Source organism: Mauremys reevesii, linkage group 3 (assembly GCF_016161935.1).
Source record: "Mauremys reevesii isolate NIE-2019 linkage group 3, ASM1616193v1, whole genome shotgun sequence".
In the NCBI taxonomy this organism is placed as follows: Eukaryota; Metazoa; Chordata; order Testudines; family Geoemydidae; genus Mauremys; species Mauremys reevesii.
Window position 1 is genome coordinate 88,678,319 of NC_052625.1, and position 72,089 is coordinate 88,750,407.

Below are 72,089 nucleotides of genomic sequence, written 5' to 3' on the forward strand. Positions count from 1 at the left end.
AACACACCACTTTCTCCTTGGCAGTGGAACAACTGGTCTACCTTCACCATTATGATAAGCCGCAATGCCAGTTAATTAATCACTCCTTAAAAAGGGTTGTAGACAGTGAATGCCCACTGCTACCACATTTGAGCAGAAGCTAAAATACTACCAATACAAGATGACCTGTTCCCACAGACTCTTCCCGCCAGCAACCTCTCCCTGCTTTCTCCTGCAACGCCAAAGATAAGCAGCAAAACTTACTTAAATTCTACCTGCCCTCTGCTGCAACTAAAAATGCACATCCAGCAGCAGCACTTCAGATGTCACATAGAAATATCCACCCACAGCAGACAAGATGCTCAGAGACTTAAGGGTAGTCGTTTTCCTAGTATGCATTGCTCTTCCTGGGAGCAAGTGTTCTTAGCTTTTGGTTTTAAGATTTTTCAACCCCAATGTCTTGTGTAGTGTTGTGTCTGAATTTCTTTTGCTTTCTCCCCGCCACACCCCCCATATTGATTTCTAATTTTCCCAGGGTTGCACCTGATCACTGATACACCCATTTCCACTCATCCTTGCAGTCCCCTTTCTGCCCCAACTCATTGCAAATTTGCAGTTAGACAACCATCTTTACCCACCCCCTACTGAAGCCAACACAATTTGCAATGCTTTATTATTGGATGTTAGTCAAGTATCTACTGTCTCTGTCCCTATGGGAAAAAAAACAATTGGCACTTCATTTCAATGTTACAGTGAGACATTTCGTCTTATTCAACAGTAAGCATCTGCCTGCACTGAGGGTAAGGTGTAGACTACAGATAAAACCATGAGATTAATTCAGGTTTGCCTCTCAGTGTTTCAAGAAAATAAATCATATTTATTATTTCATTTATGTCATGCACACACACACACCCTTACAATGCTCACTGTTATCTGGCTACTGGTAATACTATCAAAGCTACTGACTTATGTCTTTGGATCCTGCTCCATTGGGCTCACATTTTAAATGCTGTTTATGAAAGCCACTTGTACTGTTGTAATTAAGGTCTAACAGTGACTCCATTAAAAACATCTACCTGCAGGGGTTTATAACTCCACCATAAAATTTTCCCCCAGGCTGAATGTAGCTAAGAGATGTTTTTTTTCCAAATCAATGTGAGCCGAGAACAGAACATTAGCCTTAATTTAGCATTTCTTAACCTTCATGAGTTTGAGCACATTATTTGAATGTATCATAGTGATACCTGTAGTTAAGGTTGCCTGATGTTTTCCATTATAAGACCCTATTTTCAGACTAATTGTTTGGCTGAAATTTTCTGTGCTGTCTCTCTCCTCAGATTGAAGTTATATAGAAAGTTTCAGCAAAAGTTGCTCAGCTGTTTAAGAATGGGGTTAGGGAAAACTGTTTTGCCAATCTTAAAAAGAAAATCTTACAGGTATTTAATTGAGAAGCTTTAGTACCTCCATGTTTTTGAGCAAGGACTTGAAGTTTGGCTGGGTTGGGGATAAATGTCACCCTGGCAGGAAGTGTTTTTTGACATTACTGTGAACATCTATACAAATTTGGTGGAGTACAAATCGCTGAAAATGTCAGCTAAATACAGCCTTCACTGAGCATGTTCCAGCCCAGGGCCTTTCCTTGCAATTGTTCCTCCTTCGTGCTAGGGGCTACTGTAGAGCATGACAACAAAACAGAGGAGGGAGAATCTCATTGCTGTGCTCTGAGTGCTGACCTGCTCATGCACATGAAGAGTGGAGGAAAAAGGAGGGAACATCCTGACTAGAATGTAGAGGGGTAAGAAGCAGATGCAGGGACAGGCTCAGGGGCGGCTCTAGCCATTTCGCCACCCCAAGCAAGGCGGCATGCCACAGGGGGCGCTCTGCCGGTTGCTGGTCCCGCGGCTCCGGTGGACCTCCCGCAGATGTGCCTGCAGATGCTCCACCGAAGCCACGGGACCAGCAGACCCTCCGCAGGCATGCGTGCGGGAGGTCCACCGGAGCCGCCTGCCGCCCTCCCGGCGACCGGCAGAGCGCCCCCCCCGCGGCATGCCACCCCAAACACGCGCTTGGCGTGCTAGGGCCTAGAGCTGCCCCTGGACAGGCTGGATGGGGAGAGGCACGATGAGACAACAGGAACAAACAGGAAATAAGGACATGCTAGGCAGGACAGAAAGAGAGGAGCAAGGGGAACAGGCTACAGCAGACAGGAAGGAAGAGTCTGTAACCCCTCAAGAACACTCCCATGAGAACCTAGAATAGAACCCAGGAGTCTTGAGTAACCCCTTTTCTCTGCTGTCTAAGAAATAGCTATGAAGCCCACTGGCAGAGTATGGCTCGCATCCCGCTATAATGACTTATCCATATAAAGGATGACAGCCTATTACTGCTATGGTAATGTATATGCTCAAGGGTGCTGAATTAAGGATGCACAGGCAACTTCAATTCTGGCATTGCATAACTTGAGTGCTCAACTTTGTAACCTAATAATGCAGGGGTGTTGTTGTTTCAGGTGAGGGTAAGCATAATATATGCATAATTGCACTTTTCACATGCTGACACTTAGAGCCATGCAGTAAGTAGCTATACACCACCCTGCAGAAGCAAAGTTGTTTTTCTTGGTCTGAAAATGACAAAGATAAGGCCCCCCCACATAATCTTAATTTTATTCCCTTGTTAGAATACATTATGATATAGTCTTTAATTACACACGACCATGAAGTTTTTTTTTCCTGCTGGATCCCTGCTTCATTCAGTTGAAATGGTATCCAAAGACATGTGACCATGTCATTCAGTATGTAGCCCCGGCTCTTATTTAAAAATACCATCCAAATCCTGCCCTGAATACAAAATTATTAATTTCCTCATGGACATTTCAACTATGCTCTCAGAATATCCAAGTGCTTCACAAAAAATTAATTTAATTTCACAACACCCCCGTGAGGTGAAAGAGTGGTATTATCCCCACTTTACAGATGGAGAACTGAGTCACAAAAATATTAAAACCAAAATTGTTAAGCGTTTAATAGGTTTGCATGTCCACTTTGAGACATCTAAGACCTGTTTTTTCAGAGTCCTTAGCATATTTATAGCACTTTATATGTTCAGTGCACAGCTCCTATTGACTTGACTTGCAGCTGTGATTGCTTAGCTCTTCTGCAAATCAGAAACCAAGTGTCTCAAGTTCAGCATACAGGAAACAAGGAACATACAATTAGTGACCACATATGAAAATTTTGGTTTAAGTGACATCTAACATCATAGAAACTCTGTGGCAGAGGCAGAGATAGAAACCAATTCTCCAAGGTAGCATTCAGCTTAACCATCAGATCATCCTTAAGGCAACTTTAATTCTGGGACTTCCTAACTTTTTATTAAGATGCAAAGTCAAGCATTGGTGTTCTTTTGTGAGTGTGAGAGAAAGTAAACTAACAACTCCCACCTCCCAAAAAAATCCATCATGGAATATCACTGACACCCACATGGGTGATCATCAGGGCTGGAACCTTTAGATTCACCACACAAACCTCTGCCACTTCAGCTAATGGAGAAACTGATAGCAGTAATGGGTTCTCATCCTCTATGTGGACCAGGGCTAGATAGGGATGGAACACTGTGCCAATGCGTTTCACACATATTTGCTGACAGCAGCAGAATTGTGTGACTTGGGAATCCTGGGTTCCATTCCAGGCACTGGAGGGGAACATGCTCTAGTATAGATACTTTTGCCTCAAAACTTGACCCCATCTGTCCTCTCTTCCCCACCCTTGGCTCCTCATCCCCATCCTATTCTCCTTGCCTGTGGAGTTACAACTTCCACTCTTCAGGTGTCTCATCCCAGACCCAGTCTTTTTGCCTCTCCATAGTCCCCATCACATTCCCAGTCTCCTTGCCCAGCCAGTTCAGTTCCTCTCCTCCCAGTTCCTTGTCCACTCTTTCTCTTCCTCTCCCCAACCCTAATCCCAGTTTCCACATTCACCCCAACTTCCAGTCCTGGTTTCCTTCTCTCCCTTCACAGTCTCTAGTCCCAATATCCCACACCCTCAGGCTCCTTTTCCCAATCTACTCCCTCCACCTACTTCCCCATTCCAGATCGTGTCCTCTCTGTATTCAAATCAGGCAGCTACCTCCTCCATATTTCCTGGGCCCAGCAGGGGTCATCAACAGCCCAGGAGAGACTCCCTGCTTTCAGTTCTGGTGCCCAGCCTGCAGCAACCATGTAGCCCCAGGATGGAGCATGTTCTGTGCAGATGGAATCTGCAAGATATTTACCTGCAGTCTTACAAGTCTCTTCTGGGCATGTATAAACTGTGTTTTTTCCCCAAAGACTTTAACTTGGCCAAGTTTGGGCAGATATTTCCACAGGGATAGCAAAAGGCTTTTCCCTGACACAAAGATCACTCCCCTACCAAATTTCTAGCCCCTGCTCCAAAGCATATGGGGAGCGGGGGGAGGGAAGACTAGAGCATCTCAAGAAAAGATCATCAGAATGTTTCAACATGGGCAAAACAATGTCATTTCCCCCCAGCCTCATTATCAAACAGCTGAACCGTTTTGGCTGCAACTACAGAAGTAAAATTCAGTCTCAAGCAGACAGCCAGCATGGAAAATTTCAGCTCAAATGATTAAGGTTTGGCCATGTTATAAGCAACTGAAAACAGGATCTTATCATGAGAAGTGTCAGGCAACCTTAATAGGCACTGCTACCAGCCTTTCCTGTAATTATATTCTACCCTAAATCCACACATACCACTCGGACAGTTACACAAAGAGAAGCAAATGGTCACACAATGGAAACTCCCAATTCTAACTACAGTACAACAATTCAATGTAATTAAAAATTTTAACATTTTTAATAAATTATAAGAATGTGGCACAAGATGTTAAAATGCAGGCATGTGCCCTGCATTCTAGCGATCAGTTACATGCCCTTTATTAAGTATTCAATTAGTATTATGGCATCGGGGTGGGTTTGGTTTCTAGAGGTTCTTAACTGTTACCTTTTTGGGAGACGGAGACAAGTGGCTGTCTCTCAACGAAGGACTAGAAAAATAAAAGGAGAGTTTTATCAATAGTCTTGATCTAGCCAGCCAGCATGATCCAATGTCACTTGAATGCAATGTCAGAGTTTTGCCTCTTTTTAAATTGATCAAATCTAGAGTCTAAGTGAGTCTGTATGCTATAACTGCATGGTGGTTCCCCATTTTAAAAAATGTGTACTAAACTGCATGTTCATTAGAGGTCATTGAGATCCATATTCAGCTTTTTTGGCAGAACTCAACTGTGACAGTACTTAAAAACAGACACTTTCCTGGAAAAAAATTGTGCCAGCTACATTGTTTAATTTTCCAAATCACCCGTAATTAGAACTGTGGGAAAAAGAGGGTCTAACCCTCCCAGATATTCATGTAAACCTCTTCTCCTGTTTGGGTACAGATGGGGGTGCCATGCCTCACTTTATCCGAGCCTAAGTTTTGAATTTAATGTGGGGGGTGGGGACCCTCAAACCTTAAAGCAAAATTCAGTCAAAACCTGAGTTCCATTGCGGTTAGTTTTTTCACTCCAAAACATTGCAAAACACCCTGGAGGCAAGCACTTTTTGCCGTTACTGTGAACATCCACACAAGTTTGGAAGTGAAAATGTAAACTAACTCAGGTTCATTCGAAACTGGGGATAGCCTGGCTGGTTTTTGTACTGCTTGCCAGTGAAAAGATTGACATATTTCCCACAAGTACACACACACACACACACACACTTTGGACCAACATTCCTTGTATGCTGCATGGCCACACAGTGATCTTGTAACTACCATACACATCACATATCAGATGCACTCCCAGCCAACTAGCTCCCATGTTGCATGCTAGGCCCTCCAAAACCACAGTGGCTCCTCTTGGCGCTGGTGAGCCAGAGCAGGATGGACCCCAGGCTTGCCAGCAGGGAGAAGGAGGCAGGGGTGCTGGGGAGAGAATGGCAGGGGGCTGTTTCTAGGGCTTAGGTGAGGGAGCCAGGGTGGCCAGTGGCTGGGTATTTCCCCAGGGCTGGCAACCCTGGTACAGCCTAACCCAAAAGGCTTGCCAGCCCTAGTGAAAATTTGGTCTGATTAAGTACTGGGCTAGAAAGACATTCTGAAACCAAAGGAGTTTGGTATTTTGGTTGTGTTGTAAAACATTTTATACAGTTCATGCCAGGTCTACGCTCAGGAATAGCCCTGATTCAGCCACTGGTGGCCAGCAAGGAGGGCTAAACATAGATTTGTTCAATCATTGCACTCCCTGGCTTGCCTTTGCCTGGAATTAGTGGTCAGCACTGCTGCACAGACTGCTGCTCACCTGTGGCTGAAATCAGGGCTCTTTCAAGTGTAAACATGGTCTAAAGGTTTACTGCCTTGCTGCCAAAAATCACCTAAGAGTGTTGCTGTGAGCATCAGTGCATTGACTTCTAGTGGTAAAGAGATTAGGTACTCAAATGGAAAAGACAGGCAGGGTGGCTGGAGGTGGAGAGAGAGAAAGAGAACAGTTTAACAATTCCATATGTCATAGTGGAAAAACAAGTAATTAAACACAATTTATCAGTAAGCCAACTTTTCTGTCTCCTGGCTACCTGCTTAGTTCTACTTTCATTAAATTGGCTAGTCATCCTTGTATTTGCTGCTGCTTACACATGTTTTTATGGTTCAACTTCAGTGATGTCTTATCAGTCCTTTGCTAGTTCAAGTTACATGAGTCCCACAGCTCTGGGACTTGTTAGATAAGGACAGACAGGGAGGGAGCCTAAAGACAAGTGCAATACCAAAGCAGTTAAAGTTTTCAGTAACACATTTCTATTTCCTGTAATTTTAGACAGTGTAAATTCAACCCTCTGTCCTCCTGTATTGAAGTTTTGCCTTGGGAAGAGAGGACTTCTGAGGGAGAACACCTACTGCAGATTGTTTTGATGTTTCACTCATCCAGGAAAGACCTTCTTTATGATAATCATATCATATCTATCTTCTAAATTACAGAATATCAACATGGTTGTCATTTTCTAGCTTTAACCATAAACTGTAAACCTCAATGGGTAATTTTCTTGAATGGAATATGTGAAATGTCTCCATGGGTTTATCTCTACCTCCTGGATCTATCTATTTATATAGCAATGTATATTATTTACTGCTTCCTTAAAAAAAAAAATCATACACAACCCAGAGAACAAAGGCAAGCCTGCTGTAAATATCATTTTCAGGCTAAGTGGAAGGCTGTGATATTAGATGTCATATTCCATTCCCCCCCACCCCATATTTGGAGGCTGTATTAGCTTTTTTTTAAAAAAAGGGGGGGGAAGTATACCACATATTTGAGACAAATTTTATGGCTCACTGAATGATGTGTGTGCTTTTTATGTTTATGAAACTACCATCTAGCAAAAAATAGCAGCCTAATATTTTGACATGAAGGTCATTTGAAAGTTTTACTGCCTGCAAGCCTGATCCATTTTGTTGACAAAAAGCTCTCTCAGGGCTCTTTAAGATGCCCCAGCCTGCTTGACTTTCTCTCTGTCTAGCATTTCTGTTTCCTCTACTCACCCCCTCCCACCAGACTAATTATCAGCTCATTATGACTGTCCTAATGAATTATGTTACAGCATTAAGAAAGGGATTGGAATAAATGCTCATTTAAGTCTGAGGGGGGAGGGACAAATAGAGATTACTGCTTCTATCAGCACTGCCTGCAGCAGCTAACTTGATCTGACCAAGCTCACCTCAGTCCACCCCTTCACCCACCCCCACCACAAAAAAATCATAAATATTTCAGCTGAAATGAATTTTAGATGGATATAAATGTGCTCTTGGGAGGAATTGGCTTCCTAATGCTCATTGGCTCCACAGAAACAAATTCTCTAGAAGGTTATGCCATGTGCATGTCTGAGCATAGGCTCTGGCTGGAACTATCTGTGCAGGCGTGGGTGTATGGGAAGGGGAATGGTGTAGAAAAACACACTGTATTTGTTGAGTCTGATCAAAGGACAACCCAAATGGATTCAGTGGCAACTAATAGGAGTCGTTAAAACTGCCTCTCTCCCAATTTGGTGGTCTTATGAAATTAGACAGGACACCCCCTCTCCCATTTTATTTCACTCTCCATAACTTACGTTAGCATTTCCTAGTTTTCCATTAGCAATGAAATTTCTTCTTCTTACCTTCAGCTGATCCCTTGCCTTAGATAAAAGCTAGAATTAATAAGCAAATGGTGGTGTTATATTTTAAAGTCTTGGCTGTCTATTTTTTTTTAAATGCTGTGTCTTTTTATTCAGAATCTCATCAAGGTATCCTTTGAGACATTATGCCCCTAATTCAGAGGTCTTTGACTTTGACGCTTGAAGTTTTATTAGCATTGTCCCATTTTAAAAAGACCAATTTTACATTTTATTAATATCTTTATTTTTACTACATTCAACACACACTGATTTCTGACCTTTAGCTCTAGTTCCTTCAACAGATTTCACTGACTGGAATAGCTCTTCTAAACGGCTGCTTTTCTGAGAACTGGCTCTTTTGATTATCATCAGTGTTTATTTATGTAGGGCTAAATACTGAAATCCATACTTAGTTATTCAGTCCTCACTCAGGCAACAACCCTGCTTGAGGAAGTACTGAGGAAACACTGATGAAGGATTTCAGAATTTGATCCAAAGCATCCGTTTACCCAGTACTGTACAATAAGTACCATAAGCCAAAAAAAGAGTCAATACTTTGAAGACCTTACATTCCAAGTAGACACATCACACCCCAGAACAAAAAGCAAAGAGAAGACTACTGCAAGAAACCTTTTTATGTACCTTTATTTTAATTATATACCTTTGGCTCATCATAGTTTTATGTTATTATACATAGACCATAATCCAGCAACATTTATTCATGTGAATAGCCCTGTGGAGTTCAACAGGAGCAAACACATGCAGGTTTGCAGAATCAGGTCCCTGGTTTGTAAGTAAGTGTGTAAATTAAACAGAAAATATTTAACACCTGAGACAGGTGAGACCATAACCTGACCTCCTGACATTCCGTATTATGAGAGCTCTATGTAATTAACTTCAGATTCGATGAAGAATCATTAAAAGCCAACCATTTAATAGTGATTGCTGAATTAGTCTCTGGTTAATTTGAGTATTGAAAAAACACAATGTATAATTTAAAGAGGGCACGATTCCCTGAAGAAGACAACAGAAAGCTTATTGTTAGAGAAGTGTTAAAATGTTGCCCATATTGTATTTTTTAAATGGATTCATTGTCTCTAAGCAAGAGTAAATATCTATGCAAGCCTATTAGCGGACATTTCCATGCAAACCTCAAAACCTTTTTAGCAGCAAAAGTAATAATTTAAGCTGTCTCTTCAAATAAGAGGCCATAGACAACCAAGGGCCTCTGTGCTTTAAGAGCTGTCAGTAATTGGCTACTTTCTTAGCAAATGCTTAGCTCCTTTGACCCAGCTTGCACTCTTAAAAGCAACTACTTTCCAGTAAAGACTGTTTGAGGGTTTTTCCCCACCATGCACCAGAATTTAGGAAACTGCAGCAACTAACTCTATTCTACATGCACGCACTACCCTCTACCCCTATACCCTCAGAATTGGGTGTGTATTTATACAGAGTGTATATTGTATATACAATATTAAAGAGAGGCATTTTCCACAATAGAGACAAGCTAACAGCCAAGCAGTAGATTAGTCTTATCACTCTTCTGCAGTAACCAGGGGGAGAGAGAGGGAAAGAGAGCAAAGCAATTTCTGCCAGAGCAGCAGATGACAAAGCTGTTGCCTGACAAACAAAAAATAAAGTGAATTTTCCCTCTTTCTCCAACTCATTCCCCCTTCAGCTTCCTGTTTGTTTGTTAAATTTGGCCTTTTGTCTTTTTTCCCTTTAAAAAAAGAAAGACGTGACCGAAGTGGAAGAGGAGGAACAGGAGTGGGAAATGTCTCCCCCTCCCCCACTGCCTTTATCGAGCTAGGCAAAAGCATGTCAGCGGTGGAATGACAGAAGCCATCAAGCACCTGACAGGAAGGCAGGTGGGTGAATTGGGTGGACACGGTATCGGCTGGGGCCATCAGCACGTTCTGCTGCCTATCAGTGCTGTGCCTGGCAGCTGGGGAGATACATTTAGATAAAGCAGCCAGCAATCATTGATAACAAGTCCCTCAAATGTCAGGCAGCACAAAGGGCAGCATTGATTGCTGCTGTACAGCCCGCCTTTCCTTTTCTTTGGCGCTCTATTTCCCCCCCCTCTTTTTAATATAGCAAAGACTCTGGCTGGGATAATCTGCCTGCAGAAAAGGCCATTGTGCTGCTACACGCATTGTATTATTCACTAAATAGAATTTATCAACATTTCTCCAATTCCCTTTCCTTCCCCCTCCCATTCTTTCTCCGTTTCCCGGCTGCTCCCCAGCCGCTTCCTCTCAGCTATTGGTATGATCAATGCAGGGACAAAAAGCAACTCCCAGACCAGACAGATGGGCCCGGGTAGCCTACACTATGGGTTCCCTCCATCCTCTTCCACAGTTTTGGACAGGCGTCCAAAGCTAGAGCTGAAATCAACTTCCATTTACCCTGTAAAACAGAACAAGCAGAGTACATTTATAACCCTTTTATTACAAGGATTGCCTTGAAAACATAAAGCCAATCAAGGTTTGGATGTTTGCGCCACTGATTTTTCCCCCCCCATGAAGATTAGAGATTTTTATGCCACACTCATCACCATAATATCCGAGCACCTTCCTGTAGTGCATTAAGCAATGTGACTGCACATATCACGTGTCTGTTCTCTCAGCCTCATCCCAGAGAGAGAGGAATCTAGAATCTAGAGGAATCTGTCCTGTTTTGATGGGGATTTGTTCAATATACCTGTTGCTATGTGGTTACATTAGAGAAGGCCTGGTCAAAGAAATGCACCTTGCACTTGTATGGAAAGTGGTGAGGTTTGGGATAGTCCTGGAGGGAGTACATGCCACAGTCTCAAACTGCCCTTGGAGAAGGTGCTGTCTCGCCTGCCCAGATAGGCTTTACTCTCATTGTTGAGAGTTTCATCATGCTAGAAGAGGGAAGTTGTCGATCACGGCTTCGTCCTGGAGCTTTAAACTGTCTATTAGCTATCTTGGGCCAAGACCATGGAGCTGTTTGAAGATAAGAGTGGAGACTTTGAACGTGATTCGAAACTCTGTGGGAAGCCAGAATAAAGAGCAGAGGACAAATGTGATATGCTCACTGGAGCCTGTGTTGCTGAGGAGACATACTGCAGCATTTTGTATTAGTTTGAGTTTCCTAAGCACTGAAGATTTCATGCCCAGGCGTGTCACATTGCTGTAGTTCAGCCAAGAGGTTACAAAGGCATAAATAACTGAAGCCAGGTCTTTGTTCATCAGGATGGGACAGAGTCTCCTATCCAACTGGAGAGGGTAGAAAGCATTACCCATAGCCGTTGCAACACAATACTCATCATCAGCAACGACTCCAAGAGTACTCCTAGACTCCCCAAATACTTCCCTCTGTCTACCACCATCACCTCTGCTCGGACTAGTCTTGATTCCTCCCCCTCACCCCCCTGTTATCCAAGTCCAGCCCTTGGGTCCTGTGAAAACTTGCAGTCACTGGTCCCTCAACCCTGTGTGATAACAGAGCAATTCACAGCACCACCTCGGCTGCGGCTGCCGCTGCCATTAGAGCCACCACCCCACTAGGAGTTTTCTCCCAGCCCGCTGTCTGCAGCTGAAGCAGCTTCTCCGCCTAGCAGCAAGTGTGGCCTTTTCCATGAGTGATAGATGAGGGGAAAACAGCTCCATGGTGAGATGCGTGATCTGGTGTAGTGAACTAAGGATAGAATTGAGACCAAAGGATTCCTGCATTATCACCAATGCCCTCCGTAGACTTCTTTGAATGCTTCCTTCATTTCCCCATCTGTAAAATGGGCATAATATGTAACTCTCTGAGGAGGAGCTGCAGTGACCAACCAGTCGGTGTTCGTAACATGCTAGATTAATACTAAAGTTCACCAGAATGTCCACAAAAACTGAGTAGCTCTATACCTCCAGCTTATTTTCAAGCTTCTCTCTTTACCATAAGGGTATCCTCCTTTTTTAGTGACAAACTATGAAAGGTCACATCTATTATAGAGAGAGGCTCAATGGACAGGCATGTGGTCTGCACTCAGATTAATCCTTTCTTTTCTTTTTTTACTGATGTGAATTTCAAACCAAATTTTGGCTTTAAATAATGAACAGATTGTTCCCAGCTATTAAAAAAAGTACAATCCTTGACACTTATAATCACCATTTTAATTATTATAATTTTAGAACTTGTACTTTGTCAATAATAGGCCTCAAACAAAAAGTATAGTGTCCCCAGAGAGCTAAATGAAAAGTGGTTTTGTCTCAGATGTTTCCTATAATTTTGGCTATTTGATCTGATGCAGTTTTATGCTTTTATTGTTTTAGCTCTTAGTGTTTTGCATGTAAAACCTTTCCGGGAGGGATGACACACATTGAGGGCCACACCCAATTCCCAGGACACATCCCAAGTAACCAGCTGTGCTGTGGGCACTCGTGAGACAGGCAGGAATCCTCCTCAGGGACCACAGAGTAGCTGCTGAACTGAGCCACAACCACTAATGCAATCTCTAAGCTGCAGCAGCAGTTGTGGCTCCTATACTGTGATCTACAGGGACAGGAAGAAATTCCCAGAAGATCCATGCAGTGATAGATCCACCAGCTCCCCACACACTCAGTGGGAGCAGCAGAGCTCTGTAAAGCACCAGGGGTAGAGACCACTTGCCATGGGCTGTGACATTCCGGACCTCTTCCTTCCCTGCACAATGGAACCATACTTTGTTCCATAGCTGCCAGGGGATGCCTGCAGTAAGATTAAGGTAGGATTTGCCCCTTAATAAAAATCATTATTAATTCAGGAGGGTGTCAGGGGCAAGGCCGAGGGATGTTCTGGTTCAAGGAAATGAAGATTTGCAGTTTGAAAGATCATTGGATGATGCTGTCTAAAGACAAGTTTGCAACTGGGGAACGGGAAGGAGAGAATGTGTCTTTTCAGAAGTGGTTGCTTTGATCAGAGTCATTCACTCTGGAGAATGGAATATTGAATTCCTTTTGTAGTCAGCCCAGGCTTAAGCAGTTTTGAGTCTGGCTGCGGTTTCTGGACTTGTGAAACATGAGTAACCCTCCCACTTTCCCTCCTCCTTTCTTCCTTGACTTAGGGACTTTCAGAGGGTATTACACAGCTTGACCTGGGAAACAGGGCTTTGTAAACTTGTTTGGACATTGCTCATGCATGCATGGCCATGCAGTGGAGTACAGTAGAGCTACCCTTACTGGTGATTTGAATGAATGTGTCATCAGTGTGTGGGTATAGGGAGTGGGGTGGGAAAGATGTGACATGTGTTACCCAGTTTAGAATCAGGATAGGATTTCTGTCATTGAAGGGAAACTACCTGAAGCAGAGATGTATTAAACTCTCCTTGATCAAGGAGAAAGTTTGCAGTTCAGCTTTCGGTGAGTGCCAGTTTTCTCAATTATCCTGCATGCCTGTTAATGCTGATGTAACCAACTCTGCCAGTTTTTCCATTGCAAACCGCTATTTTCCAGAGGACTGGTGGGCCTGCTATATGGCTCCTAAATGATATGAAGAAATACTCCCAATTCCTTTACCTGACACAATCCTTTCACCTCTCTTTCTCAGCAGACACAAAGCTGCACCATCCCTTTTCAGCTGCTTCTCCATGTGCCTTAGCCTGTGCCTCACCCATGTGTGTCTCTCTTAGCAACAGCTAAGATAGGCCTTTGTTCCAAAGCTTTTCATGAGACAAGCCTGAGCACGTTTAGGTAGCCAAGCCTTTAAAAGCAGTTTCCCTCCAAGCTACCAGTACAAATAGTAGTGATCTTATTTATATTGGGAGAGCTCCTCAGACAGGAAACAAGACCCCACTGTGCTAGTCATTGTATGTGTGTATACACATACTGCAAGAGAGAGTCCCTGCCTCAGAAGGGTCACAATCTGAGGCCTTGTCCACAAAGTTTGACAGAACTGGTCACTATAATTACATGGTTATAACTGAACTGAAAGTCTGCATTCACACTGGTTTGTCTCAAGCAGGTCAAGCTGCTTCCCGCATGAAATTTTTGAGCAAAAAACATACAATGTTTTCCTGCAGAAGATTTTGATTTTGTAGAAACTGCATTTTCTGTCCCAGGAGCCGGACCTAGACTGTGGAACTGTCCCTCGCAACTAAACACAAATATAAAAAAACAAACCTCACCTCTTTGACTTGGCTCTTCCTCAGGAAGTCCTGTGCACACAGCCCACTCACCCACTAAAAAAACAAAAAAGCAATATGAACTATAAACTAATTAAACAACTTCTCCTGCAGACTGAGGAGGAGGGAGAGAGAAGTTTAATACAAAACAACAGGTCAGCTATTCAGAAATATTTTTTCATTTTGCGCTTGGGGATGTAACAGCACATGGGGAGAAAGTGTGGTAAGAGAGAGGAAAGGACCTGATGACAATTAAGCGTTGATGAAGAAGTCGAGCTGAGAGCTACAAAAAGGTCTATGGTGGACAGGGGCGGCTCTACGTGTTTTGTCCCCAAGCACTGCCGGCAGGCTGCCTTCGGTGGCTTGCCCGCAGGAGGTCCCCGGTCCCGCGGCTTCGGGTCTGCCGAAGCCACAGGACCAGCGGACCCTCCGCAGGCATGCCGCCAAAGGCAACCTGCCTGCCGCCCTTTCAGCGACTGGCAGAGCGCCCCCCGTGGCTTGCTGCCCCAGGCACGCGCTTGGCGTGCTGGTGCCTGGAGCCGCCCCGATGGTGGAATAGTTTTGCTGGGTCAAGAAGGCATAGAGAAGAAAAGAATCTAAAAGAGGGATGGTAAAGAAGGGTTGGAAAAAAGAAAGAGTTAAAATCCCCCCAGTAAATGTTAAAATAAGTTTTTTAAATCGGTGAGAAAATAACCTTGTGTTGAATCTCTACCCCACTGCTTTGCCTATATTAGAACTGGGCAAATGTAAAGAAAAACAAAATTGCTATTAGTCAGAATTTTTAATTGAACTTGTTACCACCATAGTCATGATCCTTGTGTTTGCCTTCTGCAAACATTCAAGCCTTTGAGTTTTCTGGGCAAAAATTTCAAAGTCAGACACAAGTGTTCACAGAAAATGAATTCTCAATTCAGACCTTCACATCAGAAGATTTTATCCAACCTGTCAGCTACATAATACAGCCAGGGCCGCCCAGAGGATTCTGGGGGCCCGGGGTCTTCGGCGGCGGGGGGCCCTTCCATTCTGGGACCCGCGGCGGGTCTTCGGGGCACTTCGGCGGCGGGTTCCAGAACGGAAGGGCCCCCCGCCGCCGAAGACCGAGCTGAACTTCAGCGGCGGGTGCCGCTCCGTCTTCAGCGGTAATTCGCCAGCGGGGGGTCATTCCTCCCCGGAGCAGAAGGACCCCCCGCCGGCGAAGACCGGGAGCGAAGAAGCTCCTGTGCCCGGCCCCGCAAGAGTTTTCCGGGCCCCCCGGAGCAAGTGAGGGACCCCGCTCCAGGGGCCCCAAAAAACTCTCGTGGGGGCCCCTGTGGGGCTCGGGGCCTGGGGCAAATTGCCCCTCTTGCCCCCCCCTCTGGGCGGCCCTGAATACAGCTCCAGTTTGGAGCATTCATGATCAATCAATCCAATAAAAATTAAATAAATATGAATAAAGAATACATTTGAAGAAATCGTGATCTCCTTATAGTTTTTCCTGTGAGCAGAGACAGACTATGTTTGCAGAATAATTATTCCTTGTTCACTTAGCTCTACTCTTTATGTTGTCTACTGGAGGAAATGCTCCAAGGGTGCTCTGTACCTGGCAGGAGTTGCTTGCCTTTTGCAGGATCCAGCAATGTGCTGCCAACATTTTAATGTGGTGTTCCTTCAAGGAGCTTCTGCCTCTGTCAGCAATACTTGGGACACTCCCTAGGTAAAGCATTCTTTTGCCACCCCCTAAGCAGAGCAGTTTTTTATATGCCCAGGTTCTCCAAACTCCATACTGGGGCTGGGTAGGCAGGCACTGGGGAGGAGAAAGGTGGGTTTCTGTGGCTGCAGGATTCCCAATCAAATGCAGCAGCACCTTAGCCATTTCCTCACCATCTCTCCCTAGTATGCTGCTGCAGGAGGAAGCTGGGGACAATTCATCCCACACGCACTCCTATATGTACCAGTGGTGGACACAAAAGTAGAGTGAATAAAAGTTTCCCAAATGAAATCTGGGACCATGCAGCAGGAGAGATGGACAGGCTTTTCCTCCAACAACCCCATCCACCAACACGAATCCCTCTACTCTCAAGTCAGGTTTCCCCACAAGCCATGCTGCCCTCCAAGGATTCTGCCCTCTAACCATTCCCCCCAAAACCAAACCACTCAAACTCTGTTGTCCTCCCCTAGCCACATCCCTGCTCCTCTCCTGCTGGCCTGAGTGTGGTACAGCTGGCTCATTGTGAGGCTGGGCATTTTAACCAGCAAAGCCAGGCTTAGTACTTCTTGACAGTCTAGCGGTTCAGGCCTGGTACTCAGAAGAGCTGGGCTCAGTTCCCTGTTCCATCACACTCTACCTGGGACAAGGCAGGCAGTGTCTCAGTCCCGCATTTGAGAAATGAGGATAATGGTGCGTCCCTATCTCACAGTCTGTTTTAAGATTAAGGACATTGTAGAGATGATGCGATGCTCAGATACTCTGGTGATGAAGTCCATAAAGATACCCACTGCAAAAAAGTAACCATTGAAGTCCTGTCTATCATTCCTGTGCGACTATGTACGGGGCCAGGCTAAGAATTCTGTGGCGTGTCAGCATGATGTTCTTTGGGGTACACCCCAAACTTAAAGTCATTTTGCATAAGTGACCATAAGGTCCCACCCAGCCTCCTGCTGCAGATGTGCTGAGCAACTATTTTCACCCCTACAATCAGTTAACATTTCCAAGGCAATCTTTCTAAGCACAAGGACCAAAAGCCTTCTTTAACTAAAGAAAAGGCTTTGTTAACAAGGGGCTTGCAAGGCCCAGGAGCGGCAAAAGCTTCCTAAAAGAAGGGAGGCCACCAGTGCCTGAACCATGGTTCCACCTCAGCCACCCACCCACCCTTTCTCCCTAAAACCCTGCCTTGGCACTGCCCATTCCCCCACGGCCCTGCCCTCATGCGGCCCATTCTCTCAAGGCCCTGCCCCCACTCTGTCCCCACCGTCCTGTTGCTCGCCCTTGCGAACGGTAAAAAGTGATGGGGCCATGGCCTGCTGTCCACCCCACCCCCAATTCTAGCACCCCTGCCTCCTGTAGCTCATCAGTGGTAGATCAAGTCCTTAAGCCTCAGTCCTACAAACCCTTTTAAACACGTGAGCAACTTCACTCACATGAATAGTCCTTCTGAAGGCAGTGTGACTACTCCGAAGCTTGCAGTTGAGCATGGTGTGTATGTCTTTGGAGCACCAGGGCCTTAGAGACTGAACTCTTTGGAAGAAAGGTCCCTGACCCCACATGTCTGTAGCTCTACAGCTGATTTTTCAAATGCACCCTTTCTTAAAAGAAAGAAAATCACCCCAGAAGACCCATACAAAATAAAAATTCCACGTATGAAGGAAAAAGCAGTTACATCTTTCATTTGGCCCTCTGTGCCTAGGTACAGGAAGGATTTGTTAGAGTGAAATGAGCCCACACTGGCCCAGCAACCAATCACCCATCCCCAGCAAATGCTCCCTGGTTCAAAAATAGATGGCGCCATCCAGTTATGTAGCTGTGAATAGTCAGGCAGGTAGACTTACTGGTAATTAGTCAATCGGAGCTCAAAAGGAGGAAGGTTTAATAGGTAGTTAACTCCTGGTTTGCCTATGAAGAGGGGGAGAGCAGCAGCAGGGAGGCAGCAAGCTAGCTAGCTCAGGATAGCTAGATACTCAAGGAAACTGAGATCAGATTAATATTTGCATGTGCATGAATAGGATTTTATTTGAGGGGAAATGTGTGAAATTTTTTATCCACTTTCTAACGCTTTATAGTGCTGTAGCGCACCCGGTTTCTGCCAGAGCAGTGTCTTGGAATGACAGCCTGGTTGGGTTTTCCCCTCACTCATTCTCACCACCATTTCTGTAGCTGTCACCCTCTTCACCACAGCACAGAACAAATTCCCTACCAACTGAGCAAAGATCTGACATTCTATTTCTGTTGCTCGCTCTGCTCCCTGACACAAAAGCTAGAAATCAGAAACAAGGAGCTAAGATCAATTGCATCAAGTAAAAAAGAGAAAAAAAAGAAAATAAACATTCAGAAATCTAAAAATACAAGTGGTTTTTAACAATAAAACCCCAATTTCAAAAGAATATTCAATTGTGGCTGGCATCTTATGAGTGGATAAAATGCTAATGTTCACAGACAGACAATGCCTCAATAAAGAAGGAGAAAGAAATTGTTCATTTCTAATCAGGGCTGATTTAGACTGCGGTGTGCCTGCTGTATCTTCTAGGCTCCTTTTCAATCCAGTATCCTAACTGGAGTCTCAAATACAGAGAGGAAGAATGCCAATGATTCAGGTAAAACCAGAAAAGGTGTGGGCAAGATTGGACTGCAACACACTTCAAGTGAAGCCAAAGTAGCAAATCCTACTACCTAATGAGACAGGGAAGGGAGCTCTCACCTCTGAAATGCAGGCTTCCTTAGCAGATTTGGCATCACGGCTGCTGTAGCTTGCAGGCAGGCATTCACTTGCTATCCCATTAAAGCAACTGGATGACGCCAAGCTTTGAACATCAGGCCCTGTCACTGCAAACACAGCACAACCGCCCTGCAGCAATGCCACTATCATGGCAGCAGTGAATTGTCTGAACACTGGCAGCACAATTCTTAAGAAAACCAGCAAATATGACAGCACTCGGATATGAATATGGAGACAAAGCAGAAGCTGCAGACAGGAATTTATGAAGTGCAAGCCAAGATTGAAAAATAACATTTTGCAGAGGATTTTTTTTTAATTGCAATTGTTGATTTGGCCTGGTTTGTAGTAAATTTTTGAGCAGATTTGATGAGATGACGGTGGTGAAGTACTAAGCGCCAGCTGCAACCTAGTACTGTCTGATAGACTCTCCATCAGGTCCCCGCCTAGCTGCAGCTCTGCCAGCACACCTCATTGCAGATCTTTAAACACTCCTGTCCTGGAGGTCTTTAGACATCCTAATGCTGTGATGGAGCTCTCCTGATCACAGCCTGCCAAAGCAAAGTTCCCCTTCAAAACCATGATCCGACTGGACCGTCTAGTTGATATCACAGTCTCACACCACCTTCCTCTATGGAAATGTCCTACAGAATCAGACCAAAAAAATTATAACTTTTCTATAGAATTTAATGGAGAATCAGATCCCCACTTTAGAACTCTACTGGATGGTTAAAACAAAACAAACAAAAAAACCACCTATGTAAAAACAAACTGATCTATTACATTCTCTAGATTTTAGAGTAATTTCTGTGGAATGAACAGTCTGTACTTCAGACATGTTACATATGTTGTGTAATCATTACTTTTATCTGTATTTTCTTATTGCTCATGTTTCAGGTTTAAAAAAAGTCTCTGCCACAAGTTCAAACATGCACTCTGTTTGTGTTTATAGTTCTTAGCACACTAGAGCCATGATCTCCGATTAGGCCCTCCAGTCACTACTGTAATAAATAATAAAAGCAACTTTTTGGTTTTGTTTGTTAGATTTTGTAAGACTTTTCCATAAGGGGGGGAAAACTAGGGTGGCAGAGGGTATTTACTTATTTAAATAATATACTTTTGGGGAGTAGTAAAGTCTTATGATGTCTTTCAAGTATTTAGAAAGTATTTAGTACATCAGAAAAAGCGATGAATAAAGATTCCCGCCTCCAGTAGCTCAGGCTTCTATTGATATCACAAAACCATTAGAGCATCAGTTATTACCACAATGTTATTAAAATCCATTAGCAGGTATATAGGCAGATTATAGCTTTATTTTCTTTCTAGTATATATTGCATACTATGTCGTATGTAGAGTCCCATCACTTTAAACATGCAATCAAGCTGCATCTTCCACAGAAATGCTGCAGTTATCTTGGACTCACCCTTTCAGAGGAATGAGTCCCTAGAGGCAACTTGTGAAGTTTGATTTGCAGTTTTTGTAAGAGACTAGTTTAGTCAAATAGATCTTTGTAATTGAGACTGGAGCTTTGAAAGCAGCCACAGGGACTCACTTCTTGGAGGGAGCAAATCCAAGCTGGGAGACAGGGTTTGGCTGCTCCTGTATGAGCCTACAAATGTCAACGCATTGTCCCAGCAAGACATGACATTGATGTGATAGAAGGGGCTTCGCTTCAGCTGGGCCAGAATAGACATGTTTCTTATTGGCAAGGCAGAGTTGAATTCCTGAAGCAGAATTCAAATTTAGAGGAGAAAGGCTGTGTGAAAATCTGAATATCACCAAAAGCCCCCTAACATCTGAATGCAAAGTTGAAATCCTGTCAACTTGTCAATGAAAAGACAGCACATAGATTGTGAATCCCTTGGCTTGGGTCCTCTTCTGTATCTTGTGCAGAAGAAAGAACCCAGTCACCATTTAAATACAAATAAAATAAGGGATGGCAACAATATAGTAAAACTTTTCCAGACATCTAATAAAACATAACAAAAAATGTTTGTAAAACAACTTTATTACCCTGGTCCTTAGTCCACTAGCCCCTAAATAGTCCCCAGGGCTGCTTTACATTGCACCAGCTAGTAGCAGTCCTTAGTGGCAGTCATAGCAGCTGGGGATTGGCTGGATGTACTGGTTTCCCAGCCACATTCCTTTTCCTTGGCCATGCCCGCTATGCTGGAGGCCAGGATGGGAGATGGTGCAGGAACTACTCTTCCACCAGAGGAATCCTCAGGACCTGGCTTGCTAGTGTTAGCTGCAGAAAGACATGTAGTGTCACTTACCAATGGACACCAACTTCCCAGTTACACTAACGTCCTCTACACAACTGATTGGACAAAAGCCTCCACCACATTCTCTGGACTCAAAAGAGGACCCTTGACTGACCCTTTACTTCTGTATTCAAGAGAACAGTTTCTGTGCTTCATTCCCCTGTCACTAGCAAACTAAATGAAAAAGTTGGGAGGACAAGGCTATGGTGGTGTTACACATATTAGGACTGTCCTCTGGTATCCATGGGGGGCCCAAAGACCTCATTTGGGCAGACCACTCTCTCTCACTGGAAGTCTTGAAATTAAAATTAGAGGTTTTTCTAAAAAACCTTTAATTCAAACAGGAATCAGTACAGGGAAGTCCGATGGCCTGTGTTATACAAGAGGTCAGATTAGACTATCACAATGGTCCCTTCTGGCCTATGAGTCCCTCCATTGCTACCACTCTTGTTCATCGTTTGGGTTGATGACCAGTAAAGGCAGATAAAGGTAGAACAATTCTTCATTAACAGAGATGCATGGGACAGTCCCATGACCCTCCCACCCAAACCCCTGCTGCAGACTGCTAACAGGATCTTACCATCCCCTGGCAATGCTGCCATCTTTCATGGTTTTATCACAAGTCTTGTGATTTTTGGTGTATTCCTTAAAGCCCCAGCTCTCAGAATCAGGAAATTACATGAAAATATCAGCTTTCCTTTAAAAGAGTTTAATGCCCTTATGGTTTTTTTGGGTTTTTTGGTTCTTTTATTTTTTAAAAAAGAAGATTGAAAACAAAAGCAATTACCCTGCTTAAAAACCTCAGAAGCCAGAAAAAAAATCATGTATTTTAAGTCAGTCTCAAGCTTTTGGGGCCTGACCGATTATTTTTGAGTGTCCTTGCCAACTCTGAAAGCCTACGTAGATACACCCAAAACATAGTTACTAATTTATTTGTGACAATGATGAATTGTACTCAATTACTGGCAACACAATGTCATCAAAATAAAATGAAACCAAGAACCTACTGGTTCAAAGTTTGCTTGTGAATCCAGAGCCAGGCAATATTCACATCAAATCTGGTTTTGGAAGGAAAGGTTCACACACCTCTGCATGTGGCCCTGACAGTCATAAAGGTAACCCGGCCAGGAATCACCCATTAGTCTGTGCCATTCTTGGTGAGCATAAGGCTGGTCTACACTGGGAACTTATATCAACATAGCTACATCACTCAGGGGCATGAAAAATCCACAGCCCTGAGAGACAGAGCTATGCTGACCTAAGTTGCAGTGTAGATAGCAGTAGGTTGACAGAAGAATTTTTCCACTGACCTAGCTACCATCTCTTGGGAAGATGGATTACCTATGCTGATGGGAGAACCCCTCCTGTTGGCATAGGTAGTGTCTACACTGAAGTGCGGCAACTGTGCCACTATAGAGATTTAAGTGTAGACATACCCTAAAGGCTTGTCTTTACTGCAAAAGTAACTCAAGTTATAACTTGAGTATTGTCCCTACCTTGACTCTCATCAATACACAGAGCCCCTTAACGTGAGCATAGTGGAGCTTTTAACTCAAGTTGGCTGACTTATTGGGCCCGATAGACTACTGCACAACTCATTAACTCCATTACAGTGCCGCTAGTCCTCCAATGCCTTCCCACAATGCCACAGTGTTTCCACAGAGGATAGACAAGTTTTTCCACAATGCACTGCGAAAGAATTCCTTCTGCAACTCAGCTTACTGCACTAAGAACTATGGGGCATGCCCCCGGAAGTCTTAGTGCCACGCAGAAGATGGTGCAGCAACTTGAAGATGTCCCAGTGTGGCCACTCACACTCAAGAGGAGTATACTTAAATGTAGATAACTCAAGCTAACTCTACCCTGTGTGAAGACATACCCTGTGGAGTTTACTCCTCCTCTGCTTCCCTTCCATAATGTTTGCTAACTCCAAGTTGCATCAGTCCAGAGACTGGAGAATAAATTCAACTCAAAGTCACTCATGAAGCTCATGTCGCCCACATGCCAATGAATTAAAGCATTCATACAAAACCCAGATAGTTTCAAACCTTCAATTCACTCTGAACAATTAATGACCAGAAACTCCAATTTCATGTTAATTGGTTTTAATTAAAAATAGTTTCCCCCCAGCCTTATCTACAAAGGCTTATTGTCAGTATAGCAGCAATCTAATCTCTGAATTCCTTACATTATATGCTTTACCTCTGCAGTTAAATAATAAAGTAAATCTCAGACCTGAATGGTCTTTTGGAGGAAAAATACAGACTACAAAGTTATACAGAACAATAGGAAATTCATTTCAGAACTCACTTATCCATAAAAGGCAGCCCTCCATCCTCACCCTCCAAAACGAGGCAATAACCCAAAGATTTTATCCAACTAAAATCTAAAGAAGTCAGCTCTTCCTCTGGCTGCACATCACAAGGTGCTCTCATGAAACTACTGATATTGCAAAGTCATCCACTAGGTGATTGCAGCATCAGCAATCAAGAAGTTGGAGGATTGTAAGTGGTACGACTTTCAGTCTATGAGAAACCGTAACCTTCTGGTCTGGAGGAAAGGAACAGAACAAAGGAAGCAGCAATCCCTGGACATGTCTGGTGACTAGTGAGCAAACTTGGAGACTATAAAATAATGCAGGCAACATATTGCAGTTTCAGTAAGAGGAAAATGAGCAATGAGAAATAGCAAAGCAACTCTGAGTTGAGTTCCCAAACATTGCCTCTTACTAGATTTGTATTTCATATCCTGCTTTATATTCTGTTTTTCCGGAATCAAGGATTTTTGTTTTGGTGGGGTGGGGGCTTAAGCAAGGAGAAGAGGACTAGAGAAATGAAAGCTAAAAGGTTGATTGGGGGGGAAAAAATCTCAATTTACTGTTTCCTATTGTATTCTCAGAAACTCCATTCTCTGGTGTATTTGTCATTCAAAACTGTGGAGAAATGATTTTCCTCTCAGCAGTTTACAAACTGCAGGGAAAGGGTTATGGAAAATATTATAACATATACTTTCCTAGCACCACCAGAAGATCTCAGAGTGCTTTACAAGCACTGAGTGAGACTGTGGCCTACCCTTATGACATGGCACAGGGGAGAATGAGGGTACAAAACTTCCCCTGTGAGGGTTACCCATATAGGCTCCAACTTTCCCTGGCGCTGGTGGGTGCTCACGCGCCCCCACCCCTGGCCCTTCCCCTGCTCTGCCCCCATTCCAACCCCTTCCCCAAAGTCTCCGTCCCAACTCTGCCCCCTCCCTGCCCCTATTGGACCCCTTCCCCAGCTGTTTCGCAACCCAAGCGCTGGGAGCTAAGGGGGAAAAGCAGGCACGTGGTGCTCTCGGGGGGGAGGTGGCGGTGAGCTGGGAGGGGGGGCAGGGAGCTGCCAGTGGGTGCTGAGCACCCACCAATTTATCCGTGGGTGCTCCAGCCCCGGAGCACCTACGAATCGGTGCCTATGGTTACCCACTTCATGGGTCGGTGAGTGGTTGGGGCTGATGAGAAGGGAGAATAGCCTCTGCAGGACCACTTCTCTACTCACCTGAATAGGAGAGAGTATGTGTGGAACCTTGACTCACCCCTCACTTCCTCCAACACACTGGCCAGTAGCATTGAGAGAAGAGTAGTCTGCTCCTGGTATAGACAAATAAGCAGATTACTTCCCCCCAGAGCACAGGGGAACCAGCGAGGGAAATGGAACTCCCATCAATGTGCTACTCCTTGCTCAGGGCAGATCTAAGGTGACAATCTACCCAACAGAGATTGACACATAAAAGCAATGCATCACTTTTTATATGCTGCACTACGTGTGCAAAGCCCTTTCCAAGCGAGGTTCCTGTTCTGTAACCAGCTATATGACAGTGGATCTTTGCACCCACTCAGAATCTCATTGAAGTTGCTGGGGGTCCATCCAGACAGATCCAATTGCTGTAATGAGGTCTTCCCTCTAATTAATAATTAACTATTACATGTAGAATTGTCATATAGAGGTAGGCAAGCATTATCACCATTTGACATGGGGAAAAAAGCACACAGATGTTATGCCAGTTACCCACCCAGAAAGTCAGCAGAAGAGCCTGCAATAGGATGTAGGTTTCTGACCCAAAGTCCTGCAGCTGTGGCAGCTGCACGGGGCCACCCTTCACCCTCTCCTCAGCACTGGTAGTAAATTCAGTCTAAGCTGTCTGGGGTGTTTTTGTTTGACTTACACCAGGCCCCATCAGTTTTCAGAAATAGTCCCCTTCCCACATAAACCCAAAGTCACATTCTGCTTATATACAGATTTATTTTATTTTGGGGATTAAAAAAAAATCTGTTCATTGAATCAAGCCTCAGCAGTAACTAGTTTTCCCCTGCAAACTTTAACAATGATTCTTACAAAGCAGCAGCTGGAAACCAATAGATCCAGTGCCTTTCTGGAGAAGGTACCCTTACTTGGAAGGTTAGTCATCAGATGGAATTCATTTTTCACCAGAGACAAGAGAAGTGTTGAAGTCTTATATATCAGGATGGTGTTAGAAGCCAGTTCTCTCCCATTTGCAAAACTCTGACAATTCCTTCCTCTTCCAGAGAAAAATGTAACGAAATCATTAAATAGGACTACATTATTAGAATTGTTCCATAGCCTTCTTTAATTAAAGAGTCAACCTCCCCTACCTATCCTGAAATATAATGACAATCCAGTTGTCATGGACCATGTAAGCAGAAACAATACATCATAACACCTTTTGTTTTACAAGTTCTGTATCACTTTGTCAGTCATATCCTTAAGTAGCCAGCCTAGGGGCTTATTGGCAAAGCAGATTGCTGCCTCATGGGAATCCTACTTTGTACTGGGAGTATCCTCATGATTTTCTCCCCAGGTGTCAGTGGTGCTGACCAAACAATATGGAGCTAAGATTTGGGATATGAAATTAAAACAGCAGCTGTCTGCTTTATAAGTGACTTCTGGGGTGGCTGGGTACCAACACATCAGTCTTCTTGGATTGTAAGCTCTTTGGTGCCAAAACTGTTTTATTGTGTTAGTACGGAGCTTAGTACCATGGGGTCCTCATCCATGACTGCGTTTCCTAGGCACTGCCATAATAATCTTCTTGGAGGTAGGTCACCAGCCAGCCAGTCTTGTCAGATGTCAAGGGTAGCCATGAGAGTTTTGTACTAAAGTTTCTGAGGAGGAGAGTCAGTGATGTGAAGGGGGAAAAGACAGGGCTAGAACAAATTGCTTCACAAGCAAGGAAGTTTATGGGGAAGCTGGTAGGGCTGGGAACTCAAATTGGATATCCTTTTCCATCAGGTCCTGCTGCCAAAAGCAGGAAGAGAAATCAAGCCGTGAGTTGCCTGTCAATCTGATCTCACCGCTTGGGGGGGGGAGGGACGCGGGAAGAGGGGAGGACTCTAAACAAGTTATACGTGGAGCCCTAAGCGCCTGCTTATCTTACTTGCACTCTTAGGGTACGTCTTCAAATCGATTTCTCGGGGATCGATATATCGCGTCTCATCTAGACGCGATATATCGATCCCCGAACGTGCTCATATCGACTCCGGAACTCCAGCAACCCGAACGGCAGTAGCGGAGTCGACATGGGGAGCCGCGGACACCGATCCCGCGCCGTGAGGACGGTAGGTAATTCGATATAAGATACTTCGACTTCAGCTACATTATTCACGTAGCTGAAGTTGCGTATCTTATATCGATTTTCCCCCGTAGTGTAGACCTGCCCTTACAGTGGCTGGGGCAGAGCAAAGTGAGAACAAAAGCCAGATAACTAAAGTTTGAATTTTATGAGGGATTTTCACAAGCCAGGAAAAGAAAATCTCAACTGGTTTCAAGTTACCAGCCTAAATGTAGGCAAATTTGCAAACCTTTGTAAAAACCCAAGGCAACTGTTGGCAATCTTAGGTCAAAGTTTCAGGTGAATCTTGGGGCTGAACTATGCTCTTTTGTGAGAACTGGCAATAGTTACTCAATTGTCTATTATAATTTTTCCACCCAAAACCAGGCAAAAGTTAGTAGTTCAGCCAGGATTTACTTAACATTTAGAGATATTGTCTCAACCCAATACGCAGGATCGAAGAATAGATGCTAACCAAAAGAAAAAGGCCTGCATGACTCTTTGTGAAACAAAAGGCATTCAGTTTTGTGCAGGCACATTAACTGTACATAGGATTTATATTAAGGCCCACAATCCAAGCAGAGCTGCCTGGGGGAATTCACCAGAGGTAAGGGAAGGATTTTTGCCTGCCCACTCCAAACCCACTCCCCCGTATACCAATTGCTCATTTACCAATTAAAACTTCTGGAAGCTTATAAGCTCTTGTAAAATGTTAGTTGAAATTGCATTAACCAAGACAATCGTGACTCACTTCTCTCCCTTGTCATCTTGGCAGTTTAAAAAAAAAAGTGTGTGTGGGGGGGGGAAGGTGGGTGTAGGTGAGGATTTATAATAAATATCTTAAATAGCTACCAGGCATATTATTATTTAAATAACTACCAGGCATATTATTACCCAGAGTGACTGTAGCCGATACAATGGGAGCTTATTATTCAACTGATTGAAGAGTTACAAGACTAAGGAATACTAACAATATTAAGTGAATTAAAAATAAAAGTATCCAAGTATAAAAATGTAGGAAAATAACAGTAAAAATGCAAGTATAGTACATGGAGGAGCTTTAGAGAGCATGCAGAGATTAGCTGAAGCATATACAAACTGTGCACTAGAAGAAGCCACCACCATGCATCGTATTGAACAAGCATTTAAAATTTACTCATAGAATGAGGGCATCTGATGGCCGTGTTGTGAGTCGATGTCCCCAGTTCATTCAGAGACAGCAGCCTTCTGAAGGCTATTCAGAGGATTACCTAAAAGAGTTGGTGGTTTCAATTCAACTCCTTCCAGACTGTCAAAAAGCCACCACCAGAATTAGGACCTCTGTTAATAGTCTCCACTAATCAGACACCAAGGATCAGCTGGGCAGCAAGCCTAAACCACCTCTCTCATCCTCTAAAGAGAACCCTTCCAGGTCAGTGGTAAGACCCAGATTCTGGACAGCACTTATGCATCTGCTTAAAATTTAAAGCATGTACTTAAGTGCTTTCTAGAGTAAAAGAATTCAAGAGAGAGAGTCACAATGCTAATTCTGAAAGTTACATGTGACTTCATTTTGCACAGATACAAGCAAGGCTGGCCTTTCTGCTTGACTTAACAGGATCTAAACCAGCAGCAGTTCTCTCTCAGCTACTTCAGCACACAGAGTCACAATTAACTAAGGTAATTGGTTGGGTGCCAAGTAATACTGGTTCCACAGTATAGCAAAGAAATGTACTAGCCAGCTAGCAGTAAGAAAACACAATCTCTAACAAACCCTAAATTTGGCTTATGCACAGAATCCTTTCTAAAGTTTTAATTTGATGGGCTCCACCTCACAATATTGTTCCAAGTTAGAAAAAAGCATGTCTCTTCCTGTTGCTTTTTGGAATAGGAAGAGAAACAGACCACGGGGCAAGGACAGCAGGTTGGAGGCAGCTGACTGTAGAGAAGGTTGCAGGCAGAGCACCAGAGGGTCTGGAGCAGGAAAAGCAGCCCCTGAAGAGTTGGGCAAAGGAGTTGCAGCTTCAGAATTGATTTAGGAAAAGGCTACAGAAAGCAAAGCAGCCCAGCTGGAAAATGGTGATACAGCCAATAAATAGTATTGGTTATTGCATCTAATTTAATTACTTGTCTGGACAAATATATTTGAAGTTATTGTACTAGAGTTTCATTTCAACCCTATTGTGCCTTCCCCCCACACACATAAAGGGTGAAAGTACATTTCCGCCAACCTGATTTGTGTAAGATTAACAAAGATGAGACTGAAAGGAAAAGCTCCACGTCAGGTCCCACAGTGTGAGCCTCTCCTCCCACAGCCTGCACAGAACACAACACAAAATGGTGTCTTGTTCTGCAGACAGCATAGCCTTGAGTGATTTAAAGGTGTTCTGTAGAGAAAGGAAAATCCATTCTGGGCCAAATAATGGGGGCTATAAGGAATGTTATGGACAGACTTACAGAAACAAATGTGATGTGCAATGGCACAAGAAGTTAGAAAACCCCCAACAATGCTTTGTAAAACAACCACCAAAATGGACTTTGAAAAGAAGTTTCCATTTCTACCACCAGCTCAACTCAGAGTCTCTTAGAAGCTAACATCACAAAGCACATTTTAATTAGAAGCAAGAGATCAGGGCCTATGGTAGGTAAACGTACTGTAGCAGGCACATCTTGGGACTGATTAATATCTCCAGCTCAGGATTTTATGGAGGAAAAGTAAAAAGCCTGCTCCTAAAATTTAAAAAAAGCCCAAGACAGCTATTTAATGAAACAACTGTTCTAGAAATAAAACACAAGATTTTTTTAAACTAGAAAAGAGCACGAGGAAGCTTTTAACACTGAGGTATATTATATAAAAAAAAATAAAGGAGTAGGACATGAGAGAATGTAGTGATGAGAGTTTTCTTACCTCTACACCTAGCACAGGCTGCTCTGTGGAGCACAAAGACAACAGCTATGTGTCAAATTCTGCCCTAAGTCAAACCCAACGCAACCCCCACTGGCAACATATTTTTCTTCATTTTCACATGCTTCTGCACGTTCAGGTTCTTGCCAGGTGGACAGATTCTTGCATTATATCCAGATCCAAGAGATTGGGGTATTTCAGGTATTTATCCAATTTCTGGAGTGTACATTGAAGTGGTTAAAGCACTGGACCAGGATCAGGTAATGTGGATTCTATTCCCACATCTGCCAAAGACTTACTGCATGATCTTGGACAAGTCATGATCTCTGAGTCTCCATTTCCTCTTCTGTGAAATGGGGGTATTTCCCTATATCACAGAGTTATTGTAAGGCTTAATTCAACAGTGTTTGCAAAGTTCCAAGGTCCTCAAATGCAAAGTGGTATACAAGTGCAACATATTACATTATTGCCCAAACACCAAGGGAATATTTTAGTGAGGAAGAAATGAAAATAATTTCTTTGTACTCCAGATTACAAATTATGGGTACCGCTGCCGAATGTCTCTAGAAAAGAAAATCCAGTGAAGAATCAGAGCCTCCCTTTTGTGAATGCTGTTTCATTATAAATTCATTTTACTTTGAGTCAGAAGACTCAGAAATCTTTTTTGGATTTTGTTTGTTTTGTTAGACTTGTTTCCCTAGCGGTCATATTCCCTTTTGCCAATACTATAAGAACAGAAGTCATAATACTTGGGATTACGAATGATCAAGCTTTCTTAGGTTGCACAGACATTACAACAGATTTAATCTATTAAGGCCATTAGTATTTGCAAAAATACGGAGCAATCATCCTTTGCTAGAGTAAAAAACAAACAGAACACAGTGTTAAGATGTATAATAAGGCAAAGTCAAAATATTGGAGGGTTTATTTATTTAATAATTGGAGATATACCAATCTCCTAGAACTGGAAGGGACCTTGAAAGGTCATCAAGTCCAGCCCCCTGCCTACTTAGCAGAGGACCATTTTTTTTGCCCTTCCCAAGTGGCCCCCCTCAGATTTTGAGCCACAACCCTGGTTTAGCAGGCCAATGCTCAAGCCACTGAGCTATCCCCATGATTTATATTAATCTTGCTTTGTGTCTGTTCTCCCCTCCCACCCCTTTGCTTTCACTTTCCCCGCCCCCCCATCCTCTTGGGGTCTCTCTTCCCTCACTCTTGTACTGTCCCAGAGACAGAATTCAATCGTACTGAATCTAAAACAAATTCCTTATTGAGGCCACTGGACTCGGGCAGAAGTTTTCCATGGCTCTCAAAACTAAGGCTTCTTGTCTTTGCTAACACAAAGGTGGACTTGGAGGGAGGGATTTGATGGGGTGGGAGTTACAGTGAGATAGCAAATGTGATAATTATCTTGCTGTAAAATCCTAAATGAGGACAAGGCACTGGTAGTGTTTACCATGAGGTAGCTAGGCAAAGTCAGCATTATCCCCCTTGCCCATAGCAGGCCTTGTCTAGTTTGCCTTGCAGTAAAACTAGAGTGCCTTAACTTCGCTGACTTTTTAATCTGGGATGGCTAATGCTTGTTAGTTATCCTGCAGTAGGGTGACCAGATGTCCCATTTTTAAAGAGGCTGTCCCGTTTTTTGGGACTTTTTCTTATATTAGTGCCTATTACCTCCCCACCCCCTGTCCCATTTTTTCCCACAGTTGCTATCTGGTAACCCTATCCTGCAGTAACACACACCCTTTTTTGTCATTTAAAATATAGCCACAAACAACAACCGGTTCTGTGTAGTGTCACCACACTGGGACCCTGATCTAGCAGGGCCCTTAAAGTTAATCATGCTCTTAAACACATATAACAGTGCTATTACCAGTCTATGGGAGCACTCATGTTCTTAAAGCTAAGCAAGTGCACAAGTGCACTGTCGGACTGGGACTTTGATGTCCCCGATAGTGGGCCATAAACTGTTATGGAAAGGACTGCTGACTACATGTTTCTTGCCTTTCTGCCCTTCTTCCTGTGCCTTTCCAGTTAAAAAAAATGCAAAATATATATCATCCACATGTAGTGACTGGCAAGTCTCGATGGTTCAGATAATCACTCAAAACACTAGCCATCCATAAGAATGAATGCTCCTATGAATTATCTACATCTCTTGGATGGAATCTTGGTCCTACGTAATCAATGTCAAAGTTCCCATTGATTTTAACAGGCCTGGATTTCCCCTTTTGAGTCTACAAAATTAGATTGAGCATCCCAGAAGAAAGGACAGTCTTGAGAGTTTTGATATATTCTGTGTCTAATCAAGCCATGAATAATCTGAGAATAGCCTTGATCATGGTATTTCAGCACTTCTGCTTCAGGAACAAATGGGCACAAAACATACATAACTTAAAAAATTAACAATGTTATCCACATTTAAAAAAAAAAAAATTTGGGGGAAAGAGTCAAGTCACTTCTTACTGCATCCAAACCAGTTTGCTCACCCCCATTTTCTAATCACAGCCTGTGACGTTGTGCAGTCTATATGGTTTTATAAAAATTTAATAAGTGAATATAATGTAACTGAGATATGCTTCATTCAAAAGGTTTCTTGTAAGGTATCATTACAAAGCTTATAATCTACTGAGTGTAATCATCTTATTTGTATACATGTACCACTCTTGTATCTGAAACTAGAAATATGAAATATAATTCTGAGGGTCTATTGTAATTATGTAAAGTGTGGATTATTAACGGTGGTTTGGAATCTTGACTCCCATTAACTAGGACCATTGTCTGCAAATGGCTGTGTTTTACCTGTAAGTCTTCCTGTATACATGTGTGCTGGCAAGTGGGTAATGAAGTCTTGCAGTGACATGTGATCATGTCACCTGAACTGGAATCAATCTTTAACCTGGTGTCTTTCCATTGAGAAGGAGGGGTGGGAACTCACAGAGGGACAAAAGGATTCCCGCCTTATGCAAAAGATATATCAAGGGGTGGAAGAGAACAAAGACAGAGAAGAGCCATTGTGAAGAATCCCCTAGCTATCACCTAAGCCGGGACAAGAGCTGTACCAGGGGAATGAATTGTGCCCAGGTCTGGAAGGTGTCCAGTCTGAGGAAAAAACTTACTGAAGCATCTCTAAGGGTAAGATTATCTGTAGTCAGTTTGATTAGACATAGATTTGCGCATTTTATTTTGCTTGGTGACTTACTTTGTTCTGTCTCAGGTTTCAGAGTAGCAGCCATATTAGTCTGTATCCGCAAAAAGAACAGGAGTACTTGTGGCACCTTAGAGACGAACACATTTATTTCAGCATGAGCTTTCGTGAGCTACAGCTCACTTCTTCGGATGTGGAATCACTTAAATCCTACTTTCTGTATTTAATAAAATCACTTTTTACTTATTATTAACTCAGAGTATGTATTAATACCTGGGGGAGCAAACAACAGTGCATATCTCTCTATCAGTGTTATAGAGGGTGAACAATTTATGCGTTTACATTTAAACAGATTTCTTTGGGTTTAGACCCCATTGGGAGTTGGGCATCTGAGTGCTAAAGACAAGGACACTTCTGTGAGCTGTTTTCAGGTAAACCTGCAGCTTTGGGGCAGGTAATTCAGACTCTGGGTCTTTGTTGGAGCAGACGGGAGTATCTGGCTCAGCAAGACAGGGTGCTGGAGTCCTGAGCTGGCAGGAAAAAACAGGAGCAGAGGTAGTCCTGGCACATCAGTTGGCAGCTCCCGGGGGTGGCGGGGGCGGGTTCTGTGATCCAACCCATCACACAGCCTATGCTGGCAAATCCATTTCACTGTCCTCAGAAAAGTTAGCTCATAAAAATATGTACACAGAGGGCAGAATTAGAAATGAACCCCTCTACCCCAGACCCCCAAAACACCCAAACTTTTGAGTAAGTTTGGATCTGGACTTTGGGACTTGAGCCATCTCTATTCAAACCAATTGGCTTTAATATTCAACCATATACAGTAAAGCAAAACTTTTAACTACCCTTGATCTTACTAGCAGCTATTGTCATCCACTTGTGACTGTCAACTGTAAGTAATAATAATAATAATAATAATTTAATAAAGAGACCTTTGTCTGTCATAAGAGGACATTTCATTTTAATGCAATGCCCTTCAGAATAACCAATGGACTGACTGGGTTTCAGGATTAATGAACACTTCATTGTCAGATTCAATATATTGCACTTGTGTAGTACACTGAGATGATATAATCATAGCTTTGCCCTCGAGTTTGGAATGACCCTTTCAGTTTTAGAGAGTGAATTAAATGCACAGGTGCCCCTATAAAATTAAAGTGCTGCTTTTTGATCGTCACCGTAACTTTTCCAAGGAAGGATTACAGATGGGCCCAAGGTAAACAGAGGCTATAAAATCTGTGAAAGCTACCACAAAACAGAAGAGAAATAGGATTCTTACTAGAGCTTGCAGGATATTATAAGAAATTTGGATCTAATTCTATGCAAAATAAGCAATGTTAATGCAGTGTTAGGTTTAACTATATAAATGCATAAAAATGAGACAATTTAAACTGTTCTCAGAACGGGCTAGAGCACCTAGTACACTGTTGTCATTGTACAAATAGTAAAATACCAAATTTTTAAATACTAGCATTTAATGCAATTCTTAAATTGTGACATCAAGCAGAAAATTCCAAATATCTGTTCTCCTATAATGTCAACACAGCCACATCGTATGTACTGTAGATTTCACTTGTGTGTGATTTAACAGCAAACACTAGTACATGAGAGGCACTCAGATAACATGGCACTGAAGTTGGCATAAAAACCCATAGATAGATTAGAGAGGTAAGGAAGTACATTTAAGAAGGAAAACTGAAATAAATTACTTCTGCATCACATGGGTCAATTGCAGTTCTTTGTTACTGCTACTCGCTGACATGAATAGGATTGGAACAGAGAGCACCATTTAACCCTTTGAGCGCAACACAGCTGAGTTAGTGGCTCAGATCTTGTCCCCCACTAAAGTTGCTTTGCAACATTGGCAGTGAAAAGCAGCCTTACAGCCAACTTCACTGGGTGCCTGTTAGAACAAACTAGGACTTTATGTTTGATTTCTAAAATTATAGCTGCAGATTTCTGGAAAGCGAAGGGGAATCAGAGCTCATCTACAAAAGGCAAACCTTACCCAGACAAGCACATGTACGTGTGCACTCCCTACCCCCTCTTCCAACTCAGGAGATGAGGCACTCAAGGTCTGTGGATACCATCTTTAAGACCCAGTGGCCCTTTCACCCAAGCAACAGCACCCATCCCCGAGGCCATTACTCTTTTAGAGTAGGCTGAAACCCCTGGAAGTTGGAGATCTGCTTTGGCAGAAGGGGTGTTTTGTGCCTTCTGACACAAAAGAAAAAACACTGGACAATTTGTAAGGGATTCTTACAGAAGTAGAGAAAAGGGCCTGCTATTCAAGACAGGCACAGACATGTGAGCTGGAGAAGCCGGGCTAGGAGGCCTGCAGGACGGGCTACCAGCTTGGACCAAGGTAGGTCTTTGATGAACCACCTTACAGTTTCTTATAAACAAAGCTTCTGCCTGTAATGGACACTCTCAGATAGGCCTGCCTGAGGTAGCCTTTGGGCAATGCAAACCTTTGGCGTATTAATATATGTAGTTAAGCTTGGTTCGAGTTTTCTATATTTCTTTATGCTTTTAAATATCTAAATACAGTTTCTTAAAAAAAAGCAAAGATAGTTGTCTTAGAGGATTTATACTGTTTTCTGTCTCTGGAGATTATTACACAGTCTCATACTGGGTCCTGTAGGTGCTAACCGGTCCCCGTGTACTTAGGCAGGGTACTATGGTCTCAGTTTAAGGCCTAGTCTACACACTGATGTTGTACTGATAGAACTATTTTTGAGGCAGTTCTACCAGTATAGCTTTTTCCCTTTCCCATACTGGGGAGCCATCCAATATAACTGTATCTGTATTAGGGGGTGTTGTACCATTTTAAATACATGAATACCATGGTGTTGCCTGTGTTTAACTGTAGAGGGGGTCACGTGCCCCTCCCCCCCCCCATATGCTGCTTGTCTTGTACTGAGCATGCTCAGTAACACCTACTGAAACTGCTGCCGTCACTGTGCCCTCCCACTATCAGGGGTCATCTCTGCAGTTAAAAGCAGTATGACTCGTGTGTATGTAGACAAGAGTTGGAGAATTATGGAATTCCACCACAATGAAAGGTGAGTGGCAAAAGGTCCCTCACCTGGCGTTACTCAGACACCAAAGGAAGAGACATCAGCACTGCTGGCTTGAAGAGTGTGATACTTTTTGATTCCCCTGGTGCATGGCTGCATAGCCAGTTCTACATCACTCTTCCCAGCCCTCTTTGCTTCTGGAGTCACCCCTTGAAAAAGTGTGAGATAAATGAAAGGGGTAGGGAGGTAGCTCCCTTTTATGGACACCGAGCCAGCCAGCTAGCTATAAAATCCCTGTTAGTAGCTGTTCTCTACTTGCTTTACCTGTAAAGGGTTAAAGTCCACAGGAAAAAGGAAGGGAGTGGGCACCTGACCAAAAGAGCCAATGGGAAGGCTAGAACTGTTTAAAATGGGGGGGGGGGAACAACATTTCCCTGTGTCTGTCTGTGTTGTTCTCCCGGAGAACAAGGACAGGGTTGGAACTATGCTGTAAAAGCTTGTGCCAGGTATGAAAATCATCAGATCATACCTAGAACTACTCATTTAAAAACCCAAATATGTAAGTAGATCAGGAAATGTCTAGGAAGACACGATTAGATTTATCTCTTATTTCTTTATGGCTTGTGGACTCCTCTGTGGTAACCCCAGGTGCTTTTGTTTTGCTTGTAACCTTTAAGCTGGACCTCAAGAAGCTATCTTGATGCTTAATCCCTGTAATTTTTTTTAAAACCTAGCAAAAAGCCTAAATTCCAGATGTATTTTATTTTTATTTTTGATAATATTTACCTTTAAAAAAAAAGGATTGGATTTGTGTGTCCCTAAGAGGCTTGTGCACATGTTGTTTAATTAGCTGGTGGCAACAGCTGATTGTCTTTGTTTTCTTTCTCAGCTCGTCCTCAGAGAGGGGTGGTGGTGGAGAAAGGGCTTAAGGATACCCCACAGAAAGGAATTCCCAAGTGCGCCTTCCTGTATTTTAAAAGGGGGTTTTGCACTTGGGTGGTGGCAGCATCCAGCCATCCAAGGTCAGAGAAAAGCTGTAACGTAGGGAGTTTAATACAAGCCTGGAGTGGCCAGTATTAATTTTTAGAATCTTTGCGGGCCCCCACCTTCTGCACTCGAAGTGCCAGAGTGGGGAATCAGACCTGACAGGGTGTAATCAGGGAGTGTAACTTAGAGCACCTCTAAGACTGCCTTATGTTGCTCTCTCAAACCAGCTTGTGGATCAGGGAGTCAGTCAAAAAGTTGTCTCACATCACCCCCACCAAAGGCTGCTCTGGATGCCAAAAAGTTAGTCTGAGGATCTTGCCCAAGTTTGGGAACATAGGCGCCAACTTTCTCTCTCTATTCCCACTCCACCCCAGACCCACCCCCACTCCACCCCTTCCCACCCTCACACTGCCCCAGGCCCCGCCCCCACTCCATCCCTTAACCCAAGACTGGAGCACCAACCAACTCCTGTGCTTAACAATGTGTTCCACCTTATGTTTTGCTGTGACACTCTGAGTACCTTTCCCAGACCTGAAGAGCTCTATGTAGCTCAAGAGCTTGTCGCTGTCTCTTCCACCAACAGAAGTTGGTCCAATAACATCTATTATTTCACCCACCTTGTCTCATATCCTGGGACCAACACAGCACTTTTTTTTTAAGCACCCCCCACAACCCCACCCCTTGAATGATGTAGGGTTGACCTACATGGAGCTACATTGTTAGTTTTTAGCTCTGGATTGGTCCTTCTTTCTTTAAATAAAAAATGAATGCTAATCAATTTGTAGAGTTTAACACTCCATAGGCTTTGCCTATTGGTTTTATAAATTCCTTGAGACACAGGTACATTCAAACCTCAGTCAGCCAAACCCTGGTTAACCAGAACTCTCACCTTATAGACTAACAGACGTTTTGGAGCATGAGCTTTCATGGGTGAATACCCACTTCGTCGGATGCATGAAGAACTCTCAGTTATCGAATGATCAGATAGATCTGGTTTTTAACTTATGGTCAGGACCTTCATAGTTACTCAATTCAGGATGAAGAAAGAGCTACAGACAAGGTCAGATTAAGGCAGTCACTGGCTCTAACAACACTAGAGCACCAAGCTGCCTGTGGTTCCCACCCGCCCCCATACCTTGGCTGTACTCTCCAACCTGGTGGGTCTGTGGCACAGGGTTCACTGGTTTCCAGAGAATCAATGGCAGCATCAGGGGCTCCTTCACTACATGCCCCAGTAGGCAGGGTGTTTCTCTTTGGGTGTGTGGGCTGGGCCTGCTGCACTCTTCTCCTCCTGCCACATAGTCCTCTGCAGCGATGGTGTTGGCAGGGTCCGCCCAGAGACAAGGATCTTGGTGCTAACACCCCATTGAGGTGTAATGTGCAGTTCACACTTCTTGCAGCTATTGTTTCAGGCTCTCTACAGACTCAAGCAGGCTTCACTGCATCAATTACATTCAGGTCACATTTTCAGACTTTTTTAGACAATCATGAGGGCAAAGATTTTTAATGAAAGCTGAGATTTTGACATTGCATGATGCCAGGAACTTGGGTCCAAGGCAAAAGCTTATAGGGCCTATGGCTTAATCTGGCCCTGGCTACAGAGGGCTCCAGTTTGAGGGATTTGTCATATCTGTAGCCTGGAGTAAATTGGCTGGTATAGCTTAAAAGCTGCACTGGCTCACTGCTCAGCACTCATCATAGGATTGTTCAGGTAAGATCCTCTAACATCTTGTCCAGTGGACCTTGACAGTTCTTCATTCAAGCTAACTGACTAAAGTTTCCAAGTTCTATTCATAGGTATTGCTCCCTCCTAGCCCAGCTATTAGCTTCTCCTGAAGATCACAAAAAAAAAATAATTGTGGTATTAGTCTACGTTAATGCCTGCTGCAAATAAATATGGATAGTAGCTGCCTCTGTGCATCTCACTCAAGCAGAGCAATAAGTGGCGCAAGAAAAACAAGCAAAGCAGACAAGAAAAGAATGTCTGATTATCCTTTGGGCAACAGGACATTGTAGATCCTGTTTACAAGGGGGAAAAAAATTCACGGGAGTGACAAATGACAGCTTGTCCCGAAAGCTTATGTCAAAACCATATTCAGCTGAAAGGCTGTAACATGGTGTAAAACATGCGCTCATTAGAATTTGATATTAGCAATGTTTATAAATCAGGAAACTGATTCTGTAACCAACACAATCCAACAGGGGATAGTGAAAATGTTAATTATTATAAATGAGGAAAACTAAACAGATGGAGCAATTACAGTAGCATTGTATGAGTCTAATCCAGCTCACCTTAGCCTTAAATCAAAAGGGACAACTCAAGAAAAGAAGGGTCATGTTCTGCTGGCCTATCTATATTTGTAATAGGGCTCTACTACAGCAAACATGGGAGACTGAAGACCATAGAATATAGCCAGCTAGTGCTAAAAATAGCATCACCTCAGTCAAGGAACAGAAACAGGAGTACACAGAGATCTTTTATAAAACGATTACTCCAATTTTCAGAGGTATTTAGGAGCCTAAAAATGCAGATAGGTGCCTAGTGGCATCTATTCAAATAAAACCAACAAAGGGAAAATTTTCAAATCTAAACGTGTGAGCTGCTCATGGAAAATAAATGCCTGCAGCCCCAAACAGAAAAATGGTGCCAAATATGCAGCGACACATACAAGTTGGGTAAACCGTGCAACAAAACAAGGGAGTGATTGAGCAGATGCCTGTATGTGCATGTACAAACACCACATGCGTAACTCTTTTGCATACGCAGCTGCATTCTTTGTGTATAAATTTGCCTTTCACTGTCCCCAGCATGCATATTTTGTGCATGCAAGTTAGTTTCAAAAACTTGTGCCTATATCCCCCAAACAATGTTGCCAATTTCTCTGTTAACATGTTCTACATAATATGCCACAGCTATTCTTGGTGCAACTTGAAGAAAGACATTTGGCTCTTTATTCTCTCCCTTTCTAGATTTACCAAAAGGGTTTCAATATGTACAATTTGTCCTTTCCTGTTTGCCTTTCCAAGATGAATAGTAAACAAACTCTCTGCTTCCACATAAAACTATGTGTTGGTTAAGGAAGAACCTTTAATTCACCTTTTAACAAGGCATGATTTGCTGCATTTATCATTTTAGCCTCAAAAGGCTTCTGACAATAAGATAGGAAGCTTGTTAAGACAGCAGGGAGAAGTAGTGAGGGTCACAGGCTATTTCACAAATTATTATGCTTCTAATGGCTCTACATGAGCAAACCATTCAGAAGCAAAACAAAAATTGATTTTTCCAAGATGCTCAAGCCCTAAATAAGCATCCAAGAATTCAGCTTTCCTGCACATTTACTCTCCCTTCTAGATCTTTTTGCTCCTTTTCATTTCTCTCTCTCCGTTACTTCCATAATCGGTGAAATATTTATTACCGGTTGAAATGGGACTACCTTAACACACGCTAGGGAACTTCTAGTATGCAACCCACTTAAGCTGGTTAGCGTGCAACATGCTGGTGCGCATTAAACTTTACACCCTAGCTGGTGTGTACTAATGCACGGTGTGAACAAGCCCTAATTTGACTGCAAAAGAAAACACTGCAGGGCTCTCACTCCCAAAATTTGAACAACTTCTACCCTCTTTTCCAGAGATCACCAGGAAAGTTGGTCAGTCAGCTAAGGCAGCAGAAACCGAATAGCCAAACACACAGTTTTGGCTTGGCCTATCCCAAATAGAAATAGAAGCCTACCACAAAGTTTATATCTGGACCCAGAGATAAGGTTGTTTCAGGGAGGCGTTTCCTTCCTAGAGTGCTGGATGACATACATGTGTTATGGGTGCTTTCTCTATGTTGCTATTAACTGGATATTGTGTTGAATTTAACTTAAATTAATAGAGGATTTCCTAGCCTTTGAACAATTCATTGGTGGGAATTTCACTTAAGCAACCCTAACCAGTCCACACTTTAGCATTTGTGTTAGAACCTAAAATAGGTTGGGTCACAGATGTTTTTTAATCAATTTTTTAAAAAGGTAATTTTTAAAGGATGAGCTTCTCTGTAAGCCAGTTCCTAAGCTGCAACTGAATTATTGCATTTCTTACACCCTCATTTTTTAAAGTTGGTTCTCAAATTCCTTTCTCCCCCTCCCCCCTTCTTTCTTTTAATAAGATTTGACTTTCCCTTAAGAATTGTTTATGGTACAAGTCTCAGAACACTGTAAACTGAGTTCAACTTCTTGCTAATGAGTTGATATTGAACTGATTTTATGAGCTGGCAATGTATCAACTACTCATCATTAAATCATTCCCAAAATGAACATTAATGAACTTCACCAACTAGAGCAATGCAAAACAGCTCAGCCGTCCCCTGATTTCCAATTCACTGCAAAGTAACTTGAATTCAGACTACACCGCTGACTTCACTGAATTCCTGTATAACAAGGGGCCATAAAAACAACGAGTTTCTGCATATGCACACTGGATGTTCTCATACATATTAATTTGGTCACACAATGTATTCCAGCTACCCAGTGAACTCTTGCTTGGATATGAACCATCTTAACATGCTGCATCAATCTGCCAAACTCTAGTATGAGTAAACTGGATTTTATCTTTAAAAACAAGTATCTTTTCAATGTTAAAGATTTGAGTTTTGTCAATTTTTCTCATGGTAAAGGTCAAATGTAAAACAAAACCCCTGTTTTTTGCCTTGCACTGCTTCCTTGAAGATGTAAAACATTTGAAACCATCTTTATCCATTTTCTAGCATTCGAAATACCAGGATTTCACTTCCCTCACTGTGCTGGAGGAACTAGGCACTAGGTCACACTTGTGGGAATGGGGGTTCTATCTGGGAAAGAAGTGACTCTGAAAAGGGCTCAGGGGACTTGGTGAAGAAATCACGGAGCACGAGCCCACAGTGCAATGATCTGGCTAAAGCCATATCTGCTTTAGGGGAAAGAGTGTTTAACACACATATTAAAATGCTAGTATAGACAAGGCAAGTTATAGTTTTAACACATTAGTCAAACTAGGTTAACTCAGCAGGGAACCTAGGGTCTACCTCAATCAGACTATACATGTTAAAATTACAACTTGCCTTGTCTACACTAGCTGTGAAATACTGGCTTCACTGAAGTCAATAAGAATTTTGCTGTTTATTACAATGTGGTCAGAATTTCACCCTAGCATTTTAACAGATATTAATAATTAATAAACAGGTGCTAGCTAAACATGTATTTTAAAAAAAATCCCCCCCTCCAATGAAGACAAAGCCTAAGTGGACTAACACAGTCCTTGAGTGTATAAACAGAAGAATACTAAGTAGAAGGAGGAAGGTGGTATTACCTCTGTATACAATGTTAGTGAAACCATTACTAGAATACAGTGTCTGGGGTCCACACTTTTAAAAGGATGTTGAAAAACTGAAAAGGGTTCTGAGAAAAAGGTCAGAAGAATGACCAGAGTCTGGCACATCAGCCTTACAGCAAAAGAGTCAAAATGGGTGGTCTGGTAAGTGTCTCAAAGAGAAGCTGAAGTGCAGTGGTGTCCCGACCACGGTTTACAAGTGCCTACGAGGGGAGAAAATTTCTGATAGCAGAGGGCTCTTTAATTTAGCAGACAACATTATGGCAAGATCTAATGGCTGGAAATTGAAGCTAGTAAAAGTTCAGACTAAAAATAAGGTGAAAATTTTTAAACAGTGAAGATAAGTAATCTCTGGAACAACTTTCTTAGGGATGTGGGGGATTCCTCATCACTTGACATCAGTCTGAATGTCATTCTAAGAGGCGATTGCTCAAACAGAAGAGATGCAGAGATTAGGGGGTGGTGCAGAGATTAGTGGGTGGAATTCTATGGCCTGTGTTATCCAGGAGGACAGACTAGATGATCATAATGGTGCCTTTAAATGTAACAGCCTTTGGAGGACCAGCAAAGTGACGTCACATGAGGCCGATACCTGAACCTTCACTTCCACCTACCCTGAATTAGAAATATGCCAATTCTGGGACTGTTTTGCAGAATCCTGAGCTACATGGCACAGTTTAACATTCCCACCAATTTGAGAGACTGTCTTGCTCTCCATGCTATACTGCCACAGCTGTGGCCAGAGATGGTCGGGCTGGGCCCTGTTCTGTTTAACAGAGGGAGCTGCTGGCAGAGTCTTTTCCAGGAAGGGGTTGAGATGTCAGAATTCTGTCTCGATCCTCACCCCATCCTTGGTTCAGTGTAGCTTAAATGGGTTATTCTTCAGGGCACACTACAAGGCCATCTCTTTTCCTAGGCTTTTGGTGGGGAAGATGAGGGCAAGCTGAAGACTGGGGGCAGGGGTGTACTGTGTGGCTGAAGTGAAGGTCTTTTCTCCTCTTTTCTGGTTTAACAAACGCAAGCACAGCAATTTTCTTGATTCCTTTGTTTTGAACTTTTAATGCATGTTAAAGAAATCTTGAGCTTCTGGCGAGGTGCTGTCTGGTTTTTAAAAAAAAACTAAAGAAGATAAATGCAGCATAACAGAAAGAAATATTCTTTGCCGAAGCAGTGGATTTTAGAAAGAACTAGATTAAAAATACTGCTTTAACTATTGATGTTATTTTAATCATATTGCGACATTATGTCACAGAAGCTGTCACACCATTTAAATACATCCCAATTCGCTCACTGAAACAGTGAATCTTAATTAATATCACAGTTATTAGGAGGTAACAATGGCTGTACCCATGGACCCAGGTCTCCAATAAGGGTATGTCTACACTGTGTTTTAAAACCTGAGGCACCATGTCTCAGAGCCCGGGTCTACAAACTCAGGCTCACACTATGGCAGTACAGATCCATCTATTTCATAGAATCATAGAATCTCAGGGTTGGAAGGGACCTCAGGAGGTCATCTAGTCCAACCCCCTACTCAAAGCAGGACCAATTCTCAACTAAATCATCCCAGCCAGGGCTTTGTCTAGCCTGACCTTAAAAACCTCTAAGGAAGGGGATTCCACCACCTCCCTAGGTAACCCATTCCAGTGCTTCACCACCCTCCTAGTGAAAAAAAGTTTTTCCTAATATCCAACCTGAAGATGTTGTGGGAGGGGGAAGTAAGGCTTCTTCAGGCGGTACCTCTGGGTCTACTGGAATAGGAACAGGATGTGATTGATCCTGCAGTTGTGACGATGCTGCCTGGTGTCTTGCATCAGTATTTCAGTCCTGCTTCCTTACAGCATGACTATACCTGAAAGGATCTCACTATTCCAGATGTAAAATGTTTCTCCGTGTCAACATTTTATTTTAATGCACTTTTCACTAGGTCTTGCGGCAGCTGGGGACTGCTAATGTCACGGCTCAGTACATGCAGTAGTGAAACACTGCATCAGCTTGCCACATCTTCGTGCAGATCCAGTTACATGGCTCTTTAACAGTGAATGAGAACAGAGGTGGCAAACTCTGAGGCTATAGGGAGAACCAGAACATGCCCAACAAGCTACACATGCACTGTTACAGCTGGGTGAACACTAATTCAGGCATAGGCTATAGCTGAAGAGGGTTGCAAGAAGCAGCTAAAAGGGATGTGTTAGTCTGTTTCAGTACGTTATTTCTCTGTGGTCAACACAGTTGAGTGGTAAAAGTTAAATGGGGCTGACAATATAGGAAGCGGAAAATCTCTGAACCATACAGACCTAGTGAATAAAATTGCTATTTTCTTGCATCAGCAATGAGAGGGTTTCAAATATATGGCACCGTAAACTGAGTTGCATATGGTAATTCAAGTTGTATCAATGACTGATTTTAACTTGTTCATCCCACTTGACAAATCTTCCCCTCAAATAAGAGGCACAGCTGAGAATTTTTTACAAGTCTCTTGAAGATCATCTGCAAAATAATTAGTAATTTTCAAAGGAGTTGAGGATCTACAGCTTCCACTGAAGCCAGCAGTTGCATAGCGGCTTTGAATATTAGGTCCCTTTTTATGTAAGGTACTTAAGACACCCAAATCTGAAATTTTTGGCTTATTTATTCTACAGAGTGAAGTGCAGTGGGACTTGCAGGTGCTCAGCACTTCAGGATTAAGACCTAAAATAGTACATTTTTCCTTTGGAGGCCCAGTCCTGTGAGGTGTCAAACTCCTACAAAAGCTATTTCATTCAACTGGAGGTGAGGGCGCTCAGGATCTCACAAAATCGGGCCATTGGCAAGGATGGTCCAGAGACAAGAATAGCAAAGAATAGCAAATATGGCAGGTGACCAGTTTGGCTTAACAGAGAAATCTTTGGTGAACTTAAACACAGAAAGGAAGTTTACAAGCAGTAGAAACTTGGACAGATGATTAGGGAGGAGCATGCATGGGGTGTAATCAGGAAGGCCAAAGCACGATTTAAGTTGCAGTTAGTAAGGGATGTCAAGGGTTACAAGAAGGGTTTCTACAGGTATGTTAGCAACAAGAAGGCGGTCAAGGAAAGTGTGGGACCCTTACTGAATGGGGGAGGCAACGTAGCAACAGATGATGTGGAAAAAGCTGAAGTACTCAATGCTTTTTTTGCCCCCGCCCTCGGTCTTCACAGACAAGGTCAGCTCCCAGACTGCTGCACTGGGCAGCACAGTATGGGGAAGAGGTGAGCAGCCCTCAGTGGAGAAAGAGCGGGTTAAAGACTGTTTAGAAAAGCTGGACATGCATAAATCCATGGGGCTGGATGCAATGCATCCAAGGGTGCTAAGGGAGTTAGCTGATGTGACTGCAGAGCCATTGGCCATTATCTTTGAAAACTCGTGGTGATGAGGGGAGGTCCCGGACGGTTGGAAAAAGGAAAATATAGTGCCCATCTTTAGAAAAGGGAAGAAAAAGAATCCAGGGAACTACAGACCAGTCAGCCCCCCTAAGTCCCCAGAAAAATTATGGAGCAGGTCTTCAAGGAATCCATTTTGAAGCACTTGGAGGAGAGGAAGGTGATGAGGAACAGTCAACATGGATTCACCAAGGGCAAGTCATGCCTGACCAACCTGATTGCCTTCTATGATGAGATAACTGGCTCTGTGGATGTGGGGAAAGTGGTGGATGTGATATACCTTGACTTTAGCAAAAAACTTTTGATATGGTCTGCCACCTTATTCTTGCCAGCAAGTTATAAAGTATGGATTGGATGAATGGATTATAGGGTGGATAGAAAGCTGGCTAAATCGTCAGGCTCAGTGGCTCCATGTCTAGTTGGCAGCCGGTATAAAGTGGAGTGCCCCAGGGGTCTGTCCTGGGGCTGGTTTTGTTCAACGTCTTCATTAATGATCTGGATGATGGGATGGATTGCACCCTCAGCAAGTTCGTGGATGACACTAATCTGGGGGGAGAGGTAGAGATGCTGGAGGGTAGGGATAGGGTCCAGAGTGACCTAGACAAATTGGAGGATTGGGCCAAAAGAAATCTGATGAGGTTCAACAAAGACAAGTGCAGAGTCCTGCACTTGGGACAGAAGAATCCCATGCAGTGCTACAGGCCTGGGACCAACTGGCTAAGTGGCAGTTCTGCAGAAAAGGCCTGGGGATTGCAGTGAACAAGTAGCTAGATATGAGTCAACTGTGTGCCCTTGTTGCCAAGAAAGCTAACAGCATATTGGGCTGCATTAAAGGAGCATTGCCAGCAGATTGAGGGACGTGATTATTCCCCTCTATTCAGCGCTGGTGAGGCCACATCTGGAGTATTGCATCCAGTTTTGGGCCCCCCCCCCCCACTACAGAAATAATGTGGACAAATTGGAAAGAGTCCAGCAGAGGACAATGAAAATAATCAGCTGGCTAGGGCACATGACTTACGAGGAGAGGCTGAGGGAACTAGGCTTATTTAGTCTGCAGAAGAGAAGTGGGAGGGGGTGGAGATTTGATAGCAGCCTTCAACTACCTGAAGGGATGGAGCTAGGCTGTTCTCAGTGGTGGCAGATGACAGAACAAGCAGCAATGGTCTCAAGTTGCAGTGGGGGAGGTCTAGGTTGGCTATTAGGAAAGACTATTTCACTAGGAGGGTGGTGAAGCACTGAAATGGGTTACCTAGGGAGGTGGTGGAATCTCCATCCTTAGAGGTTTTTAAGGCCCAGCTTGACAAAAACCTGGCTGGGATGATTTAATTGGTGTTGGTCCTGCTTTGAGCAGGGGATTGGACTAGGTGACCTCCTGAGGTCTCTTCCAACCCTAATCTTCTATGATTCTGACCAAAACAAGTTGAACCAATTAAAAAAAAGAAAAGCCAAAGATCACTATACAAGGAGTAACTAAAAAAAAAAAAAAAAATGAAAGTCTGGATGTAACTGATACTCACCAGCAGCAACTTCTCCAACAGAAAAATGTCACTTCTTTCTCTCCCTCCCCGGACATAGTCTTGAATCAATGTTTATATTTATAGACCAAAGTATTAGGTGTATCTTGTCAGCATACAGTGAGTGCTTTAAAGTAAACATTTACAGCACCTCAGAATTTGACTTTACTGCAATACTTCCTGTTCTAAGTATAGGAAATGCTACAAATATCATAGTAAAGTCCAAATACCACAGAGCAATACATCTTTTTTTTAATGGCACCTACTAAATAGAGTTAGTAAAACTGCACAGTAAGCTTATCACTACGACCATTCAGAACTGGAATACTACAGGCACATTACATTCTAGTTGTAAATCCACTGAGGTCAATGGGTCAATACCAAGGATTAATCTGGCCCTTGGGAGGGGCGGGGGAGAAGGATTGAGGATTCCAATTAGAAACTACTATTTTAGTAGAGAAAGTGGTGAGGAGACTGATTTATAAGATCAGTGTTACTGAAGGGATGTCTGAAAACATCATTTGGGATGAAGGCTGTTGTGAGAAAGTAGCTGATTAGCATTGCCTGATGAGTCAAAAAAAGGAAGGAAGAAGCGTATGAGAGGTTGCTGAGAGAATTAGGGTCAAACAGACAAAAGTATAACAAATGCTGAAAAATTCTTGAGGGGTCCATCCTGGTCTGTTTTTCAGGGATGGGAAAAATTAGAATGCCCTTGTTACTATTAGTAAAGGGGGGAAAATAGGCAACAGTATTATCCAAAGGCCCTGAAGTGCATTGCAGAGCCAGAAATTTAAACTGACCCAGCTACGTTGCTGAGGGGTGCGATAAACCCAAGTTGTCCTGCTATGAAAAATGTAACAAAACAGAATGGCTTTCAGCATACACTCAAGAGGACAAATTCTGCCCCGCCTTTTACTGCCTTGTGACATCACTGAAGTAACTCAAAATTGGCCAGTGTATCAACTCTCTCTCTAAAGAGACCAGGAAATGAAGCAGTATGGAAATGGAATCACCATACAATCGCCTTCCTCTGTCCTAGATAAAATGACAAAAGAATTATGTTTAAAAATAGCATGTTCTAACCTAGTGTCAAAGACAGTTTGGCTTCCACCCCTATAGGTTATAAACATGCTTTCTAAACACAGACCTCTGGCCACCGATGACAGTGTTCAGGTGGCCCTTCCAGAAGAGCAATGGGTGGGGTGGAGAATGCTGCACATGAACTGCGCATGCTGTCCCTGATTCTGGCTCTGTAATGCACTTCAGTGCCCAGTGAACTTAATCCAGCATCTGGCATGATAATCATTAAATTCAAGTAAGGTAGAATTTTACTACTAATAATAAAAGCATGGATTATGCTTATAAGTGTAAAGTCCTATTCTGGAATGTTTAGTATTGGAGATGGACAAATCCAGAACTGGATCTGAATTTCACCAGTTGCCCCTGCCTTTAAAATGGGCCTAACCAGCACCCCAGATCTGAACACAGCTCCAACTTTTAGGGTGTGAAATTCAGATCCTGATTCAAAATTATGGGTTGGGCCTCAGCTCTACATAAGCAGCAAAGAGTCCTGTGGTACCTTATAGACTAACAGACGTATTGGAGCATGAGTTTTCGTGGGTGAATACCCACTTCGTCAGATGCATGCATGTATTCACCCACGAAAGCTCATGCTCCAATATGTCTGTTAGTCTACAAGGTGCCACAGGACTCTTTGCTGCTTTTACAGACCCAGACTAACACGGCTACCCCTCTGATACAGCTCTACATAATGCACCCAACTCTGCTCTCATTTACACTGGTGTAAGTCTGGAGCAACCCCAGTGAAATCAGTGTAATTCCACTGATTTCAATTCAAGGTAGCAGACCAGCCTCAGGCCTATAGATGTCAAACTCTGAAAACACTGAATTAAACACTTTTCTAAGATAATCTTTTAGGAGGGTTTTTTTAAACACACACACACACACAGACACACACACACACAAAAGTTGTATGTTTTGAAACCTCTTGGAATCCTCTACCCCTCCCTTGTATGTGTCTCTCTCATCAGTCTATATGGTACCACTTTTCTGCTTGCAAAGCAGCAATACAGCTGCAATGCCAGTATGCCTAAAGCTTGCCTCAGGCAAGTGTTAAACCTTTACCACCCTCCTGAATTATACCAGCAAACACAGTGCAAGAGCTATCCAGAAATCCTTTCCTTTGGACATGTGCCCTTTGCAGAGATAGATACTTCAAAAGACTAAAGCCTCTCAGCTCATTCCTGGAAATAATTTTTTTAAATAATTAAATTTAAACGCAAATCACTGCATATTTTAGGCAGGAATCTAAAGGAAAGCCTCAGATAAAAACAGCAGCCCCTTCTTTTGCATTAACTAACAGCGTACTTTTGAAGCCATTTGCCCTCCAAATAGCTATATTTCCTCTCAGAGTCATTTGAAGTCACTGGGACTTTTGCCCAAGTAAGAGGTGCTAAATTGGGCCTTTAAACAGCATTTAATAATCATACCCTATTTAATCTTTACAGGATAGACTCAAATCCAAGAACCATGAAGGGCATTCGACCATGTGATTTGTGCAGCAGAGACGGAGAAGCAGGGGAAGATCGGCTGGATGGCGGTGGAGCACTAGCATCCTGTTAAAAGCGCACTATGTGATAAAGTGTTTTCTTTGCTATCACTTTGGTGGAGCTGCTTTCAATAAGAGAAAATACCAGGTGTATTGAAGGGGGCGTGACCCAGGGTGCCAACAGGCAGAGGGTACAGGGGATGCATAGAGTTTTACTGGGAGCCACTGGGTCAGATATACACATAATACATCACTAACGGGTGGCATGTAAGGTCTCTACCAAGCCCCATGACCCCACTGGTTGTCAGAATCATTTTAAGAATGTATGTAAGGAGAATATTTGAGTATGTATCTATAATGAAAATTGTGTTCTTGAGGCAGGTAACCAGGCAGTGACAAGTCTCAGTTAGGTTCCTTTCAAGCAGGAGGTAGCAGACACCTAGCTCTGTCTGGTCGTGTGTGTATTGATCCTGGATGCCTGTTTGCACACAGAGTCAAATGCTAGTCAAGAGAGGGCAAAAATCTTCAAGAGGGGGAAATTTAGAGGGGAAAAATAAAAACAAGCAGCAGGAAGGGATTCTGTTTATAGACAATGGAATGTTGGGATATATCCGGGGCAGGGTGGGGGGAAGAGTGGGAGGGTGCAGACATACACCCTGGATCCTTCACTGAAGCGGCAAGCTAACAGCATGTTTGTCTTATGAACGTGGGGGCGGAGGGATCATAGCTAAGCCTGACTACAAAACGCTGGGTGAGCATTACTGCACAAGACGTGCGTGTACCTAGTTAAGTAAGTCTTGGCTCTAAAATGCATGTTATGATTTTATTTTATATGTAACCATTTGTTTCCAATATTTCAACTTGCTCTTCAATCTCCAGGTTATGTTTAGTAAACTTTTACCTGATTTCAAAATAAACAAATCTGAGTGCTGCGTGTTAAGCCAAGTGGTGATCTGAGGTGAAGCTGGTAAGCTCGGGTGTACTGCTTCTTTGGAAGCAGCAAATCTGCGAACACTGAGTGTCCAGTGGACAGGGGCGGCTCCAGGCACCAGCACGCCAAGCACGTGCCTGGGGCAGCAAGCCACGGGGGGCGCTCTGCCGGTCGCCATGAGGGCGGCAGGCAGGTTGCCTTCGGCGGCATGCCTGCGGAGGGTCCGCTGGTCCCGCGGCTTCGGCGGACCTTCCACAGGCGTGCCGCCGAATCCGCGGGACCGGAGACCTCCCGCAGGCAAACCCCCGAAGGCAGCCTGCCTACCGTGCTTGGGGCGGCAAAATACCTAGAGCCGCCCCTGCCAGTGGACCAGGGGCTGGATGCTCCAGGGAAGACCTCGGAGGACTCAAGAGTTGGAGTGTGCCTATCACTAACCTGTAGAGACAGCAGGGCCTGGAAGGACTAGAGAGGAGTGCTTGTGTTGCCCATGGCTAGTGGAGTTGGGGAGTTGACCCATGGCAAGCAGACAAGGCTTCCTTATGCAAAGGACAGCTGGTAGCAGGATGCCTGACAATGCTGGGTATCCCCAAAGAAGCATCACAGGGGTGTTTCTTTTAAATGACACCTGCTGCTCTCTCTCAGTTTGGGCCAGATTCTGTCTGGCCCTTATGTGAGCACATGGTAGGAATAGAGGAGAGAGTGCAAGGAGCCTCCCTCACTTGAGCAACCCATGTAAAGAACACACAGAACTGCAATCTCTGTGCTCAGAACAGTACCAGGGTTCCACCTCCCTTACTTCCCAGGAGGTACACGGTGTCTCAAAGGGGATAAAGAGAAAATGGGCCTCAGGGACTGGCTGGCTGCACATGGGGCAATAATCTACAGCCCACAATAAAAAAAAAGTTATAGTTGTGGGAAAGCTTCCCCTGTATGTGTGGGGAACTCCAAGACCACCCTGACTCACTTGAAGCAGGATGTCCCCAGTGCAGTCCTGGGATGGGGTCACTATGCTGTCCCTAAACAAGGCCCATTCAAGCCATTTCTTATTAATTCTGGCAGCCCATCCGTTTTTTGGAGGATTTCTGATTTTTCTTTTAAGTTTCCAGCACAAAGTTAAAGCAAAGGTTCCAACTGATCCTAATTGCATCCATGTGCAGGCTCCAATGCTTGCTCATAGGAATAACTCAACCACGCCAGATGGTACCTGATTTATCAGACTTTGGGGAGGGTACTTCAGAACAAAATGCCTGCAAAAGCGTCTGTGGAAACGGGAAAGGAGTGACTGCACTTGCTATGTGATGCTTAATTACTCCGATAGACATTTTTATAAGGAGAGCACAGTCAAGCCCAATCAGTATGGATGATTGTTAAAAAATAGATCAGTTCGGGGGGAGGGATAGCTCAGTGGTTTGAGCATTAGCCTGCTAAACCCAGGGTTGTGAGTTCAATCCTTGAGAAGGCCAGTTAGGGATCTAGGGCAAAAATTGGTCCTGCTAGTGAAGGCAGGGGGCTGGACTTGATGACCTTTCAAGGTCCCTTCCAGTTCTAGGTGATTGGATTGATTGGTATATCTCCAATTACTAATGAAGATGGCTCAGGCACTTGGTAACACAGAGCCTTTCGCTCCTAGACTACTGGACCGAATCCAGAGCACTCCTGTATTTATCAAGCACGGACCATTCAACAGCTGTTTGGTGAACTACGTAACAGATTCTAGGGAGAAGGGGTTTTGTTCCAATTCCTAAAGAATAAGTGACCATGTGATAACTCACTATTCACCCTCTTAAACTGCTTCCTCCCAGAAAAGGTTTGGCCACATTTCTAGGGAGGAAAAGCTTGTGCACCTGCTTCTTCTGTAACTGCCCAGTGATTAGATCTCTGTCTCTAAAGGCTGTCAGTCTAGCCTTTTTCACAGGCATTAAAATTACTAAAAAGTTAAATTTAAAGGAGAAAACTGACTGTGTACTAAGGATCCAATGAAGCGGAAGGTGTGCCCCCTGTGCAAGCGACAAAGAAGTGTCACTCCCAGGATGCTCTGGAGGTGAAAGCTAGCCATGCCCAGTCGCTCTGCCTTCACACTGGCTCCAGGGCTCCCTTTCTCCCCTGGTTACCTAGAGATCAGTACTCAACAGAGATGCAGTTCCAGGGACATCTCACTACACTTACAGGGGCCTTCCAGGAGGGAAAGGGACTGAATTAAAGGGGGCTTCACACAGTGCAGAGGGTTCCACAGAAAGTCAATATAGTCTCAGACGGTATTAGCTTGTCTGGAAATTCTCTGGGAATGCGTTGCGGGGAGGTAAGAGTCATCTGTGATTCCACCCTCCCTGGTCATCCCTATGCAAACTGGGGGACAGTGCCAGGTAAACAGTTGTACCTACTTTTGCACAAACAGGAATAAAGCCACATGGGCTCACCAACACATGATCTGCCCCCATCCTTCTAGCCTTCCTTGATCCCTCTGTATTATTTCCCCAGCCCCATTAGTGTTTGCCCAATTTTTTTTATATAAAATGTTTGTTGTTATTTCCACTTTTCTTAATATATAAACAATCGTGAGAAGGAGGGAAAAGCAGATGCTTTAGCATACAAAGAATAGATATATAGTATCTGAAGGAAATAAACCATAGTTCTAAAAATAAACTTAGGAGATAAATTTCCTATCAGGCAGGATTTATTTCTACTTTTAATCTGTGTATACTAAATTATACAAGCTCAGTACACCTAGTGAATGATAAAGTGATTAGTCCATCCTCTGCTACACCTCCCAATTTAGAAGCTGGATTTAATAAATGTGCTGTTTACCCTTCTCTTCCAAGGCATGAATAAAGATGGTAAATAAAATCGAGCCTAACAGTGATCCTCGCGACACCCCAGGTGGACACCTCTCCAGGATTCAATACTTGGCTGCAAATCATTGCCATTTATTTATACTCCTTCCATCCATGTGACAGTGCTTATCCCCAAGTCAGTAACAATTAATTGGTCAAGATAGGAGGCATTGTATCAAAACCTTTCCTAGTATCTAGAACTGTACTGTATGTTATGTCTATGCCATCCTTCCCAGGGGCCACACATTTTGTAATTAAAAAAGGCAATCAAGGTTGTCAGAGATGATTTACTCTTTATAAACCCCTGCATTTATTTCTTATGATTCCAAAAGCCTTTTGGTGCTTGCAGATATTTTTTCTTTAAGATCTGTTTCATTATTTTACTAAGGACAGATAGTGATTTCCATTAGTTGATATCACATTTGCTCCTCCACCCCCATTCCCTCTCAAAACGTCTAATACCTCACTATTCAAAAATAATCATGAATGATTCAAGGCGTTTATTAGCTAATTCTGGGAAGATCCTAGGCTGCACATTAGCCAGACCTCTGATTTTTATTCTATATCACCATTTCAATTTTTGGATCATTCAGCTTTAAATGACCATAGCTAGACCAAGTGAACAGGTTTTCTTCAAACATAGCTTGTTTAGTAGATCTCATTCAGACTTAAGAATTAACCCAAGTTTGAAGACTTATGTACTGTATTAGGGTGGTGTTAAAAAAATCTAGTTTGTATTGTGTTGTATTATTTGATAAAGATTTATAATAATGATATCCAGAGTTTAAGTATATTTAAGTATAAGAACTCAGGAGCAGAGTTAAGGTTAACCTTTCAAACTTCCCTTCCATTTCATACTTTTGAGTGCTTGATTTCTCAGCCTTAAAGTTCTATTTAATAGTAGTGGTCTTTTTAAAATATTTTTGTTTTATAAATGTGATGCTTCTGGTGTAAAGTGGACTTGGTTTATTTGTTTGATTTGTTTTTTAAATAAAGGAAAATTCCAAGATCTGGAACTATTTGCCTTTACAGTTGCCTGTGCCTTTTCTGAGGCTAGCAGAATCCAGCCTTCTATTAACCTAGACCTCCTGGGTACCAAGTACAATATGCCCCTTTATCTTTATTTGGCAACTTGTGTATCAGGAAGCAGATTTTATTTAACATTCAGAAAGTCACCACTTTACTACATGGCACTCACTAAATCAATTCCCATTAAGTGGAATTTATGCTAATACTGTCCCAAGTAATTATTTGTTATTGTCACTCACTCATCAGCCTAATCAGCTTTTTAGTAGTTGCATTTTGAAAGCTTTAATTGTGTTAGCTCTCATCCAATTCCTCCTTCCCCCCATCCCCCCTAGTTTAGCCAAATGCTTATTCATATTTAAGGTGCAGTTTCATTCTGAAAGGGGACTCTAAAATAATGTTGTACGAGTCCATGTTTATTGCCTGTCAATCAGTTTCCATATCAGATGTGGTCAGTTTACAAGTAGACATATGGTTTTTTTCTAACTACTAGCCCCACAAACTCAGTGTGGGCTCTGACAGTCTTTCCATCTCACACATACGTCAGCATAAAAAAGATTCTCTAGGCTAAATTAGGCCCTTGTCTACACCTACAGCACTATTATTGTCAGTGGGCTTGCACAGGTGTAACTGATTAGACATCAGTCAACAATTATTGTAGGGCCTGATTGAAAGCCTATTGAAGTCAATTGGCTCCCATTCATTTCTATGGTTTTGGATCAGGCCCTTAATGCACAAGGGTTGTCTCTGCAGGGCTAACAAGCAAAAAACTGATTTTTTGGATCTGTGGCCAAACCAAAAGATTTGGGGGAAAAATTAGTTTGTTTTGAACTAACCCCCCTTCCCCCCAAAAAATTTACGCAATGAAATGAAAACCCTTCAAAAAATTCATTGGGGTCAAAAAGAAAGGTTGCTTTGAGTCAACTTTACATTTCAAAACTGTCATTATGAAATTATATTTTTGAAGCTATTTTGATTTTTTTTTCAGCAGCACACTATTTCAATATTTCAGAAATTTTTTATTTCAGGTTTTTTGGCTGAAGCTATTCACCCAAATTCATGAATAGCTTTTGTGCTCCCCTTCCCCTGTCCCACCAAAATGCATTTTTCAGCAAATTTACTATTTGCCAAAAAAATTCACCCAGCCTCTTTCTGTCACGGAAGTAAGTGATCTGATTCCAAATACACACAGATTGCAGGTCAGCTGAGTAAGAAGGTGCCATTTTTATAGAACCACTTTTCTGACTAGAACCACACTATAAGGGATATTTATGCATCAACCATACTGTTCAGAGTTCAGTCATTTTTAACTTATCCTTCACTAAAAAGCAAAAGTTGCAATGATTTTTTTCTCCAGATGGGGAAGAAAAAATAGTCACCTACATAACACTCCAAAACAAAAAAGGTTTTACTTAACCCTGCTGCAGAGAGTTTCTGTTCAGCCAGCAGGCCTAGTGGTCAGATCCTGCTGCTCTAGTCTCTCTTTCACTTCAGTGTTTCAGGGATGCCTGGCTGTGGGGTCAGCTTTCTTGCTGGGAACACCCAAGTCCTGCCCATCTTAGGACTAGGCCTAGGGGAATCTGGGGTGAGTAGGGGGACCCAGGTCCTCTCACTCCCTGAAAGTGTGACAGCATGTGCTGGTCTACACTTGACCCACCTCCTGTTCACCTTCCCCTTGGCCACTTGCTGCCACATCCAACATCTCAGTTTAGGGCGTGGCTGTTCTTTGATTATAGTCCTTTGCGCCAACCCCCAGAGTCTCAGGGCTGATGAAGACAACCCTTTGGTTCCCCACATTGTCCTCCGTACCTCTGGGTGATGTCTCCAACAAGGGTCAAGAGGAAAGACTCACAGCTGGACCTCTTCAGTAAGTGCTTCAGCTCTTCCTGTCTCAGGACAGCTTTGGGGTTTCTCCCCCTGGCTTGGAATTCTTTTTATACTGCTTCTTTCCCCAAGAGCATGCTCAGTAGTGCCTGAGCTTTCCTGGCCCAGTCCTGCTCCATCTTACCCTCCCAGAACTCCATGCACAGACCAAGCATGGAAAAATAGAGCCCAAAGGTTCTGATATAAACTGAAACAAAACAATTATAATGAAAATGGTTTTTAACCTTACCTACTCTGATTGTGTCTGATAATACACCAATGTTAAGATAGTCATTGAGAGTGACCAAGTTTAGAAATAAGAGTTTTTAAAATCTCAAATGTATTTGAGTTTATAATAATGTGAATATTGCTTCACAAAACACGCCACAGAGCAAGCTGGGTACAAGTCTTCTTTAAGAGTCCTTATTTTGGCCTGAAATGATTTATTGTACATATAAAACTCCCTCATTGTCCTCCATTGATACGTCGTTCAGCTTTCCCTTCTGCAAAGACAAAGCCAAGAGGAGGATTAAAACCAGAAGATAATCTCCAATATGAATTGGTTTAACGCTCCGGTGTTTTAGTACAGTAAATATTCTCTTCTTCCTATTTTCCTTACAGGCAGAAATCAATACAGCTGGCTCACTCAGAGGTATCTCTTCCCTCCAAGCTTTCTAGTGCAGGTAACTAACTAAATTATCCTTTCAAGCAAACCCTATACTTTGCATTTTTACCCAAAGTGAACACAATACATATCCCTACTCTTGTTGTTATAAAGGATGGGCAACTCCCCTTTTCTGCCCTGTAGGCCAGGAAAGGAATGTAATGGGTGGTCATCTTAAGTCTCTAGCAAATGTTTGTGTATCAAGTGAGCAACCACTGAAGGAAATTCAGATGTGTATGTACAAGACTAAGTGCTAGTCTACACTAGAAACACTGTCCAGTGAAGACACTCTGTGCTGATGGGAGAGAGCTCTCCCATTGGCATAATAAAATGACCTCCATGAGAGGTGGATAGGAGAGAGCTTCTCCTACTGACATAGCGCTGTCCACAGCGGTGCTTAGGTCGGTGTAACTTATATCACTCAGCAGAGTGGCTTATTCACACCCCCAAGTGACGTACATTATTCCGAAGTAAGTGGTAGTGTAGACAAGGCCTAGGAGAGGTTTGAAAGGCCAAGAGCTCCCAACACAAAGCAGCTGAAAGTGCCTTAAAACTGTCAAGTCTCAGCACACCATGCTTGTGATTTTTGAATCTTCCTTGTAAGAGTTGCAAAGCAAATACAAAACTTCATTTTACTTATCCAGGGAGCTTTCCTAAAGAGGGAAAGACACTTAGCTTTAGCTGTTTGCTTTCTGAAATTCACATCTGCTTATGAAATGTAGGTGGCACACGTTATGGCTTTTCTAAAATGAAAATAAACACTTCCCTGATTGGTGGATAAAGTTAACAGAAATTGATAAATTACTTTCCATCCCACTGGGCAAGAAATCTCCAAAGTTTTAGATTTCAGTTGTATGAGAAATTACTTCTGCAATTCAGCTAGCAGGAGCAAATTTAACTGTGTTTTTTAATCTTATCAGAGTGTGACAAAAATCAGAAATTTCATAGCTTTGCCACTGCAACATATGAATGCACAAGTTACAAGGACTCTGTTTAGAGCATTCTAATTTATGAATGCCACCTGCGTATTTGTAATGCTCATTTGAAAGTTAGGAATTCTTAGGATGTTGGAAGACTGCTCTCCAAATCATGTCAGCTGCACTGCCTAAAGGAACAGAAAGTAACACGCAGAAAGGATTACTGCTTGAGCTACACAAGGTCTGTTTCACACTTCCCCGAGCATACCCCCTGCGTTTAGGCTTCTGAGCACTCAACAGTTAGTTAAAACACTGACTAAGAATATATTTGCTGAAGTTTGAATTAGTCTCTTTTTTAAAAATTCTTCCTTTGGCAACTTCAGTATTAAAAATTTTCAAAAAGTTTTCAGGAATACCTGTCACTGATTTATTACCTCTATTCTGGGAACAGAGCTGTTGTCTCAGTGAAGGCTGCTATTTTAATGGTACAGCAGGGTATTCCCAACAGGGTTACCAGACAGAGTGGGACTGAGGTAATTCAGGTCCCACTAGAAATCAGGGAGTTTCAAAGCTGCACTGGGAAAGTAGAGACCTCACTACTCTCTATTAAGGACATCTGCCCTCCACCTGTCAAGGTTAGTTACATGGCGATTCTGTGGCTATTACACCCAGTCTCTCCTAGATATATATAAAGAGCAGTGTTGGCAAGAAATGTCTTCAGCAAGTCAGGAAATTATGCCCATTCCTCTCTGACGATGACTTAGCCACAGTAATGTATGCTTGTGTCTCCTCCAGGTGACACACTGCAACTCTGTCTGGGGAAGACCAAGAAGTATTCATGGGAGCTCTGGCACACAATAGTCCACTACAAGACATTGTAAACAGAACATATCACAGTGTCTCCCTTCCAGTTCTGTTTCAGGGCCCTTGTCCTGATCTTTAAAGTTCTCAACAGTTTCCTCAGTTCCTCAGGATGAGCCCGAGTCTTGCCATTTTAGGTCTCTTCTCCCTATGTTAGCCTTCCCTAATGGCCTGGCAAGATTAGTCCCGGAACAAGATTCCCATCAAGAATGATCTAAAAGTTATGCCACATTCCTAGAGTTCAGATGCTTACCCAGAGCTTATGTAGCAAATGAACTCTTATAGCTAAATCCTGCAGTCCTTATTCAGGCCAAACTCCAACTGACTTTCATGGGACTTCAAGATTGAGCCCTTTGCCTGGAATTCTCTTGATCTTTCTGGTATTTTCTGTTTAGACTAGAAATACCACAAGAACAATTTCAACATAATGATGGCCCTTCCTGTTCCAGTCACAACCTCACATCTGAAATTCAGATGGAGAATGTGAATGAAACAAAAAGTGAAGAGAAAATTCAACCACAACATTTCAGAAATACTACAAAGGTTCTGTTTGGATTTAGTCCTAGAAATGGGCAAAGAATTGAAATATTATTCTTTTCCTCCATATCAGTGTATCCATCTATGCCAAACTAAGATGCCTTTATGTGTTTGTGTATTTTATATGTATATATAAACAGCAACACACACAGCAAGTTTCACTACAATATGTAGAAGAATCTAAAGCAAGAATTCCCACATGCAAATACCCGGTATAGAACACAAATGCCTACCAGAATCCATTGATTCTATATCTAAATTACATACAAATACACACAAGAGAAAACAGAATTCAGCTACAAATACAAAATACATGTATATTGTTGAGACCATAAGAGAAAGCTGGTCCTTTTCTCTACTATAATAACAAGCATGATAGCCATCTAATCATGTATTGAGGGAGTGTAGCTGCCTAGTTTCCACTGTAGCCACAAGATACCATTTTATTTCTGGCTCATCTAGCTGTTCAGTCTGTTGTGTCCCTGAGGATAATTAGTCCTGAACTCAGGGAAACGATTTATCTTACACCAGGGATATTCTATCAAATACCTCTTCACAAAGAACTCTTTTAAAAGGATAAAAACCACTCCCTGAGGAAAATGATTACATTTTCAGTCTTCTAGCTATTTCCAGCAGGTGCCATATCTGAAATCACAGAGCCTCCCTTTGGTAACTGGGTGGTAGGCAATTAGCATGATTTTGAACTGAGAAGGTTGTATCACCATGACAGCCTCAAAGGAGCAAGTTATTTTTAAACAAACTTGTTTTGCCCATCCCGATCAGTTTTACTTCCCCTACAGATATTACACAGTACTACTGGACAGAGTTATGATTTAGGCCTTGTCTACACTGGCAGCGGCAGCGGGTAAAGTATGGGTAGCTACATGCCACAGTGAAAGGCAGGCTGCATCCTCACTGCAGTGTGACACTACACGTGACAGTGAAAGACTCCAGCAATGGGGAGTGAGAGGGGCACTACACTGCTAAAAGCAGCAGTGTAGACAGAGGATGCACTGCTTGGGTGTGTAGAGAGCATGTAGGGTACATACCCTGAGGGTCTGGCGTGTCTGTACTCGCCTAAGCTGTGCCTTGTCAGCTACACTGCTAATTATACCTGTACGGGGGAGCATGCAGTGTAAGTGCTCAGCATGCCACGGTACATGAAGCCAGAGCCATAGAGAAATCTCATAACCTGGGCTCTTTCCCCAGAGAGAAAGAAATAAAAGAGACAGTTCAAAGCTACTGCAGGTAATGGCTGCAAACTCAAATCTTTCCCCAGAAGTCCCCAAAGGCTCTTTTAAATATTCTCTGACTTCACTCGCGTCCCAAAGTACCTCCCAGGGAGAAAATATATTTCTTTTTCTGTTGGCAGAAATGCACTGAATTGTCGTTATCCGTTTGTTATTGCGGTCCTCCCAGGTAGCCAATTAACAGAAAGAAAAGTTCTTTGAGCTTTTCCCTAATGCAGTATCTGGCTGTGCCACAAGGGCATTAATTTGAGCTCCCCAGTACCTTAGTGATGGCAACTGTGAGACTAGATTCCCCCACTCTGAGAATTAAAATACTATCACCGAAAAGAGGGAAGACGTGTAAGAATAAGCATGACCCAGACTGCTCTATTCACCACCATTCTCCCCGCCACGAGTACTGTCCTTGTTGCAGCGAAGACGTCAGCCGTTTGCTGCCTTTGGAGCGATACAAAAACATTTCTTCACCATGGAAAGGAATCCTGAGATAAGGGTGTCTCTTGTTGTTCATGCACATCGAGGTGCATGCTGTTCTTTCAAGGGGTCACCACATCTTGCAATCCAAACTTACTTTTCATTCAGTTCTCACTACAGCAAAACTCCTCTTAGTATCAGTCCTAATTAAGGACTGAATAAGGATTTAGGGATTGGGCACATTATTAACAACTCATCAGGCTCCCCGGATAATAGTAAATGACATTCAGCCCTCATTAAAATGTCCTGTTATACAATTTGCCCTGTATTATGAAAAAAGGCAGAAATGGAGATTACCTCTTTCACCAGACGTGAGACCACACACTTATCAGGTATAGGAGACAGGGGGTAAAATCCTGGCCCCATTGAAGCCAAAGGGAGTTTTGCCCTTTACATCAGCAGGGCCAGGGTTTCGCCCATGGTCTAGTGCAGCATTTCTCAAATGCAGCCACTGTAGCCGCATGTAGCCACCAGGGGCTTTCCTTGTGGCCACAGCCTCCTGGGCAGTGGTTTGGAGGAGCAGGGGCAAAGCAGCAGCCACTCCCCAGGGACTACCAGCAGTAGTTGGGCCCTGCTTCCTTCTGGAGACACACAAGGTGGAGGAGCACGCAGTTAGTGAGTTCCTCACCTTCCTGGGAGTGGGGGGGTTGGGCTTCAGCCCTGGGGTGGCAGGCTCCAGCTATGGGACTTGGGGCCTGTCCCCAGACCCTGTTCCCTGGATGTGGGACTTTGGGCTCTGTTCCCTGGCTATGTGGTGGCGGGCTCTGTCCCAAGCTTACCCTGCAGCTTCTACATGAAGGGAGACCCTGTGCTACTCCTGGGAGTGGGGTGGCCCCATGCTACGCCCTTGCCTCTCCGGGAGGAGTAGGAAGGAAGTCCCTTTGCCAACTAGACACCAGGTGCGGGCCATGGCCACAGTACAGGGGCAGGTCCAACATGAGCCTTGTGTTACAGTGAGTAGCGCACCGGCTTGCCTTAATCTGGCACTGCTGAGAACACCTGCCAGGGAAGGGTAAAATCAGCAACAGTGTCCATGCACTGAGGCTTTGGGATAGATTTTCAAAGGCACAAACAGAAGTTAGGTGCCTAACTCCCATTTGACTTTCAGTGGGAATTAGGCACCACGCTGCCATTTCTGCCTTTGGAATCTCTCTCTCTTTATCCATAGTATTATTAAAAACGGCTTCCTCACTGACACTGATATTGACTCTAGGGCACATAAACCAAAAACACTGAAGTGTGGCTATCCTCTGGAGTGTCACTTTAAAGAAATCATGTTGAGTGTCTCTATTGCTTCAATAATTTTAGGTCCAATTGTCTCTCTTTACAGTTTAACACACTGGGGTGGTGGGAGCTTTCAGCTCCACAAACTCCACTTGGGATCTGAAAGGCGAGTGATGTATATTCTTTTGAACAAAATGGACACTGCACCAAGTACTTGTGGGTCTGTTTTGAAACGTGCATTATACAGAGTACCATTTCTAAAATCTGTCTACTGACCTACCTCACTTACAATGGATTTAATTAATTACTACTATTATTTTTAATAAAGCATCTCTATAAAGCAAAAGCCATTTAAAAAAAAATCAAGTTTTTTTCCTTCTGACTCATGTATCATTACCAGCAATAAAGATTTAGCAAAGAGGAGCGAATTAACACAGGAAAAGAATCCTGGTCCATATTTAAACAATAGTAAAAAAAGAGTGCCAGAAAAATGTGTGAGATGAACAATCTGGCATGAGTCTAAATGCACACTGAGAACAAACCAGCTGAGTCAGAAAGTGCCATTTTATACAGTCCTTTTCTGAATAATAACTGCACTTTAAATTTGCCTCTCTGGTTCCACAGAGGGGTACCATTTTTTAAATTATTATTTGTTTTATTATTTGGTAGATTTTATGATAAACAAAACAAATCTGGATTAATGAAAAAAAATACTTTAAATTTAACAAAACCAAAGTGTGCATGTCACCTGGGAGGGTGAGAAAAGTGAAGGTCAGATCAAGCTCAACTTTCTGCACTTTTTGGTCATACTAATCTGACTCTCACTAGCACAATCAGCAACATTTGCCCTGCCATAACCAGGAGGCCTTGGAACAGAGAGAAGCAGTGTGCACATTGGAGGAAAAAGCTGAAAGAGTCTTTAAGATTGGAACAGGAGTCAGTGCATGTTGACCCACTCATGTGACAGTAGTATTGCCCTTTCTTTACCCTGACCTTTGGCAAGAGAGAGTTCCAGCTCTTACCCATACTACAGCATATCGCACGTGTGCTTTTTCCTTCATTCGGTTTTACTGTAGCCGTGTTGGTCCCAGGATATCAGCAAGACAAGGTGGGTGAGGTAATATCATTTATTGGACCTATAAAATATTACTTCACCCACCTTGTCTCTCTTGTTCCTTCAGGTTCTTCTGCTCCTATTTTTTTAATGTGAAATGAGCACTCTTTCTAAACCCATGATGAGCTGGAGGCCAGGGAACGTGGGAGGGAAAATATAATGAGTCGAAGAAATACCACTTTGAAAGGAATTGCTTGAATAAGAAGCAGCTAAAATATAATGGTAAGAGGTCCTATTAATTCCTTAGTCAGGCAAAACTCCCATGAATTTCAGTGGGAGTTTTGCCCATATGAGGAACAATCTTGTGCCCACTGAAGTCATTAGGAGTCTTTCCATTGACTTCAATAGGCCCTGGGTCAGGCTTCTAAGGAGTAAGCAGTAAATAGGATCAAATTTAGCTAAAGCCAGGGGCGTCTAGAATTAGTGACTGGCAAACTCTGAAAGGTTCAGCTCAAGTAAACACACAGTAATATGGAAGCTTATTGAAAACTTAGCTGACTGCTCAACAGACTGAGGTCTTCGCCCTTCCTTTACAGTCTGTGCACCAATGAGCAGACATTAGATACCTGAATTATGTTTGCTTGAAATCAGATAATAAAACCCTAACATAAAACCCATCTCTCCAGGGTTGATTAAAAGTGAAAAGCCTATCTCATTTAGATTCAATGGGATCTAAAAACTGGTTCATTTAACTTAAAACCATACAGATATTTTTAAAGGCTCCGTTCAAGCATTTTCCAACAAAAAACAGAAAACAGAAGTTGCAGAATTATGATGTGTAAATATTCAGAACAATATTCAGTCAGAATATCCTCCACTTTAGAGGCAGCAAGGATCAAGCAGATCCTCAAGGAGAATGCAGATTTGCATTTCATGGCGGAGAGTACAATGGGAAAGGAAAAGATCACACATACCAAGATACGCAACCTTTGCACAGCAGGAGACTTCAAAACTGACGCATTAAACAAATTAACTTTTTGGAATCACTATTGCTCTGTGAATTTAGTCCTTCCCTGTAGATATCATATTGAGTTTAGATTTTCATTTTTAAAAGTATCTCCATTTTCCATGTTCAACTCAGTCTTATCTAGGACTTGACTTGGGATGTTTTAACCTATAAATGATAAAGGTTGTGTTTTGCAAGCCATATAAGCATAAGGGTATTTTGAAACAGCAGGAACAGAGAAAACACATTTTTCCAGATCTGGCTAGAGCAACCCAGTTAAGTAGAGAAAGATTGTTGAACCCTAGATCAGAATTTATTTAATTAGATAGTAATGTGTCTGTAGGTCTCCAGCCGAATTATGAGATACAGTTGAAGGCAAAACACATTTTTATGACAAAGCTAAGAGAATTGTAATGAGCTATTAAATAAAAGATGTAGACACTGTAATGATGTTAGATGTTTCACATGTTGAGACTGTCTCTCACTCTATGCTTGCTACTTACAAGTAATGCCATGGTTACCAATGCTCGATAGCTTGGTTCTCATATAAATTCAATATTGGAAGCCAAAGAGAAGGTAGCCCTCCTCATTAAAGCTGAGCCAATAATTTATTTATTTATGGTTCTGGGGCTAAACCCTTCCACCCCCCCTAAAAAAATTCAGTTCAGATTGAACCAACACTGAAATGTTTCAGGTTTTCTCTGTGCAATAAGAAAGACCCATAAGAAATTCATGTGGAAAGCCCAGAACACGACATTTTCAAAACAAAATTTGCTCCCTCAGGACTGGCAGCTACTGAATGAAATTGACCTGCATGCAAGCATGTCAAGTTCACCTGGTAGCTGTCAGGGCTCCCAGGGTCTGCAGCTTGAGGCAGTGACACCACATGGACTGCCCCAGGGTCAGGGACACCAGGGCTTCAACTCCCAGGCCAGCCTAGAGTCTAGAAGCCCTGCTGTGCCTACCCCCAGGAGAGTCCACATGGCAGGGCTGACCTGAAGTGACAGACCCTGAAAGTCCATCCCAGAAACTCCAGGCTCCAGTCTCTGCAGCAGTGAGACTGGAAGCTCTGAGAGCCCTAGGTCAAGCTGGGGTTCTCAGGGCTTTCAGTCTCCCTGACTCAGAACTGGGAGCCTTGAAGTCCTGAAAGCCCCTGCTCAATCCAGGTCTTCCAGGTTCCTGGCTCAGCAACCCTGGAAGCCCAGCTATGTGGTCTGCCTCACAGCTGGAGACTGCAGAAGCACCAGTGACAGCTCACCAGGTATCCAGGCCATGGAACCCTGCCTTGCATTTGCTGAAAGTTCATTGAACCCAGAGGTTTTGGAGGAAATTTCTTGGGCTTTACAAATTGGCATTTTCCAACAAAACTTTGATTTGTCATAAAATTTCCTACCAGCTCTACTCCTAATACATTTATTCACAAAGGGCCAGATGGGGGAGCCTTTACTCAAATTCATGAGCACTTGCTCACATGAGAGGTCCCTGTTTGCTGGGGTGGAAAACATGGTTCTCTGCTTTGACAGAGCAATTTGGGTCAATCCACCCATGGAGTGTTTACTCCTAAGGGGATATTCTGTTATTATGAGTGCATTGTCCTGGAGTAACACCAAGATATTATGGCCCCAGTCCTACAACTTCTTGTCTGCAAGCAGACTACCATGGAAATCTACCACAGTCAACGGGGCTCCACTCAGGCATGCACACAAGAAACAAGAAGCCTATAAAAGCTAACACAAGAACAGTCCCCTTCTGTTTGCCATTTTCATCCCTGATGAGTGTGTACCCAGGACGTTTTCTGAGAACTTTTTATTGACAAATTTTGGCAATGACTGTAATATATTCTCTTTGTGCTTGATTGTGTCAAGATTACATCAATATTTTATTGCTGTAACACCAATAAATGCAAAAATAAACCAAAAAATTCAAAATTATTGATTTACAACAAAAATGGTGAAAAATGCAAAAACTACACCTCTACCTCGATATAATGCTGTCCTTGGGAGCCAAAAAATCTTACCGCGTTAGAGGGTGAAACCATGTTATATGGAACTTGCTTTGATCCACCAGAGTATGCAGCCCCGCCCCGGAGCACTGCTTTACCATGTTATAGCCAAATTTGTGTTATATCAGGCCACGTTATATCAAGGTAGAGGTGTATTTCATTTTCACTGACTGATAGTGAGTCACATTTTGCAGCCCTTTCTCTGGCAAGCCTCCCATTGAGTCACAGCTAGATTAAGGCCTTCAGGATTTGGTCCAGCATCAGGGAGTTTTAAGTAGTTAGGGCTCAGTCCTGCTGTTAGATATGCATGCACTCATGTCTTGTAAAATATTGGTAATGCATGAGCATGCACAAAGGCCTGAGTAGATTACACATCTTGCACACTAACATACGTGGAGTCAGGGTCAAACTCTTGGCTGTTACTGATTAAAAATATAAAATGACAAATCAGAAAGTAATTTGTTTTTCCCTCTCAAACAATCCATAGCACTCATCTGCACTGACTGGCTATAATTAAAGCTACTGGATTAATTAGGATTGACTATGATGTGGCTGTAATTAAAGTAAAATATTTTAGGAGAGATGTCAATATTCCCAATTAATTGAAACAGAAAATCCAAGGCTGTTCTGCTTTAGAGGAAACAGGTGGTTTTTTTGTTTGTTTTTAAAGTGATTTTTGCTTGAAACAGGGAGTCAGGAGACACATTCTATCCTGGTTCTGTCACTGCCTCAGAATGTGAACTTGGGCAGTCTCTCTTCCTCTCTCTGATTCCATTTCCTCCTTTGTAAAAATATGGAGAAAACCACTCACCTTTGTGGAACACTTTGAGATGGTCAGATGGGCTGTGCATTGTGTATAGTATGTCTCTATAATTATTATTAAATTGCAAGGTGTTCACTCAATATCAACCCTGGAACAGCAGAAGACTAAAGGTTTAATCCAGAAATGATAGCTCAGAATTAGTTCTGTGGGAAGGGGACTAATTATTTCAGAGGAAGCTTATTCTAAATGGCCTCACAAGGAAATTACTCATGAAGGTGACTCAGGAAAGGTAACTCTGATTAAAACTATTGGCATCTGAACAAAATGAGTAAGGCCAGTTTCCGAGTCCTCTATCATTTATTCCTGTTACTTCTGGTAAGTGAAACTGGGGCAGCTAGTGGCATTTTTTTTCAAATTAAAACATATCACACACACACACTCCCAAAATGAGAAAAGCATCTCTTAGAAACTGCTGAGCTTCAGTTCATCTGCAAATTTGACACCATCAGCTCAAGATTAAACAAAGACTGTGAATGGCTTGCCAACTACAGAACCAGTTTCTCCTTTCTTGGTTTTCACACCTCAGCTGCTAGAAGAGAGCCTCATCCTCCCTGATTGAACTAACCTCGTTATCTCTAGCCTGCTTCTTGCTTGCTTATATATACCTGTCCCTGGAAATTTCCACTACATGCATCCGACGAAGTGGGTATTCACCCACGAAAGCTCATGCTCCAAAACGTCTGTTAGTCTATAAGGTGCCATAAGACTCTTTGAGGGTTTTGAGCTCAATCCTTGAGGGGGCCCTTCTGTGTGACAGTTCTGTGTTTCTCCTTGATGCAAACCCACTCCCTTTGTTGATTTTAATTCCCTGTAAGCCATGTCATCACTCACCCCTGCCTCCATCAGAACAACAGCAGACAATCGTTTTGCACCTTTTTTCAGCACAGACGCCATAGCACGGCGAGCATGGAGCCCGCTCAGATCACCACGGCAATTATGAGCACTGTAAGCGCCACGCGCATTATCCTGCAATATATGCGGAACCAGAACCTACAAAAGCAAAACCAGGCAAGGAGGCAATGGCAGCGCAGTGACAAGAGTGATGAGGACATGGACACAGACTTCTCTCAAAGTACGGGCCCCAGCAATGCCGACATCATGGTGTTAATGGGGCAGGTTCATGCTGTGGAATGCCAATTCTGGGCCCGGGAAACAAACACAGACTGGTGGGATCACATAGTGTTGCATGTCTGGGACGATTCCCAGTGGCTGCAAAACTTTCACATGCGTAAGGGCACTTTCATGGAACTTTGTGACTTGCTTTCCCCTGCCCTGAAGAGCAAGAATACCAAGATGAGAGCAGCCCTCACAGTTGAGAAGTGAGTGGCGATAGCCCTGTGGAAGCTTGCAACGCCAGACAGCTACCGGTCAGAGGGGCATCAATTTGGAGTGGGCAAATCTACTGTGGGGGCTGCTGTGATGCAAGTAGCCAAAGCAATCACTGAGCTGCTGCTACTAAAGGGAGTGACTCTGGGACATGTGCAGGTCATAGTGGATGGCTTTGCTGCAATGGGATTCCCTAACAGTGGTGGGGCGATAAATGGAACCCATATCCCTATCTTGGCATCGGAGCATCAAGGCAGCAAGTACATAAACTGAAAGGGGTACTTTTCAATGGTGCTGCAAGCACTGGTGTATCACAAGGGATGTTTCATCAACATCAAAGTGGGATGGCCGGGAAAGGTACATGACGCTCGTGTCTTCAGGAACTCTGGTCTGTTTCAAAAGCTGCAGCAAGGGACTTTCTTCCCAGACCAGAAAATAACCATTGGGGATGTTCAAATGCCTATAGTTATCCTCAGGGACCCAGCCTACCCCTTAATGCCATGGCTCATGAAGCCATACACAGACAGCCTGGACAGTAGTCAGGAGCTGTTCCACTGTAGGCTGAGCAAGTAGAGAATGGTGGTAGAATGTTCATTTGGATGTTTAAAAGCTCGCTGGTGCAGTTTACTGACTCGGATAGACCTCAGCAAAACCAATATTCCCATTGTTATTACTGCTTGCTGTGCACTCCACAATATCTGTGAGAGTAAGGGGGAGACGTTTATGGCGGGATGGGAGGTTGAGGCAAATCGCCTGGTTGCTGATTATGCACAGCCAGACACCAGGGCGGTTAGCAAAGTACAGGAGGGCGCGGTGCGCATCAGTGAAGCTTTGAAAACCAGTTTCATGACTGGCCAGGCTACAGTGTGAAAGTTCTGTTTGTTTCTTCTTGATGAAACACCTCCCCCCAAGCTTGGTTCACTCTACTTCCCTGTAAGCTAACCACCCTTCCCTCCCCCCTTCGATCACCACTTGCAGAGGCAATAAAGTTATTGTTGCTTCACATTCATGCATTCTTTATTAATTCATCACACAAATTGGGGGATAACTGCAAATAGCCCAGAAGGGGTGGGGGAGGAGGGAAGCACCGAGTGGGGTTGGGGAGGAGGGAAGGACAAGGCCACACTGCACTTTACAAAACTTATTCAATGCCAGCTTTCTGTTGCTTGGGCAGTCCTCTGAGGTGGAGTGGTTGGGTGCCCGGAGGCCCCACCACCACACTTTTGGGCATCTGGGTGAGGAGGCTATGGAACTTGGGGAGGAGGCTGGTTGGTTGAACAGGGGCTGTAGCAGTGGTCTGTGCTCATTCTGCCTTTCCTGAACCTCAACCATATGCCGGAGCATATCAGTTTGTTCCTCCAGTAGCCTCAGCATTGCCTCTTGCCTTCTGTCACCAAGCTGATGCCACCTATCATCTTCAGCCCACCACCTGTCCTCGTGTTCCTATTGTGCTTTCCTGGACTCTGACATTGTCTGCCTCCACACAATCTGCTGCGCTCTTTCAGTGTGGGAGGACTGCATGAGCTCAGAGAACATTTAATTGCAAGTGCGTTTTTTTCACCTTCTAATCTTAGCTAGCCTCTGGGAAGGAGAAGATGGTGTGAGCATTGAAACATTTGCAGCTGGTGGAGGGGGAAAAAGGGAGAGTGGTAATTAAACAGACACATTTAGAGAACAATGGGTAGACGCTTTCATGGTAAACCTTGCTGTTAACATTACATAGCACATGTGCTTTCGGTACAAGATTGCATTTTGCCTCTTATTGAGGGTATGCCGGTTTGGTGTGAGAGATCTTTCGCGCAGGGCCGGGCAACAGAATTCGGCTTGCAGGCAGCCATGGTAAGACACAGTCTTTTGGCTTCTTTAACTTTCATAACATGTGGGAATGGTTTCAAACGGCAGTGCCCTCATTTCACATACCAAGCAGCCGTTGGGTTGGCCATTTAAAATGGGTTGGCAATTTAAAAGGAGGGGCTGCAGGTTTTGGGTTAATGTGTAGCAAAAACCCAACTAACCCCCCCACCCACACACACACCCAATTCTCTGGGATGATCGCTTCATCCCTCCCCCCACCACGTGGCTAACAGTGGGGAACATTTCTGTTCAGCCACAGCCAAACAGCCCAGCAGGAACAGGCACCTCTGAATGTCCCCTTAATAAAATCACCCTATTTCAACCAGGTGACTATGAATGATATCACTCTCCTGAGGATAACACCGAGAGATAAAGAATGGATGTTGTTTGAATGCCAGCAAACACCAGGACCATATACTGTGTTATGCAATGATTCCAGACTACGTGCTACTGACCTGGGGCTGTAAAGTGTCCTACCATGGAGGACGGAATAAGGCTGCCCTCCCCAGAAACCTTCTGCAAAGGCTTTGGGAGTACCTCCAGGAGAGCTTTATGGAGATGTCCCTGGAGGAATTCTGCTCCATCTCCAGACACGTTAACAGACTTTTCCAGTAGCTGTACTGGCCATGAATGCCAGGGCAAATTAATAATTAAACCCACTTGCTTTTAAACCATGTATAATATTTACAAAGGTACACTCACCAGAGGTACACTCTTCTCCACCTGGCGGGTCCGGCAGGCAGTCTTGGGTGGGTTTGGGGGGTACTGACTCCAGGTCCAGGGTGAGAAACAGTTCCTGGCTGTTGGGAAAAACGGTTTCTCTGTTTGCTCACTTGCTTGCTGTGAGCTATCATCTTCCTTGTCCCTAAAACCTGCATCCTGCATCCCATTGATGGAGTCAAAGCACAGGGTTGGGGTAGTGATGGCTGCACCTCCTAGAATGGCATGCAGCTCATCATAGAAGTGGCATGTCTGGGGCTCTGACCCGGAGCAGCCGTTTGCCTCTCTGTTTTTTTGGTAGGCTTGCCTCAGCTCCTTAAGTTTCACGCAGCACTGCTGCGGGTCCCTGTTATAGCGGCTGTCCTTTATGCCCTTGGAGATTTTTTCAAATGTTTGGGCATTTTGTCTTTTGAAACGGAGTTCTGATAGCACCGATTCGTCTCCCCATACAGTGATCAGATTCCGTACCTTCTGTTTGGTCCATGCTGGAGCTCTTTTGCGATTCTGGGACTCCATCATGATCACCTTTGCTGATGAGAGCTGCACTCACCTGCAGATCACCACGCTGGCCAAACAGGAAGTGAGATTCAAAAGTTCGTGGGCTTTTTCCTGTCTACCTGGCCAGTGCATCTGAGTTGAGAGTGCTGACCAGAGCGGTCACAATGGAGCACTCAGGGATAGCTCCCAGAGGCCAATACCGTCAAATTGCAACCACGCTACCCCACACTACCCCAAATTCGACCCGGCAAGGTCGATTTCAGCGCTAATCCCCTTGTCAGGGGAGGAGTACAGAAATCGATTTTAAGAGCCCTTTGAGTCGAAAAAAATGGCGTTGTCATGTGGACAGGTGCAGAGTTAAATCAATGTAACGTTGCTAAATTTGACCTAAACTCATAGTGTAGACCAGGGCTAAGAGTGGGTTGCTGCTAGGGTGACCAGATGTCTTGATTTTATAGGCACAGTCCTGATTTTTGGGTCTTTTTCTTATGTAGGCTCCTATTACCACCACCCCCCCCCCCCCCCGCCAAAACCTGTCCCAATTTTTCACATTTGATGTCTGGTCACCTTAGTTGCTGCTCTGTTCAGAGGGGCTGACTATCACTGCAGGAAAGGAGGAGACCAGAAGCAGGAGGGACTCCAGTCAGCCTGAAGCAATGACCATGGCAGTGCATGAACCGCCAGCTGGGGGAGGCTAGCCCCTCATCCCGCCCCTTCTGCCCAAGTCCCTGCCCCTTCCTCACACCAAAGCCCAGAGTAGTCCCACGGCAGCTGCCAGCCCCCACCCCAGGCTAGCACCCCCAGTTCC

General features: G+C 43.4%; 1 long non-coding RNA gene across 1 annotated transcript; it reads right to left on the reverse strand.

Annotated features, from left to right (window-relative positions):
- Window positions 1-10,675: 10,675 nt before the first annotated feature.
- On the reverse strand, window positions 10,676-56,103 carry LOC120400234. Its single transcript, XR_005595633.1, has 3 exons — window positions 56,021-56,103; window positions 14,271-14,324; window positions 10,676-11,168 (listed from the first exon to the last, which is right to left on the reverse strand). It is a non-coding gene; the product is annotated as an uncharacterized LOC120400234 (long non-coding RNA).
- Between the last annotated feature and the right edge of the window lie 15,986 nt (window positions 56,104-72,089).